Raw genomic sequence first — 67914 nt, 5'->3', positions numbered from 1 at the left:
ATTGCATAAAAATGAAATCGAGCATTCCACACTACATGTAGCTACAAATCTTTCCTCGTACGATTCTCCGAAAATAATGTTTAATACTTCATTGACTAAATAAAAAATAACAATGTAATATAACATAAAATAATATAAAATATTTTTACATGTTTCAGTATCCATAATACACTTAGTTTTCGTTTTTTTTTTATTTAAATTAATGAAAAAGGGAGACTGTTTAGGTTTATCGAGCGCGAACTGAAAAGATTTTATATTATATCTGATATAGAAATAAATAGATTCACTTATCAGGACTGATGATAATCAAAAATAAGTTATTTTATGGGGTATGGATGGATGATATATAAGTGCAAACGATTCAGGTGAAATATTCGGCAAAGATGTTAAAGACGTATTTAAAGGTATCGATATTCAACGTATTTTATCTCAGACAGTATATTCTTAAATTTAGAGTATTGTATTCTTAAATGTAATACTTATAAATTAAACGGGTTGTTGGGATTTCTGAAATAATATAAACTAGCGTTTGGTTATTAAGAAAAGTTTATTATTACTACATATTTATACATTATAGGTATATATTTTTTTATTTAAATTTTATCAAGCTAAATTTCTTATTCTTTGTAGTATAAATCTAGCTGTGTCAAAATCAAAATCTAATTATGATAATATCGTTAACGTCCAATCTACGCTCATGTTCCCCCTTATGCGTTCGGAGTCTATATCCGCAATTTTTCGAAGATCATACACTAGCTGCATGATTATATAATAATTGTGTATGACGACGGATCCTACTTTGGGAGGTCAATAATTCATGAAACGTAATCTGTATCTACAATGATTTACCATTTATTAGAAATCGCGACATATATTCGAAATATTTTTTTTAAACTTACTATGCTTGTATCTTCTGGAATCGAACGATCATGATGATATTCACGCAACAGCATCGTTAATGCTCTGTATTCAACATCAATTTGCCGAGACATCGATCTAACTCGGTAAGTCCATTCTCTTATCCCCTCACCAGATATTTTCACTTATCTCACTATGTATAAATTAAAAATATAAATATATATATCTATATCAATATAATTTAAATATTATAACTTACCCATTGAGGAAAACGTTTTCGTTTGTTGTAGTAAATCCAGCAGGTGTCGGTAAACGGTTATCTTCGTGAACACGACATATTTTCAATTTTCAAGTAAAGTAATATAGTAAAACTAACCTGTTAATAACACTATACGACTGGTCAACGTTATATAGCCCGACTGGTTATAAATTTATGTGATTTGAATATATAGTCTACCTAAAGATTTATACACAATGGTTGTTCACTGTTCAGTGAAACCTTTGTAGAATAGATGCCTACATACCGAGAATTGTATGTTACTCGTTGAAACATACGATATTATTTTCAAATAATATTATTATTAAATAAAATTTAAGAAATGATATAAACTGTCGTATGGTTATAAAGAAAAATTTATTATTATTATATACATTTTTTTTTTTTATTATTATTTTACATTTGTTTTTTTGAACCTTCGTATGCATCCATATGACGATTCATCTCTTCATCATAACCGTCTTGGCCCCAATTATTCTCGAACGCATTCATAAGTTCAATCAACTGTATGTCATACCCGTTATCGGATTCATTTGGAGTGGGACTCATGGTTCGTTGCAATGTATCAGGAATTAAATTATGTACCCGAGGTGGTCTAAGCAAAGGCAGGTTTAACATGCTGGGTGAGATAGTTGACTGTGTTTCAACTTCCGGGAACAAATCATTTCTCACTCTTAGCACAAGGGGTCTCGGCGTTGTATCCATGAATATGTCGGGTGAGGATGGTTCAGACTGAATCGGTGACAAAGATCGAAAAGGGTTTTGAGATGACCGTGGTAATGATGGTGATGCAGGTGAATGAATTGGTGAAAACGTGCGATACCAAATACCCATCTGCGACTCTCGGTGAGTGGAGTACCCACTATCTTCGGATGGAGTCTAAATAATAAATAATATTAACTTTATTTGTCTAGTTTATTATTTTAAAATATAAACTTACTATAGCCCCATATCCGTTTTCGTAGTGTTCGTAATTGTTCATTCTTTGAGCGAAAAGGTCATCTTCGACTTCAATATTTCTATATTCATAGCCGTCAAAACTTGGAGTTGAATTATTAGACATCTAGCCTATAGATAAAGTATTCACGAACGAAATAATAAATATAAAAAAATATTGTATGTAAACGTAATGTCAAATAAAATAATGTTTCGCTACAAACGTATCTGAATAAATCTAATAGTATTCAGTAGGTTAGTTGATAACTCGATGTCGGTCACATAGTATGGTGTGAGCATGAAGATTAGAGATAAGGAAACCAAACTCCGTATACAAAATATGGCCCGACAAAAGTCGCACGGTTATTCTGCCACCAGGAGCGCGTCGTTTGATTAGAGGGCTATGTTTTACCACATATTATATGTATTTTACTATAAATGTACGTTATTTTTGTAATTGAATGAAATATAAATTATCATTCATTACTTATTACCTGCTTTTATTAAAGTATACTTAAATATACAAGTAAAGTTTAAAAGGTGTTTCCTGTAAAAAAAGTTTAAAGTTCAAAATATTCTATAATGACTACGAGTTTAATGAAAAATGGTATGTATATAAATAATACATGAACTAAAGTTTTGATAATTTTCTACTACACTTGGTTTTTTCCTTTTTTTTTGTAGTTTCATTGTAGTTTGAGCGTCTTACAATGAAATGCATACGCATTGTAATAAAAAGGCGTACAATACTTTTTGTCAAATCCATATTGTGTTCTTCACAACCAACAAATGGTAAAGATGCTGTGTCCGTCCATAAGTTAGAAGTTATAGAAAAAATTGTGTCTACATTTAATTCTTCAGAAATTAAAGTCTGTAATGTAATTTTTTTTAGTGTTGAAATGAGAACAAAAAGACAATCTGATGGATGAATTCAATAATAAATAATCATATGAAAATCATCTATGTCCATGTGTTTAAAAGCTAATTATAATAATATATTTGTTTTTTATTATTGAACCAATTTTAACCAATATCCCCCTAATTCTGTATATATGTTTTAGATCTGATCTAAATCATAAAGTAATAAACTATTTGCAAGGAATAATAAATCATTTAATTCGAAAAACATACATAATTCCTATTATATATAGTATAATAATACTACATGTCTACATGCTATAATTGTAAAATGTAGCCCTCTATCGAACGACGTGCTCCTGGTGGCAGAATAACCGTGCGACTTTTGTCGGGCCACTTTATAAACGGGCGGCTCATAGGAGTTTGGTCTCCTTATAGAATTTATAGAATTTCTAACTGCTGTGGACTTATCAGTGAATACTGGGAAATATCATGTTCTAGAATATACGCTAATTATCTCGTTATGGTAATTTCAAAAAAAATTCTAGAACAATCGACGCTTATATATATATATATATATACCGGCTGCTCAAACGCTCAATTAGTAATGTAGTTAGTCAGACCATGAGTACACACCACGACACGCCATGAATTAGGTACATTCCGTGACATTCTCCATCATTGTAACGTGTATTGATATTTGTTTTTTTCACATTTATGTTCATACATATTTATGTAATATAGTGTTTATTTTTAATTAAGTTAAATTGTGAGTAATTTTTATTGCCTAAAACCCACACATGTATTATAGTTTTCTCACTTCCCCAGTAAATGGATTGTATTGAACGATGCGATCATGTATGATTAAGCAGTAGGCGGCTGTATTGGCTGGGAAATTATTAGCTGTTTCTATTTTAACGCATAAATCGATGCTTGAAGTTTTAGCGTCATCATTTTGACAATTTTAACAATCTATGCAGATAAATGGACCAAACTCTTTATATTTTTCTCTCGTCAGCCACGGTTGAGCGTTAAATCGTTCGTAATAATGTTTTTGAAAATCTGCATAATTTTGATAGAACATAGTGAACAGATTTTTATCGAAATTTTCGTTGAAATCTTCGTACGGGTATTCGACTGAATTAATATATGTTCGTCAATGAGCACGTATCGTAATCAACGTTATAACCGTCTGATATGGTGCCGGGTGAATAACTGAGAAAAGCGATTATTATACACCTACAGTAAGTGTCACTAAACTTGCGACTCCGCAGTGGCGCTTCCGATGGTTGATTTTTGTAAGGGGTTTCTAACGTGTGGGATTAAAAAAAATAACCTTATTTCGTGCATTGTGTGCAAGTTTGAGAAACCACAGAAAACCGAAATTTCGCCACCGGAGGCGCCACTGCGGACTTGCTAGTTTCGTGAAACGCACCGTAGGTCTTTCTACCTGTGAACATGTTTTCACCATCCAAGAGTGTTTGCTCGTCTGCAATAGATTTGGATACTCGCAAAGCTCCCAATTTCTAAAAGCACAATTTATATTTTTTTACTATCGATGATTTTCAATAGTTTTATTTTCTACCGGTCATCGACTTTAATAACAGGTATAACAACACTCCCGTTAACTGTACTGTGACTTTTTTCACCGTGGCCTTAACTGTCTCGGTATTCATGTCCTCTCCTACGAGTGAAATGCAGTAAACTCAAATCTGACACTGATCTATTCAATATCAACTGTTGGCTACAATTCACAAGCATTCACTTGTGGTCCTAGCAAAAACCGAAAACATGCTTTAACGGTATACATCCACTAAACGAACCGTCTTTAATGAAATTAGCATTGTGACCAGTGATATCCCTGCCAGAGTTTTGCAAGATATTCCCATCGATAGGCGAATACTAGCAATACCCTTTCATCGCACTAGTTATCCCAGGTTTTTACTCCATGGTACTTCGGTAGAGTTAATTTCGTATTTCATATCTTTAAACCATTATAAGCTAAACGTATTTCTGGTTTAAGCTCATCGGGCTTCGTTATTTTACCCTCGATATAGATAAAACTACCGCTTGGTAATGTATGTGCATCTCGATTTTGAATTGCGATAGGATTTCATCACATTATTTAGTGCACTCGTAGAAAACGGTAAGAAAGAATGCAAAAACATTTCTCGAATAGGCGATTCGTTTACATATGCACCACCCACGTCTAAAAACGATTTATCCATAGTGTTTATATTGTGTAACGAGACATCGTTACTTCCTAAATATAGCGTGCGCACTACAGGTCGGTAGCGGAAAAGTTATCGTACCGTCAGTAGTCGTATACACACACACCCACTACCACCAGAGCGCGTTGTTGAGAACCGCGCTATTGATACTATCGTGGCCGGCAATCATTTGATAAATTTAAATATGTAAATTAGAGATATACAACTTAAATATTCATTATGTATAACGCTTGAGATTACTTCTAAGAACTGTTTGCTGTCGATGGGGTTGGATTATATAGAGACAATGTGTGGTCCTTTAAAATTTATTCCGATATTAAAACATTACCTATATTCGATAATATAATATCAACCGTAAAAATTTGAACCTTTATGTCCTACAGACTAACATAAAATATAAATCTGATATTTGAATACAATTTTAAATAATCTAATATAAATAAATAATGTTGTATATTATGATCGAAGATATTGTCTGCCATAAAAGTCCATAAGGTTAAATAATATCGGTCCAACTGTTGGAAAATGTTTACTTTTGACCTTTATAATGTACCAATGATATTCACTTATCCATCGGAAACCACCAACAAAGTTTGGAATCTAAGCATTATTTCGACTAGTTATGGTGTACACAGACACACAAAAAAACACACATCATTGTAAAATCAATGCATTCAATTTCGTTCATACCATAAAAGTACAGATATCAAATTATAGATATATTATATGCTACAGGCCCATAACGTATAGCTGGTCCATTTTTCCACCCAAACACTAATTATTCTTATTTTATTATCATTTGTATTTTGTGGCGGCTAAAAGAGAAATCAATATAACATTTCTCTTGTATGTAGTATATTTCACTTTTTCAAATCGAAATGTTTTGTATATGATAATACACATGATGTGCAATAATGTTCATGTCGTGACAATAATCATGATATACATGTGTTATTTTCATAAAGTATAGTAGAAAAAACGCCAAATACTTGTACAACGTATTTTCAGTAAGTTCTAAACTAGTTTATTACGTTTTAAAAGATATCATTAACACATTGCGATAGACAATGCAGAATATGTATTTTATAAATGTATAACATTTTACAATTAGTAAAATTAGAAACCTTGTATTAAATTTTTTAAATTTAATTTGGGTATCCAAATTTTTTTATCGACATTAAAAAAAAAAAAAATACTTGGAAAAATCCTTAAAAACCATTATAAGCTATAATATTTTCAAAATTTAACTGCGTATATATAGATTACATTAAAATAAACATTTGGTGAAAATTTTAAGCATTGACAGCAATTCGTTTTTGTGTTACAACCATGTAAGAAAATCGAATTTGTGGAATACTGGTTTTTTGTAAAACTTTAATTTGCGGTTTTCCGTCTCTTGTTTATGGTTTGTGTATTTGAATGTGTAATCACAAATAGTTCGCTACGCTAAGATTACCATTATAACATCATTGTCATACGATGAAATTAATTTTGTGACACGTTATGTATGATAAACTGAAAATATCTGGGTTCGTGTAGGAATTGTATGCAACAGAAGAACAAAAAAAGATTGTCGTAGTAAATTTATTTTAATCATGACGATGCACATTTTTTTTTTTTTTTACTTATATCATTTCTTTTTCGGCTCTTTTATTGAATCCATCGTTTGTTTTGTTCCATACTGCTGTTTCGGTTGCATTTTTTCCACCGGTGGCAGGCCATCTTTAAGTCGCTTTTTTTCGGCGAATCTTTCGTCTCGCATATTCACATACACCTTTGGTTGCTGCTCTTTAAGCTTGATCCCAGACGTTTGTGTGCTTTTAGAAGATGACGACGGATTTTGTTTCCAAGACATGGTTAATACCGCAACTACGAAAAAAAATAACCACATTGAAGTATAGGTATTTCAAGTAAATCACGTCGACTCGTTACGGTTGAATGTGAACAAAACATTGGTAGATACGAAATAGTAGACGTAAACGTAGGAGAACATATTTTAAAATTGTACGATGGTTTAAAACGTATATATTAGCCGATGCCTAAACTATTTATTAAATACCTACTCAACCTATTTGACGAAATAGAATAAATTTCAATAGATGTTCAGCGAAACGTCATGATTATAAGAATAAAACGTTTTACGTAAAATGTCGATATAGTATAGATTTTTAATAAATTAAGAAATGGTTTTACACGAGTATTTCTAACCTAAATCAACACACCATTTTTAGTCACTAGTATTTTCTTATATACAATAACTTTGGTATAGATGTTATAGATATGATAAAAATCTTTGAATCAAATATATATATATATATATTGGTTTTCAATTATAGGACGCAGTTCCCATCGAAAACTACCGCGACTCAAAGTTTGAATACCTCTGCCTTAAGCAGCCTATACACGAATTAATATAATATAATGCACTGTTATACTCACAACGAAAACGCCGTCTGAACAAATAGCTTCTTGAATATTTATTTATCTTCCGTTATACTATGCACAACTACCGACGACCACGGCACTAGTAATTCAAAATTCAAATGAACAGTAATCGTGTCGAAATGTCACATTTATATACAAGATTTTAATTTGGTAATCGGTCCGCAATGAACTTTTAAAATCGTTTTGTTATAATGGCACACAATAATAATTACAAATCATACATGTCAGATCCATTAAATCTGACATCAATTGTCCTGATAAAAATATAAATGTTCTTGGTAATTGATGTAAACAGTATATTAAGTAGAAAATATCAAACGTCTAAATAAGTACTCGCGTAATTGTGTATAATTTAGCATTTAAGATAAAATTTTATATTTTATTTAACATTTTCGTACGGATTGGCATTTGTGTATATCATTAGGCTTTTTTCAAATCCTCATAATTATTTGAATAATGTGAATCGATAATTATGAAATCTATACCATTTTGTGTTATTTACTTACTCTTTTCAGATAAATAGTTAGTTACTGATAATACTAATATCCATTAGAACTTGAAAAAAAGTACCCATTTCTCAATTGACATTTAGGCGATTGCTTTGAATTATTATAATTTGAAACTTATAATGTATTTTTTTTTTTATTATTATTTATTTACAAAATGTCATGTAGACATTTTAAATAGGTATATTTATATTACCGTATATTTTAATTGGTTAAAATATCAAATATGTTTTGTACGTCACAGATATTTTAGGTGATAATCGTATAAGAATTGGTAAAAGAGATATAATGCTATTTTTTTTATTAATAATAATAATAAGATACGACCATACAACTTAAATATTCATTATGTATAACGCTTGAGATTACTTCTAAGAACTGTTTGCTGTCGATGGGGTTGGATTATATAGAGACAATGTGTGGTCCTTTAAAATTTATTCCGATATTAAAACATTACCTATATTCGATAATATAATATCAACCGTAAAAATTTGAACCTTTATGTCCTACAGACTAACATAAAATATAAATCTGATATTTGAATACAATTTTAAATAATCTAATATAAATAAATAATGTTGTATATTATGATCGAAGATATTGTCTGCCATAAAAGTCCATAAGGTTAAATAATATCGGTCCAACTGTTGGAAAATGTTTACTTTTGACCTTTATAATGTACCAATGATATTCACTTATCCATCGGAAACCACCAACAAAGTTTGGAATCTAAGCATTATTTCGACTAGTTATGGTGTACACAGACACACAAAAAAACACACATCATTGTAAAATCAATGCATTCAATTTCGTTCATACCATAAAAGTACAGATATCAAATTATAGATATATTATATGCTACAGGCCCATAACGTATAGCTGGTCCATTTTTCCACCCAAACACTAATTATTCTTATTTTATTATCATTTGTATTTTGTGGCGGCTAAAAGAGAAATCAATATAACATTTCTCTTGTATGTAGTATATTTCACTTTTTCAAATCGAAATGTTTTGTATATGATAATACACATGATGTGCAATAATAGCAATAATGCAATAATAGTCACATCGTAAATTCGGATTTGTAGTATACTAAATTTTGAATAATTTCTTTTGTACTATTCCTTTCGTCATGTGTGACGTTACGTTTGTCACAAGTTATTGCCCTATTAATTGTTCTTAATGTATGAAATAAACATATGGTTAGTGAAACTTCAGGGAAGACTTGCTTAATTACTTTTCTTTCTTTCATATCTTTTTCTGTAACGTATACCTGAGTATTAACTGAGATTGGATTAAGTTTTTTAATCGTTTCAAAAAACCATTTCAATGTTTGTTGTTTTTCATTAACTAATAGTTTGGTTAGCCTACTACTAATATTTCGGAGACAGCGAGCTCATTGTGCATTGTTGGTACAGCGATCAGCATACTTAGCAGTATTAAGTCAATTAATTTGTAGGTCGTATACTCGTATCAGCAAAAACTACCTTTAATACCATCATTGGGAAATTCTTAGTATATACTGGATATTATTTAATTTTGTAGTTTTAAATAGATTTTTAAATTGTAATAAAATATTACTTCAGGAAATGCATGGAATGATTCAGCCATAAATCGGTCTTGTATGAAAATTCCATTAAAGTTATTCGCCTCATCTGTTGAAACTTCTACGTTACAATTATGTTAGGTCTTCAATTTATTTATAACTTCAACTAAGTTATTGTTTAAGTCATGTTTTCCTTCAAAAAAAAAAATAATATTTATAGAAAGATTACCTAAATTAAAAAAAGAAATCACTAAATTAAATTATAATTTTTTTCTTACTTGCTGTAGTACGGATGTTTGACAAGTCTTTCAAAGTTATAATTTTGCCACTATCATTCATTGTCTTATTTTATATCATTTTTTTATTTGCTTTCAGGTCCATCAGCTCTAATATAATAGCCTTATTTGCAGGATTAATTTTCCTTTGATTAGGGAGATGAGAGTATAAGACCCTAGAAATTTCATGATTGTGAAGTTCTGTCATTTTGGTGATTACAAGGGATTTACCATCGTCTGAAGCTCTTAAATAAATTCCAGCTTCGCATCCTCTACGCATTGTACTTAAACAATTTTAATATTTTGAATCTTGACTTTTAAAATTTAGCTATATAATATAAACCTACTTACGATGGGATGCGTTAGTCAAGTGTAATTTTTTTTTTGTGGCTACCTCCGTGCACACAACAAAATTTAATTTAATAGTACTTTAATGCTATTAATGCTGTAACCATTATTCCATTTGGATATTTAACATTTATTGAGGCCAATGTCTTGCAGTCTTTTATGAAATAATCTACATAATTTGTATTTTTGTAGACCTCAAAACAACTTTCTAATTCCTCAAACGATTTAAAAGTGTCTAAGAGTTTCATATTTATATAAAAACTTAAAAAAACTTTTGAAAAACAAAAAACACACTTTGAAAACTGAAAAAACTGTGAATAAACTTCTATAGGCAACTGCGAATAAACTCATATAGGTACTTGTCATGAGATTTTCTTTTCTTCATTGTTTTTAAGTCAAAATGCATAAAAATGTACTACATGTCTACATCATAATTTTTTCAGCTTGAATTAAATTAGTACATTCAATACCAGAAATCAGAATCCCGAATAAATGATTCGAATGCAAAGAGCCGTAATAATAACGGACAGCGATCGAGTACTTATATAGTTAGTTTCAGGAGTATAGATAACTCTATGAATTTATATAATTAATACTTAACACAACATTTTTTCATCGAGGGTGACTAAAATACATATTATATAACGGTAATGCAAAAGTCATTATTTTGGTAGGTATTATACATCCCATTATAAGGAAGTACCTATACTTGCGAACTGGAATACCAATGATTTGCATCTGTTGATTTTTTAATTAGACACATGAGTGGTTTTCAACTCTAGAACTTAATAGGTAAGCCACATGTTGAATAATACATATTATTATAGGTATAATATTACGACCCAACGTGTTTCGAAGTGCTTTACATATATGTACATATATATACACAACTTATGCTGTCGTGTCCAGTACCTACCTATGGAATGTGTGAATACGATATTTACATCTTTTCGTAGTTTTTTCGATAACAGGCATCATAAAATAGAAACGATGCTAACTATATATATATATATATAGTTATAATACTATTATATATATATAAACATTATGACGTAAACCAAAAAATAAAAATAAAAATATGATGGCTGAAAGGAAATAATAGCAAAAAAACATTTTTAAACGTCTTTGCACAGATATATGTCATTATCTTTAATAATGTGTTTCATTTAACGCATGCACATTAATTGTACCTACTTAAATCGTAGATAGTAAAACAGTCTAAGAAAATTTCAAAAAGAAAAAATTTCAGAACAATGTATAAAATAATTTAAATTGGAAGTATAATATTATACTTAATAAACATATACATTATTAATTTAAAATTCAAATTAGTTATTCACAAATAATATAAAAAAAGTGGGCAAGTGAGTACCGCTCTGCTGTACATTAGGTGCCGTATGGATCATTATTATATATTATAGGAGTGTTAAATTTGAATCCAATGATAGTTATCATTGTATACGAAAAACGATTCTGAACGAAGATGATTTGTCAGCCTAGGATATAATTTCTAGTGGTTGGTAAAAAAGGTGGTTTAAAAAAACCAGCTTATATTAAAAAATATTTTGAAAATTAAATCACGTAAAGAAAACGCGAATCTTAATAACTGGTAAAATTTTCAAGTATCTACGACTTATACTTTTTGAATAATAACAAATATTTAAAATCGTTTGAGGATAAATCGTTATCGTTACGCTATTTCGTTAAAATTTAAAATTCAAACGCACTTAAAATTTTTCCTATAATGATGCTTCGAGTTTTCTCTATAGATACTTGAAGGTAAACTTATGGAAAACTTAGTGTTGTATTTTTAATCCTTAGTTATAAACACAAAAAATTTTATGATTTTTCAACTTCAAATATTTCGCAAATATTCATAATTTTGACGAATTTTCGTCAAAATTTGAACTTCAAATGCTAATAAAAAAAAATTGTGCCTATGTATTCTTATAATTTTTTAATCACTATAAGAATAACATATGAGGAACTTTGTATTAAATTTTTAAGTATTTTGATAGGGCCAAAAAATTTTTATCGACACTTCAAAAATATTTTTTCAGAAAAATTGAAAATTTCAGTTGTCTATAAATAGCTCAAAAAAAGTCAAAATATTTTGAAATTTAAATCACGTAAAGAAAACGCGAATCTTAATAACTGGTAAAATTTTCAAGTATCTACGACTTATACTTTTTGAATAATAACAAATATCAAAAATCGTTTGAGGCTAAACTGTTATTTAACGCGGTTTTTGTAAAAATTTAAATTTCAAACACTCATAAAAATTTTTTGTCTGAATCCGGTAGAGTTTTTTTTACAGATATTTGAAGAAAAATGTATGGAGAACCTTGTACCAAATTTTCAAAACTTAGTTATAAAAGAAAAAAATTTTATGATTTATCAACTTCAAAATTACTTGCAAATTTTCGCGTTTTCGACAGATTTCGTAAAAATTTGAACTAAAAACGCCTATAAAAAAAAATTGTGACTAACGATTTTTAATTTTTTTTAGCTACATTAAAAACAACTCATAAGGAACCTTGTATTAAATTTTCAAAACTTTTTGGTCATCCAAAAATTTTTTATCGACACTTTAAAAAAAATTTCTCAAAAAAATCGAAAATTTCAGTGGTCTATAAATAACTCAAAAAAAGTCAAAATTTTTTGAAAATTTAACTATATACGGATACTACTGACATTAACATTTGGTGAAAATTTCAAGTATTTTCAGTTATTAGTTTTTGAATTACAACCATAAAAAAAAATCGATTTGGTCGAAAACTGGTTTTGCGTAAAAATTGCCGTTTTTCCGTCATTTTTTTTTTGTTTTTCTCGATTTTTTTGAAAACTGTTGGAAAATGTTAACTTTTTACCTCTATAATGCACCAAGGATATTCACTTTTACATCGGAAACCACCCCCATTGTTTGAAATTGGAGCATTATTTCGACTAGTTATGCTGTACACAGACACAAAAAAAAACACACACCATTGTAAAATCACTACATTCATCACTTCGTTCAGAATCTAAAAATATATAGGTAAAATTACAATTTCTATTAAAGTTTCATACATGAATGTTCTTTTAAAATATGATTTAAAAAAAAAAAAAACAATATTTATAAATTTTAATTCTATCTTGTATTTTTGTTCTAAAATGATATTGAGTATTATTTTGAGTGCTACATAAGTTTTTCACAATTGGAAAAGTAGACGTGATTTACTTTAAATATACTTAAATGTTAACTTTGTTGGTGGTTTCCGATGGAAAAGTGAATATTCTTGGTACATTATAAAGGTCAAAAGTAAACATTTTCCAACAGTTGGACCGACATTATTTAACCTAATGGACTTTTATGGCAGACAATATCTTGGATCACAATATCCCGTAAAATACGTATGTGGCTCAAACAATGTTATAACAAATGAGAATAATAATTTTTTATAATCGATAAAAAATATTTGTACATTTTACAATATTATTTTAGATTCTGAACAATTAGTCACAATTTTTTTTATCAGCATTTGAAGTTCAAATATTGACAAAAATTCGTTAAAATCATGAATATTTGCAAATTGTTTTGTAGGTATAATTCATAAAAAAATTTTGCATAAGTAGCTAAGAGTTGAAAATGTAATATAAGATTTTTCATAAGTTAAGCTTACAATAATTATAAAAGAATTTAAATTTTGGTGTATTCAGGCCATTAAAACATAATCCACCTTTTTCGCCGACTACTAGATATTATATATCCTAGGCTGACAAATCATCTTCGTTCAGAATCGTTTTTCGTATACAATGATACCTATCGTTGAATTCAAATTTAACACTCCTATAATATATAATAGTAATCCACACGGCACCTAATGTACAGCAGAGCGGTACCAACTTACCCGATTTTTCCCTTTCCTCGTTGATTGTTCATGTCACCCCTAAGCTGGGTTCATGTCGCCCCGGTTTAGAACTACTGTACTAGAAGATTAACTTATTTTATTTAACAATACCTACATTTCTATTTTCACTAATGTATGGGTTAATAAGCCATAATATTTCAGATCTATCTTTTAGATTTAAATGATTGATATAGTTAAATTATAAAAATTTAAATTTATTTAAATTTAAGTATAAAATATCATACAAATTATAATACATATTTTGCATTTACAATTTTTAGTTTTGTATACATATCATTAAAGTTTCATTTAAGGTACACAACTTTTAATAATGAGTTTCATTATTTATTATACAATAAATAATAATAATTAATTTTTGATTCCGAGAAGCCCGAGAGGGGATATGAATGTGTTTATTTTACAACGATGTTTTTTATGTATGTACCCATATACAATTGATATTTAAAAAATTACTCTTTTTTTCAATTTCAATATCTTTTACATAGGAAAGTGTATCTAGATTATAATGTCGAGAGGTCAAAATTAAAAATATACAGTTATTTTTAATATACCTAGTGGGAAAAATTAAAAGAAAAAACTTGGAGAAAAATGGAAATTTTTACGCAAATCAAGTTTTTGACAAAATCAACTTTCTTATTTTATAGTACTTTAAAAACGAATATTCGGCATTGAAATATAGAAAGTTTTTTATAAATTGACATTGAAATAAAATAATACTATAAAGGTATTTTTTTTATTTATACATAGACATTTAAAATTCAGTATTTTAATTGAAATTACTTATTAGATATTTAAACATAGCATAGCAATTGTATGTATTAATTTTATAATTATGTACTCTTATTTTTAATGTGTCTGAAGACACTTGTTATAGTTCGAAAAAATTGATAGTATCAAATAAGATTTAGTTAGAACTTAAAAGGGTTAAAAGTAAAAATATTAGAATAAACTGGAATTATTTAGTGAAGAAAGTTTTTAACAAAATCGAATTTCTTATTTTATTGTAATTTAAATATAGCCACGAAAACTTGAAATTTTCACAAAAGTTTAAATTAGCATTTTCTATTCGCGATAAAAGGAACGAGGTTTTTGTTTTTTTTCCTATAAATGTTCATAAAAATTTATTCTCTGGGTCAAAAAACTCGTAGTATAATAATAACATGAATAAAATGTAATATTATTTTTACACTTATCCACTATAAAATATTATCGCACTCCGCTAAATTGCGTCTATGTATTTTCAAAATCGTCTAATTATTATAAGAACTAAAATCAACTTATTACAAACCTTGTTCTACATTTCTAAGCCATAAGTAAAAATCATGCATAATAATTTTAAAATACTCATTGTGTTGATGAATTTCAAATACGCTTATAAGAAATAGTATTGCGACTAAACGTAATATGTTTAATATTAAAACAACTCGAGAGTTCGAGTTTAAATATCTATTCCAAGTGCAAAAAATTATATTCTTTTCAAGACCTAATAATTACTCTTGTTGTATAGCGTTCGGCGGCCCGGCACTATAATGATATAGGTACCTACTATTATGGATGGTATGAGTCAATCTGGTTTCCGCGGAAATTACAATGAGTTGTACGAGTAGAAGAAAAAGTAAAAAGTAAAAATACGCGTATGATACATCCGTTTTTCGTCGTTGCCGCCGCCGTTTGCCAATTAAACGCACGTACGGTCATTATTATAATGTATTATTTCAATACATCAAGGTAGACCCGAGCGCACACAGGACGCGTGCGTAAACCTGGATAATATCGTACAGTCGCCACCTCCTACTTTGTCCACGACACGTTATAATGTTGTTATTATTATTATTGCGCTAGCCGTCTGCTACCTACAAGACGTGTATAATAATACTGTTCAGGTACGTGTGCACAATATACATATTGGTGTATAATAAAATAATAACGAGATACGATTCACAATAATTATTATTTATATGTATTACGTACCTATGTAACATAGTTAGATCAGCCGCCTGTTATTACTGTATCAGTCGGTGTCTACTACCCTACTGGTGTTTTCGCGGACGTATAAAATATAATTATTGATCATTATATTATGCGTCGACTGGCGTAGACTCTGTGGCAGGTACTTCTGAGAATTATCATTCGTAACGATTTTTTTATGTAATACCGGATTGGTAATTTTTTTTTTTTTTTTTATCGCGTAAACATAGCGCAAACTTAATATACCAATATAATATGTATAACTTCATTATTCATATAATCATACGTATATATACTCATATATATATATATATTATATATATACTTAATTCACTGTAAAATAAATAATATCTAAGTAATATAATATATATAGTATTACACTATTATCCGAACAAACGGCATTATAATATAGTCAATACGTGTTATAGCGTATATATTATATTAAACCTATTTAGTGCGCGGCGCTGCGATAATTTATTATTCTCGTCGTGACGACATATATGGCAATGATCGAGGCGAAATCGCCGCCGAAGATTTAGGTAATATATACTATAATATCTATTCGTTAGAAGTTTTTTTTTCAAGTAATTTCCATTGACAGACCCTGTCTGCCGGCGTCTAGCAGTCTAAAAAAAGTAAATAACTAATAAGTATAATAACTGAATCGATTTAATTATAAACGATAAACAGTAATCTGAGCGGAAAACGTTCATTTCTGCATTTTGAGTTATATTATCTTCTGTAGGCTAACAGAATACAATATTACACTCTTCGAATGTCAAAAGTGATGGACACGCTACAAAGATATATTTAGTTAAAATCAATGTCAACACAATAAATCGATGAATTATATAAAAATACGACTTAAATGTATACGTACATAGATTTCTTTATTTGAAAGTATACTATTTTAAAGTGTATATTCTTTTATTTTGCCACATGGCTCACCGAAAGGTTTTGAAGCTGTCACAAAATCGCTCTACAATTTTCTATCTTTAGTATATCTATCTTCTAAAACTGTTGCACCTATATAGTGGTTAGTTGTTTAAAGTGTAATATACAACACACAATAGTCTATTGTAATCTTTCTATAGTTTTAAATATATACAATTGTTTCTTAATTGTGTGTGTGCGTAAAAAACAAAAATACTTAAATGTTCCGAAAATGTTCATAATAACTTCTAAGTTACTACATTATTTTTTACATAATTACATATCAATAACATATTTTATGCTAGTGAGATGGAAAATATAAATTATAATTATTGAATCATTAAAAATGTATTAATTTTTCAATTCTCATTAATTAGTTTCGTATATTATTGTAATTTTTATAAACTTGATTCACTTATATTCAGTGCTATTACGCAGGATTTAACGAATAAAAATTAACTTAACTAATTGAAAGTTTAATAATAGAAACTTTTACTATGTTGACACTCAAGAAAAATGTGTAGGTACTAATAACTAAGAAGTTATACCTACAATAATTGTGATTCACTATAACATGTACTTACCTATAGTATTTGAAAAATAAAATAGTTCTTTACTTAGGACTCTTTTTTTATTAATTTTTAACCTAATTTTTAAATAAAATGTCACGACTGACCATCACAAAGTTATTTGTTTTTTCCACGCTAGAACTAATTCACATTGTATAAATGTCAGTTACCACTATAATATAATATGATTATGTCTAAATATAATAATGTACCTACGTAAAGTAGTTTAAGTACAAATGGATTTGTTTGCGTGTATGTAATATATGGTTAAATATAAGTACCTACGACGGTCACGGCAGTCAACTCATCGACGACATTAGCAGCAGCGATGGATGACCTGCAAATGCATTCGCATACACGCATAAGACGCACAATAGGAGGAGGTAGCATGGGAGGAGCTGTGCAGTAGGCCGTTCTCACAGCCCCGGTTCCGTTCACAAAAATATTTTAATTTGAATCACCGATAACCATATCGACAATGGAACTTGAATAATTGAATAATTCGTAAAAAAAAGTTATTTTGGATGTATATTATAATAATTTAGGTGGAAAGTGGTCACTGGGTACTTAGCACTGGTGTAAGTGACGATTGGCTACCGCACAAGCTGAACGGAGCTGCAGTAAGTAACGATGTAGCGACTGCAATAGCTGCACTCCGCCTGCAGTGCCTGTAACGCATTTAATAGATTTACCAGGCACGTGCGCTAAATAGTAATAAACCATAGCTAGGCACATAGAATTTAATTTAGATTGGAATATTTAATTTTAATCGATCAATTATCATTTATCAGTAATCATGTAGCCATATTATATATTAACACGCGTGTGTAATATTATGTCATATAGTACTCAATGACAACCAGAAAATATGTTCGCATCGGCGCGCATATGAAAAAATTCGACTTGGACGCCCACGTGTCCGTTTCTACAAACCGACGATCGTAATTATATCGATCAATAGCGGCGGTACCTGTTGTAGGTATATACCTACTCGAATCGGCTATTTCGTAATGCGCTCGTCTCGTTGAAACAGAAACGGATAAAAAAAAAAAAAAAAAAGAATAATAAATAATAAAAATAAGTACCAAATACCAATACTGACACACGACGACTACAAACAGACGCCTCGTTCGAGGTGGTGGGAGGGAGTAATAGAGATTTTCTGGAGTGTCCGCGCCCTTTCCCACCTGGGGACACGAGCACGCACTCGAGTTGTTGCATTCTCTATGGATATACGTACGGAATACGTTTACGAAACAATATAATTAGGCGACCCGAGCGCAGTGACGACGACGACGACGACGATACGTCATCGTCGTCACACCGAAATACCGAATCGTCACGAGAACCTCGGTGGCGGCGGCGGCCGGTGAACGAGCGGCGATCGAGTGCGTGCATGTCAGTGCGTGCGGACTACGCGTGTGCCTCGCGTCTAATAATATTTATTTATTTTACTTTTCTTCTTCGCGGGCGCCGGTAGTGTACAAACGATCTCTACCGCCACCGCCGCCGCCACAACAACAACAAAATAATAATAATAATAACAATAATAGTAATAATAAAAATATTGTACTTTGACGTCGCGGCGTATATAAAACGTGCGGTCCGTCCGTCGCACGCGTTCAGTCCGCATTAACGACCGTGCACGGCGGTCGCGCGAACAACCGACCACGCACCACACACCGGATCCTCCGCGCACGAATAACGCACTCTCGCCGCCCGCGCGCGCAGCTATAGACGGAGTATAACTCTGGACCGCGGTCGCGTGCACCATCATCGCTTCCCGGACCGTGGTCGTGTACGATATATAGCAATACGACCGCTTGCGCGCGAACCGCAAACGCATAGTATCGTGATAAATTATTATCGTTTTCGTACATTTTTTACGGACCGCGTTCACTGACGGACGACGTTCAGATCTACGCCGCGACAATCGTATAACAGCGTGAGACGCTGCCCGTCGACCGGCTCGTGACTCGAAACAATATTATTGTGATGGGCAGCGCCGACGTCTGGTGGTCGCACGTGCCGGTCGTCGGTCGCGCGGTCCGATTCGCCGTGCTTTTGATCGTCCTCCGGCTAGCCGATTTCATGACGGCGGTGACCTGTGCGGCAGCCGCAGACGACGACCGACACCAGCAACACCTGCAGCAGCAGCAGCAGCACAACGTCCACCTCACCGAACTGGGTCGCAACATAATCAAAGGGCTGAAACTGGAAAAGTTGCCGGACATGACCAAGGTATTTTTTTTTTTTTTTTAGATATTATACTTGTATATATATTACCGTGCACATCGGAAGGGGGGTGTAAATTTGGAGGGAGGTGGCTTTAAGGTGATCGCGTGGCTGCATTGATGAATGCAGCAATCTATACGCTTAATTAATATTTCATAATGTTACCTAATGTCTTTGATTTTCATGTTTATAATAATATTGTATTACGTTTCGCGATATATGAGGTATGCCTTATCTAAGGTCATAAGGAAAGGAGGTCAGATATACAAAATACGTTCAAAAGTATTTACAACAGTGTAAACGAGGGCAATAAATGTATTAAATAATAAGTAATAACAAGTACAATACCGGTAACTTATACTATATCACATCATAATAATATATTGTTATAATACGCGTATGCGTATGTATTTATTATGCAGACGGGTGAATCTACACGGATTTACTTTTACAGGGTAAGGTGAGACAGTTTAGCCTCGGGATGTCGTGTAGTGTGATATTTGACGAATGAAAATAATAAAATAAATGTATATACGTTAGACGATTTTTATTGTCAATTCACGTTATTATCGTGTATAACAAAACAATAGTATTTAACTCTACATCGATAGTTGGGATGTATATACGATTTTTATATGGTTTAACGTGATTCTATGTACATTATCTATGCATTACGATCCCTTTAAATTATCGTCGCGTATTGTGTTTGGTATACCTGTGGATATTTTTGAGAATGGACCGATGCCGGTTTACCGATTTTTAGAATTCATAAGTTTTAAATCCATATAAAACGGAAGAAGGTTAGGCTTTTTGGATTATACCAACAATTATAATGTATGTATAGATCTATTTATTGACGGTTACCCATACCTTGTGATAGTGGAGCTCCTGAGTGCTGTTGTCGTGATTGGCTAGAATTTGTACTTTTTATTTTTATTTGTTTTTTAATTCTGATTAACCCACTAGAGAATCGAATATTTTAAATTTACATATATTTAAGGTTAAAGGATTTCAAATCCTGAACTGCCTAGGAATTTTTTAGATGTAACATGTGAGGTGAGTAATGATTGTCCTGCGGAATTTTTATTATTATTAATATTTTTTTAATTATTTAATTTGCAAACAAACAATTAAATACATTAATTAGATTATATACATCAATAAATATTAAATATAATCTGTACATCTTCTTTAAGCTAATGCTTGTATTATAGAACATGGTAACAGTTTGGTCTATAATCGTCTTTGCTTTGAGCAATTGTCATTATTCATTAGTATTAGTTGCATTTTAGTAAATATTTATTAGTTTTTTTTTTATTATTAGTTATTACTTACTACTATTTGGGCTTAACAAATATAAATATCCGATCAATTTTAATGAAGAAAAATGTACATTTTCATAATAATATTCAACATGATGTAATTAATAATTAAATTGATAAATGAATAAAACTAATTTATTAATCCTTGAAAAAATCATAGTCAAGTTAATAATAAAAATAAAAATATTATACTATAACACTTCTACGAACTTCTCAGTTCGTTAATAAGTGTATGTCCACTGTCCTGCCTTGCATTCTAGTTAAGTTATACGTTTATTATATACGATTTGAAATCTAAAACGTATCAGCTCACATCCGTATTTTGTTTATTGGTATAGGTATAGATAAAATAATATATACTATACAGGTATTATATATTATATGTATTAATGTTATTACTATGTAATATATACGCGCGCGCTTCTCTTTAATGTTTTCAGTTTCAATGACTTTTAAGCGGCGGCGCCGTTTGGTCATAAATTTTACGCGCCCAAATATACTAATAAACTAATATAGGATTAGAAATTTTCAAATCGCCGCACAGCATAGACGACGTCGCATATACTGTATGATAATCGTTTGGTAGGCAGATGCCAGATAAGTATAGTATTAAATTAGTACATTATTATATTATTATAGTCAGTGGTCAATGTATAGTCGATGTTAATCAGTAATCACGTATTTCTCGTTTGACTCTAGTATAATATATTACATTTTAAATACACGTCCAGGTTTGATACACGTGAGTGTGGGGGACCTTATATACCTATACATATAATCCTCTTATTCCATTTATTATTATACATGGAATATATGTTTGTGAGTATACTTATGTAAACTCACAATCATTTCCTCACTAACACCTTGGCTCTCGGCATATTAGTTTATTATAAGGCGCCTATCTTACACAGTTTATAAGGTGAACAGTAATGAAACAATGATTGCACACGGTGCTCGAACGATTGGAAAGTATATATAGGTAGATAAATATATTTAAAATGAATAATAATAACATACTGTTTCGCAATAAATGGTAATGTGTGGGTATATTATTGTATTTATATACCTACAATCTACATTGATAATTTTTGAAATTTTAAATGACACCAAGTACGCATAGACAAACATTTGAATTGTTGGTTCCCGATCAAGACTTTCAAAAAAGGCAAAATAACATTTAATAATACTATTTAATATTTATTAACATATAACTCTCTTTTGTAGAACTAACAACTAATTGCATTTCACTGCAAGTTCAATAGTTACTTCTATTCTGCACATTCAAACATCTTTAAATTCATCGATACGTCAAAAAAAATAATTCAAATTTAAGCATCTATAAAATTTTGAAGTACCTACAACATATAAACTATAGAACCTTAGGTCTAAAAGGAAGAAATTCTTATAAAAACAGAATTAGGCGAATTGAAAAAATTTACATTATTATTACAAACAATAACTAAGTATAAATAACAACAAAAAAAAAAAAAAACAGAAACATATTTATTTCATATTATTATTATTATTTGTTTTTTTAATTAAATTAATTATAAATTTCGCAGGTAATTAAAATTATATGACCAAATAAAAGTTGTCTTAATGGTTTGTAGAAACTTAGTAAATTTAATATTTTAGTTTTAAAAAACCTAAAGCAATAATAATTAAGCTGTACAAATATTTACATACAACTTACTTAACATAGTTTTACTTCATTATTGCTATATTTATATACCTATCGACTTTGTATTGTCTTTATTATAATATTATAATATTATATACAATATTAATAAATTGGTTATAATTTAGTTAAACGACATTAAAACGACTTATTTGCCATACTCGCGTTATACAAAGTTTTAACATACAACACTTACAGAACAGGTATTATGTTAACAGCCAAATTTATAATTAGTGACTTTTGATACAATGTACTTTTTATTTTTGTAAAAAACTATTCATAAATTAATATTTAATCTGCATATAAATGCAGTATGTGAATATATTTACCATAGTATGACTAATGAAACAATCTGATAACAATCTGTACCGTGGTGCATTTATCTTACAGTTTTACTAATCATTATCAGTATATTATATTTTTATTTTAATAACTTCAATTTAATAGCATATTCTATTGATGGCATAATTACAAATTAGATTTTTTTTATCTGTAATAATATAAAATATTATTAAAAACTGTGTTATTGGTCAAAAAAATTGATTTAAATTTTAATAAACGTTTGGGCTTAGAATTTCGTTGAATTGTCTATACCTCAAACTATTTTATAGTTATAAAAATCCAATATATTTTTAATTTTTGCACCTAAAACTTAAAAATATAATACAAGATCCCCCATAAGTAGTTCTTATAGATAGAAATTCCAAAATAGCTAATATATATATATATATATATGCACATTGCACAGTGTCTCCATATCTACCTCTATCACTAGTTTGGTATGCGTGTACTTTATTAAGTCGAACATTTTTAAGTCCATATAATAATTTATTAAATTATTTTTTTTTCATATATAGTTTAAAATAATTGTAAATTTTTTAGTTAATATTATAAAATACCATTAAGGTTTTATTATATTTAAATTTGATTGGTGTTACTGAATTATTACATGTCTCTGACTTATTATTTAGGTATAATATGCTGAGTGTGCTAGAGATATCTAAGATGTTTTTATACTTGAAACTTTTTTTATATATATTATAATAAATGATTGTTTCATAAACTCTTAGTCCAAATTTAAAAATATCACACTACAAGGAATCACATTTTTAACAAGCTTTTATTTTATTATTTTATTTTATAAGAACCTAACCCAGCAGGGGTCGAGAACCTTTTCGTATAAATAAGCCATTAAAAAAGAATTGCTTGACTGCGATTTTCAAAGAGACGCTATGGTTAAAACAAAAAAAACATATTGTAGTATAGATATTGATGCATTTTCCAAACAGCCATAGATTGCACGCAATGAGCCTTATGCGGCTCTGGAGTCATAGTTCCCGACCCCTGATCTAACTGATGTATGAGTATAATTTTTATTATTTTAGCTTCCGGAACTTAAGGCGTATCTTATACATATTTATTTTGTTTCGTTGCTTTATGTTTACAGTATGAAGTCTAAGATTCTTTATAAATTAGATATAACAATATAATATGTAGGTACAGGTATTAGTGAAGTTTACTGGTTTTCGATATCATTAATTGGTGGTATATTCATTAATTCGTATAATAGATACAAGAATGTGTGACCATTAAAGTGTTAATAGGAAAAAAACAATCATAACATCAATAAATTGTTTCAGTGACATAAAGATGTATATTATACTATATTATGCTCATCTAAATTTAAAAATGCGGGTTACGTAAACTAAAAGAATTATGGGATTTTAATTGTTAAAAATATAAAAAAAGTTTATACCGCTTCTTGACAAATACCATTAATGCGTTTCGTGCACAATACATAATAATAGTATAACGATCGATACATTAGTTTCGTTGTTAGAATCCTCCTATTCCTTTTTCAAATTATAATACTATAATTATTATACTATATACCTACTTAAATTGTGACTGCGTGCATCCATTAAGAAGGAATTTATGTATACAAATATAATCAAAATATTTAGGCTTGTATACAAGTTCCTCGTTATCTATTAAACAATATATATGTAACATATATAGGTACCATATAATACAAATGCTACGCGTTGTACCTTGTGACTTGCGTCGAAAAAACCAATTAGGAGGTAATAAATGACGTATTCTGAATAGGTATGTAAATATAAAAAAAAACTACAAAAAAAACTATTATACATATTTTTTATGCATAGGTACGACTCTTTTTTTTAAGTAGAATCGTTTCCGACGTATAAACATGTAGTAGTTATGTGACATGTGTTTTATTATAATATTATGTATATGTCAATTTAAAAATCTCGGCATCCCAATATAGTCAATATATTATTACACTGTATTTAATACTTATTTATATATTTATAGGCGAATAAGTCGCGAATGCATGTTACGTTTTTAAAAACATTCAAAAGACAAAAAATACTCGTCGGAATTTAGAATTTTAATTTAAGTTTCCCATTATGTCAACTATATTATTAATTGTTATTATTATCCATCGGTAAACTTTTCTAATAAGATACCATTTTTTAATCATTTAAATTGAACGATAAAATATACTTACACATTATGTCGTAATTCCATTCTAAAATTAAAAAGAACAGTGTCGATTAATATATAAATTAAATACATTTTTTATTATTAAATATACTAAATTAAAAATATTTCATACAAATATGAACATATTTATTTGTAAAATATCTGAGAAATGCGTTTAAGTGATTTAAAAAAAAATTACTGAATTACCTATTTATGAATTAAATTGTTGATACAAAAATAAGAACCGTATAATTTTAAAATTTGTATAGATTTATTCTTGTACAATATTACAATTCTGCAATGAAGGAAATAAATCATATTTTTATTATTATGAATTAATTACCTAATACAAAATCCTGATTTATTTTTTTCTCATATACGTTTTATATAGCATAGACGAATTTTAAAGTATTTGTGCTATAATATTTTTGGAGAGATTACGAGTGCGTCGTTCGATTTATTATTATTATGCATACACGAAACTATTTATTGCGATGATGGTTATTTATATGGCAGGACAACTGTAAAACAGATAAAGCATATAAAACAATATTATTATGAAATTAAAAAATAAATGTATACATATTAAACTGAGTATAAATTTATTATGTTTCGTAACAACTATAATTAGTGTAACACGTCATGGCACGGCATGCCTAAATCGTTAAAATAGATTAATTCCGTTATTTCATTCATAATCGCAATTCGTCTGGTATAACATCATTATGGTATTTAAATAAAGTGCCTACCTAATGGATCCGAAATTGTTTCAGACACAATATATACTATAATATAAAATATATACACTCAACAAACCCATTACCCATACATTTATCAGCTATCAGTTTACGTAAGTACCTATATAAAACATGGTAAATCGTTTAATGATATAATCGATAAATATTAGTTTATTAGAATTCGATATAGTCAATGTTCAGTAAAATAATGTCTAAAAAACTATACAACGTGACCGAGCTTCTGTAAACAACGATTTGTTATTATTTTTTTTTTTTTTACAAAATATCGTCGTGCCATCATACATTACGAGTTAATAATGATTTCAAATTTAATTAATTTTTATAGAGCTTTAGTTATCTCACAATGTTACTTTTAGTTGTTATTAGTTTAACTTATTTTTTAATATATTAGGTATATTATAACTTAATAATTAACAAGGCCACTATTTTTTTTAGTCGAATCCCAAAATAATAAGTTGTTATTAGGTAAATTTTCATAATTATTAGTAAAACAAGAAAATTTTCTTTACAAGAATGTAGGCATCGCAGTTTCACAAATTACAATCAGGTTTTTTTGTATTATTATTATAGGTGTATTTCTGAAAATCGAAATACTTATTTTAGTAATACAGTCTAATTACCTATTTTTTCATTTTGATTTATAGGATTTTTGGCGTTATGTGGGACTATAGAAAAAAAATGTGATGGGTTCATTGCTCTACTGTTGATAAACTTACGTACTTATGTGTAGTATAAACTATCTATTATATTGAATTATTATTAGTAAATATTTTTTATTTAAAAAATAATAATGTAAAAAGTAAAATATTATAATTTAACGCGGTTTTTAAAGTTGTGTAAAATTATTTTAAGCTTTAAAAATAAAAATAAATTTTTTCTGGGCTGTCAGTTTTTTTGATTTTTATTACCTAAAATTTTTAATTTAATTAATCAGAAAATTAATAGTATAGGCTTTTAATAAAACGATTTATTTTTTTCTTTTAAGTTCCCAAACTTATATTTATATGGGTAACTTATAACTCACTTGAAAATATTAAAATATCGGAATAAAACGATCGCACAAACACAAATTATGCACCACAACACAAAATGCTTTACTCAAATGTTGGTATAATACACATTTATTAAATAGATAAAAGATACATGCTGCGTTCTCTTATGTTAGTTGATAAAATACTCATACATTTATAATTATAAATTATAATATACTTAGTCATATTGTTGAAACTTATAAAAATAAAAGTAACTTGATGTTATGGCATGATAATGCAGTATTTTATTATATTGTTATTTTATTTATACGTATTATATATACTTTACTTCTACCGATAAAAATCACTGAAAAATATCGGTATAACCGATAATATAATATAATGATGTGAAAGAAGCAGAGAACAGTTTCACATCAGTGACATGAGCAAAGACAAAAAGCCGCTCGAATATGTGTTTGAAAGATCTAATATATAATGTATTATGTAAATAAGAAGAGAAAAATAATTCGTTTTTTTTTTTACTTTAACACAGGTGGACATAAGCAACGAAGAATTCCATTGCAAGTATTTAGAATATTTCCGGCGATTGTATGTGGATGAATCAGAATTTTACGATCCCGACAACGATGATGTAACAATGACAGCGAGTTATGATAATAATGACGACGATCACGACGTATCCGCGATTCTAGTACGGGGTCAAGTGAAACACTTCGGCAGCGATAACAGAAACTATGAATCTCTGCAGCTGCCGACAGGTAATACGTCATAAATAATAATAGCGTATATCTATTTGTTTTTCGTAAATAAAGTATCACCTATCTCTGACTACGTCGGCCGTAATGAACAACGATTTGCACTGCTAGATACTGGGTTAGGCAATGAATAATTTTTAACCCGATTATTAAAATTAAACGGTTCAAAAACAATATAATTAGGTGACACCAAAATAGCTGTTTGAAAAATTATTTTAATCAACTTGGTTAAATTTAATTAGTTACGATTGAAAAAAAATACTTATCTACCGATTATCAAATTAAGTTTTTTTAAAAGCGGTTTATAAAAGTGATAAATTGGATATTTACATATCTAATTGAATAAAAGTTAACTTAAAAATATGGTTTCAATTTCAAATTAATTATTCGTCGTGTATCTATTTAGTTCATTTTAAGACTAAAGAATTTAATACAATTTCGTAATTTAACTTTACTTATAGTACCTAATTCAATAGTGTACAATCAATAACCTTATGAATTGTCTCTAATTTACTTTAATGGTTTATCTACTTTAAGTCATTGTTGTTATATATCTGGTCATCTGGATGTAGCATACGTTTTATACTCGATAAATATCGCATACTCGATTTGACAATTTATTTTATTTAAATACTAGTACATTTTGTGCGAATTTAGATGTATTTTTGAGTTTTGACTTAAAGTTTTTCACCTCTTCGTAAAATTAGTTTAAAGTTGATACTTTAAATCAAGATTTAAAAATTATACATATTAATATGTTTTAAAAAAAATTATAAGGCGGATAAAATCAGAAATATTTATTTAAGATCTGACCTACATTTGTTAGAATGAAGGGCCGAATAAAAAATCGGTCAACGTTCGGACCATATGTACAATAACTAATAAACATATGCCAAGTATAAAAAAACATTGATAATTTATGTTTATGATAATGTTTAATGATTATATATATTTTGAACTTGCTTCATCAAAGTACAAAATAAAAAAAAAATTGTACATAATTATTTTGATTGTCTTTTTGGCTTTTATTTAATTAGGTTAATTTTATGAGAAGGTATTTATTACTTTTAATTGTCTTATAAACAAAAAAATAGTTGGTTATAGATAAAATTCAATCGATTAAATTATAACTATAAATCGTACTTATTGCTTTAAAGTTTTAGTTTTCAATGTTCAATTTTTAAATAATTTCGTAATAAATTGTGTATCCGAATTCAATATTTTTATTTTTATTAAGTTTTTTAAGTTTGACTTAAGAAGTACTTATCTTATACTTATAATGTATCTATTAAACTTTAACAAATACCTACAATGGAGATCTATGTTTAACATATAACCGATTATCTATAATTATTTTAAACTTAACACTCACTATTGTCTGTTGTCTTTGTCTATATTAAGTATTAATGTTATTGTGTAGGTAATAATAAATCCTAAAAAAATAAGATATTGTACTAAATCATAAACGAATCGTTTTCAAATAAGTAATTTTATATTTGTAATATTAATAATAATATTTTTTACAAACAAAATTGAAATGACTGGTGTCACAGCTCACAGTACATAAGTAATAATATATGTATTATTAAAATCAATTATGTTTCTTTATATGCTATTTCTATTTCGGTTACAGTATACTGGTGCTAAATTGACATGTTTATCAACTAGCATTGTGCACAACGATGTTCGTTGGTAAAATAAATTTTAAATATTTAATTTCCCCAATTGTATAAGGCTTTGTGACTTGTGATCATTAACTGATAATTTTCTATGATACTAACAGAATGTTTCTCACATTATTTAAATACAGGTAGGTGCTTTGCCTCAGGGTCTACGGTTACATACTAAATTCTTCAATACTCTGTGCGTAATACATTTTTTTTTTATAAATAAAACTATTTTAAATTTTAAATTGTAATGTATTTGTGAATAAAAATATTAAACTAAGATCTGATTTATTAGAAGAAAATAACATTGATGCACCATGTATACATCACATTTAATTTTCTAAAATTGTTGATTGATGACTATATTATGAGCAATCGTATGTTTTTTAAATGTGGGCGTGTATAATAAAATACAATATTATAGGTCAAATATGATTTACTTGTGTATTCCTTAGTAAGCTATAATAATTATCGACGAATGGGCGTATATTAAGCACAGAGAGATACTAGTGAGATAGGTATAAGAAGAGTTGGCGTGAAAAGTCATGTCATCACTTTTTAAACAGGTGCTTTTTAATATTTCCGGTTTTACTATTTTATTAAACTTTTTCACTTTGTAATAAAATTTCACACAATAAAATTGTTTTCGTCAAATACTATCACAATCTTAAAAAAAATCATGGTAGTGGAGAGGAATGTAGTCATAGCTGACTAGAATTTTGAACGCCGAACGTATACATCGGTATTGTAAAAACGATACAATTAATGATAAACACGGTACTCCGCTGTCCTATTAACTTTTAACTGCAGTATTCCACTTAGAGCAATTATAATATTGCATTATAATGATCAAACAACACTATTATAATATCATGTGTTTGTGTTTCAGACGACGACGGCGACGTGCCGCGACGAACGTCGACCGTCACGTTCCCGATTTACGATACGGCGGCGCGGGGCGGTGGCAGCCGCGCGTCGGTGATCAAATCGGTGGTGCGAATCTACGCGGACGCGCCTCACGTACGAGTCCGCGTGTACGGCCGCGTCGTGCTGCAGCATAACGGCGGCGCCGCACTGCGGGAAAACCCGTCGCTGGTCGCCGACCTCGCGTGGCCGGCGGGCGGCGGTGGACGGTGGATGGACGTGGACGTGACGCGCCTGTTGCGGTCGCGGAAACGTCACCGTGGCGGCGGTGCGACCGCCGCGTCCCTGGAACTGTTGTTGCGGTATTCGCCGGCGGCGGCCGGAGCGATACGTTTCGGCGACGAAACGGCCGACGGCAACGACGACGACGGCCGACATCCCGTTCTGCACGCTTTCTTGGACGGACCGGCGGCGGACGGTGGCGCGCCGCGTCCGGCGGACGTCCGGTGTCCCGGCGAAACGACGAGACGGAAAAAACGAGAGGGCGGCGGACGAGGTAAAAAGCGCCGTCGGCCGGCGGCGTCCGGTCGCGTCCGTCGGACCGACTGCAAGGTCGACACGTCGTCGGGAAACGACAACGGCACGGAGCACGGCGGCGGAGGGAACAAATGTTGCCGGGAAGAGATGCGCGTCGTTTTCGCCGACATTCCGGGTTTCGATTTCATCGTCGAGCCCAAGTGGTTCGACGCGGGCCTTTGCCGGGGACGGTGCCCGGCCAAGTACAATCCGGCCACCCGGCACGCGTTCATCCAGAGCCTTTTGTGGAAACAGCACAACAACAACCACCGTGCGGGTGTGGCGGCCGACGGCGGCGGCGAGAGGCGGTCCCGGAGAAAGGTCCGTCACGGCGGCGCGGCGACAGCCACGACAAAAGCTCCTCAGCCTCCGCCCAAACCGTGTTGCGCGCCCAACAAACTGGACCGGTTGCAGATCATTCACGTCGACGAGACGGACCCGAGTACGCTGAAGGTGACCACGTGGAAAGAAATGGCCGTCGTGGAATGTGCGTGTTCGTGATCCACGACCTTCGGGTTCGCGGTTTGACACATCCTATACTATCAGCTCCTTTGCCGACTACAGTATTATTGTTGTTGTTATTGTTGTTGTTGTTGTTATAGTCGTGCGTGAGTTAATACGAATATTATCGTATGCCATGTGTATGAGATCCCTGTCAGAACGAATTATATTTTTTGCCATTACCGTTTGATATTGTTTTTGTTTATGCGCTTAATTTTAAAGACGTGTGTCATAATATGACGTTTGGTCGTTTAAATATTTAATAATCCTATAAAAATTTCAAAATGATTTGTTATCATGACATTTTAATGATAATAATATTTCGAATAACTACACGAAAATGGCGAGAAAAAGGAATTACTTGGTGCTTTCTATATAGTGCATTTCTATTTATTTATTTATTTATTTATTTATTATGTAATCAATACAGTTTTTCGGTATCATGTGAGTGTTGAAAAATGATAGGGAATAAGGAAAGATTTGTTGATCTCGGCGCCGCAGTCGCATAGTGTTTAAGCAATTTAACAAATATGTATTATGTAGGTATGCGATATATGCGCGTTTGATGACGAATCGCCAAGATATACGGGCCAAAAATATATTATACTATTATTATTTATTGTATAATATGCTCAAAATGATCTAACGAATTTTTTATTGTTTACGAGTTTATTCTAATATATTATATTGTACAGTTTATTACACATTAATTATATTTTCTATTAAACAACTATATAGCTATTAATTCCAATGTTTAGACTTTAGATGAGTGTTCATAATATATATTAAAAACTTTTGATGGTTTTGTATGTATAACGTAAGAGCCCAACTTGTGTTCATATATTATGGTATAATATTATAATCTCAGAAAATTTTTACTTTAAATTATTAAATTATTATTAGTATTACAATAACTATTTATAAAAATGAATCGCGGTCAAGTTCAATATCACATAATCTAAATCAATAACGCACTCTGTAACTCGTTTGTTTATTTATGAATTATTGTTTGTAGTTTATCTCTACGTCAAAACATTCGCTCTCCCTTGTAATTTCAAGCGTTATCGCGAATATTCATAACTAAAAATGTTATTTTTTTTTAGCCCTTATATAGGCGTGGATTATTACATATTGACTATATTTTATATACTATGGTATACTCAGTCTTGTAGCGAATACTTTTTTATTGTATTCAGAATGCATAGGTATTCGAATATGTATTTTTTCCCGCTATTTTTTTCAGTTTTGGGTTGTGATTGGAAATTTACAATCGGTGATACATATACATAATAATTATTATTAATAATAAATCAATATTCAATACATTTTATGTATATATTTTCCCTCATTTTTAATAAAATAATACTTTTTGGCACAATTTTGAAATTTTAAGCTATTTTTCGAGTTAAAAAAAAATTACCACTAAAAAAAGTTTTTTAAAACTTTACAAGACTGGGTATATTTTAATACTTTGATAAAAAAAAAACATCCTTTTCGATGTGCAATGTGCATATTATCGAACGTTAAGTATTATACAATTGTTTAGTTTTAAATTTCAATAATATAACATGACTAGATGTATATAACATTTAAATAGTATGTATTTTTATTACACGCGCAAGTGGTTAATGAGTTAGGTTAGGTTAATGTCTACTAATTTTCTTAAGCTCGAGTTTAATATTAGCCTTAAGTCATTATTTTTGTACAAAACCACAATCGGACGTAACGGCATATTATATTAGTTATATTATAGTATTATCATGATTAATGCGCTATGTCCTCAAGGTGAATCCCATCCTATTTTAACCATATTATAATATTTTAATTTATATTCTATATATCACAGAGATATTATAGAAAACATTTTTTTTTTTGTAGTAGTATCCGAGTTTAGCTATAACTTAATAAGTAATGCGTTTTCTATAGAACATTGTTGTTTTTATATACACATATATATATATATATATTTCTTGTATATTTTTTTCTATTGTATAAACTTACTCAGTACTCATTGACTAAATTATATCACATTATAATATTAACGCAATCAGAAAGTACCAACATTTGAAACAATTATTAGCTATAAGCCTATAAAGTGTATAATATTTTTTTTTATTACTTGCAATTTTTTTATTGAATGTATGAAAAAATAAATCTTAAAATAATTTCCCAAACGATCACATTCAATATACATTACACACTGATACGTAGGAACTTAAAATTTAATATTAGAATACGTAGATATATATGCGTACAACGTGAATAGTTTTGTTACCGATCTAGTTGTTGTTCGTTTTACTGTTAACCACGATTACGGTTCTAGTATCTAAATAAACAATAAAATTGCCCAACTGTTTATTACTGATTTATATAGACAAACGATAGGTAACGCTATAAGGAATAAGTGATTAAAATACTATTACATTTTAAGCAATACCTATATTTTGACTGTGATATTTTTTACCTATTATTAATGTTATTAGAAGTTAATAGTATGTATACTTAAATAGTTAAATGTAGTTTGATTTCAATTTTTCTGTTTATTTATTTTTTTTTTTTAAATAAATTTATAATTATTGTCACAATAACACGTGACAACCAAATATTGTGTCAACTTGGTCATGTGACGTCTGTGTAATGCGTATAATAATATTATAATGATTGTGAAAAAAATAAATGTCTTTGCGTTACGTTTGTTTTGAATTATTATTATTATTATTTCTCTAGTGCCCTAGAAAATATCAAGGAAATAAAAACAATATAAAAATGTCGACGAGCTCTGGAATATGTGTGTAATAATATTTACAAATGACGGAACTCATTCAGAAAATATGCGGCGCTTATGGATGACGAACGCTAATTATAACTTGTATTGCAGTTATTTTCAGTACGGTTTATAACTATTATATAATGATAATATTTATATATATATATTATGTACTCCGCCTCGTTGTTTATATTTGATTTTACAAGGAAATACTTAATAATTATATTGTATAATAATATGTAAATTTAGATCAACTAGTCAACACTGGTAGAGGTGGGCGACGATTAAACTCGGTTTAACGATCAAAACAACATTTTTTCGGTGGTAAATTATGGGCCATTGGAATGTCTAAAAATACTTAAAGGCACTAGCGTAGGTGGACGAATTTGGTGGCATTATTTTATATTAGTAAACGGCTTCGTTTTATGAGTACTTAATAATATATAGGTATTATAATAATATCGTAGCTATTGCATGGACGTTGTACATAGGTAACCCGTAGTACAGAAATTGGGTGGAATAATATTGAATACCTACTTCCTTTTTTCCTACATTGTTTTTTTTTTTGCAATCGTTAATCTAATTGTGTAAACATTTAGTGTTTACGTCTTTCGCGTTTTATGTACCTATTACTTATTAGGTAAAATAGATTTCGTAAAAAGTGGGTGTGTGTTTGTGTTAGGTTTTTCGTAAAAATATAGTTACATTATTAATATAATCATTTCTATAAATGACGATTTTCCTACAGTTTGTAGATATGCACATTTTCGATTTATGATTAATATAAAAAATGAAAAATTAGGTATCTAATTGAAGTTTTTAGAAAATTATCCCGAAACAAAAGATAACGTAAATAATTTACAAAAATATACGTCTTATTAATATAACGATTTATAAAATGCATAGTAATTATCGAGATCAGCGTTTCCAAAATTGTGGTCAGTGGACCCCTAGGAGTCCCCACGTATACCGGAATGTTGAGATGACAATTCAGAAATATCAGAAGCAGTAATAAGACCATTGCTTTATTTAACGACTTACCTCTATGAAAAAGAATTTTCTTCTTATGTGCATATAATAAAAACTTATATAAAAACCCATTAAATATAGAATCAAATTTATGATACCAACTTTCTAATATTATAGATCCTAAAATACCATTCAAAGAAACAATACCACTAATCACTTGAACCTATTTTTAATATTTATACAACTAATTTATCTATTTATTATTTTTTTTTTTTTTTATTAAATTTTTCATCATAAAAATATATACATTTAATTTAGAAAAAAAGCAATAAAATTATTATTTGTTATTGTTATATTTATTTTTAATTTTATTAAGGGGTTAGTTTTACTATCTTTAAGGGGTCCTGCGGAAAAACATTTTGGGAAACGCTGATCTAGATGTCTATCATAGGTTATAGGTATATGTGTTTTTTCTAACGTTATTTTTCGAATTACTTCGAGTCAATTTCTGAGTATTATTGTAAGCGACATTTAATATATAATTCTTGAATATTTTCGAAAAATCAGAATGAATAAGTCATAAAACATTAGTTGGTACTCGTTAATAAAAAAAAGTTCTGAAGGAGTATTCAAGATTCAACTAATGGCATAAAGGTACGTACTGATACTAGAAGCACACTGTAGTATTAACGGTAAAATTGTAGTTTTCAAGGGTAGTGGTAAATTGAATACGGCTAAATTTTAAAAATTATTAAAATAACAAATATATCGTAAAACCATATTGAATACCTATATACTACGTCTATATTACTCGTATATATTATATGTAACGAATGAGCTTACTTAATGTTAGTTTCGTTGGAAAGTTTATACTATTGGCGATTTCGCGTTATGAGCAACGAGGTAACCGTCCGCAGTCGGCGAGAGTTATCAGCCGCTTCGACTCTCGCCGACGGTGGACGGTTATTTCGTTACTCATAACGCGAAATCACCAATATGCACCCGGAGATTGTAGTGATTATGTATCGAAAAGTCGATTGAATCATTGTAACGTTTCTAACTAATATTGACTTTATATGTATTGTATATGTTAAGCTTAAGCAGGAATGTATATTATACTTTTATTTGATTTAAGGTTAGACTCGTATAAGACTTAGCTCACCACCACTAAATTCGCTACTGGGGTATTCACATTATTTAATATGATTACAACAATATTAATTTATTATATATAAGTTTATATAATATATATAATATATTATATATATAGTATACATATATATATATATTTATATATGTAAGTATTTCACATACAACATACAACATAGGCATAGCGATATTATATCGTCGGTACTATTTATTGATCAATTATATCGCAATTTTATCATTGAGTACATTTTTTTCATACTTCACTCAATATATATATACTTGATATATTTTGATTTTAAGAATATACTCGTATAATAAGGTCGATAAAAATATTGGTTAGGTTAGCTTACTTAAGCGAAACTAAAGTACTTAAATATAAGTATTAGGTAAGTACTTGGTAGGTATTAGGTAAATGTATATAATTATATTTATTAATACTTACATTACTACTAATACTTTTGTGAATTTTATAAGTTATTAGTCATCGGGACCTAAATAATTATTTGCAATGTTTTATATTATTGTATTACATTTTTGCGTTAAAATTACATCTATAACTAATAATTGGCAACTATAATCGTACGAGTTACAAGTGCATTTATTAAATTAAACACTTGTAATTTATTGTAATGCATACCTTCTTAAGTGATTCACCTACCTACATTGGTAAACAATTATTTTCGTACATATGTGATATACTTTATGTACCAATTCTTATTTCTACTGGTTTCCACTGGTTGTTCACGTTTTTTATTTCTTCTCCAATTGAAACTATGATATATTTGACACAATGTATGTTATTTCCTTATTAGGTAAAACCTCATTTAATTATTTTTGAAAACCGCTGAAATAAATTATTTAAATTATATTTTCATAAAAATTATTTATTTTATAATATAAATGAAAAAAAGTTACTTTCACAAATTAAAACTTTGGTGTGTATTGAAAAAGTAACAAAAGTCATATTTAAATACCTAATTAAGTGATTATTTTTTTTTATACCACTAATATTGTTTTCAGAAAATCAAAAAATTTATAGTAAAATAAAAACTATGTTTTATTACATAAAAATTATTATTGAAAATGATATTATTACCTTGATAAGATAACAAAAAAAAAAAAACAAGTAAGACTTAAATTGTTGAACTCAATGACTCTACTCCATACTTAAATTAAATTTGTTTAATCGAAACAATGACAAAGTATTAATATTTCATACGTTTTTCCTAGTATCTACATTTGTCACGTTGAATAATAACTTACTAAATACTTATGAATAAATACTTCACTATAATATGACAACGTAAGTAGATGTACATAAAAAATTTTTTCAATTGAGGTACGTACCTATACATAGAAACTCAATGCTTTTTTTTATAAGATATTAGTATCTATAGTAGTTGGGTGCCTACTTATATTTTAGTAATTTTTATAAATGTATATATATATATATTATAGATGACACTTTTGTCTATCCCACGTGCAACGTTTTACGTATGTATTTTGCATATATTATTATGTACTCTTCAAAGTTTAAAATTGAAGTATATTATGTATAATTGTGTTCTTACCAATACTTATCTCGAAGAGATGAAAACTAACAAGTTTAACACCTTAAAAAATTTCTAATTACATGATGAGTGTTTTTTTTTTGAGAGTTCTCAATATTATAGCAGGAATAGAAAACATAATATTTTTTCGAATAGTAATCGATAATTATTAATTGTAATGAAAATATTAAAAATTTGAATAAAATGTAGACAAGAGTAGGTAGTTACTTCCTATACACATTTGTAGATAAGGAGACTTTATGTGTCATCGAATAGTTTAAACTTAATCCAGTGCACCGCTACTATTTTTAACATAGGGTGAGAGGCTGGAAAAAATTATACCACACAAGCCTATAGGGGAGGGGGGTTGCAATGATTTAGATTATTCGAAAATTTGACGTAACGTGTATCTTTTTGGTTTTTGTACTAATAGGTAAGTACTATGCTATTACATACTTTTCCAGTCAAGATCATACGTTTATATTATATCATAAATGTATAAATCTGTGTTATTTTGTATACATAAATAATGTTTATAATGTTAATGCCAAGTCTTTAAATCTATTTGTTAATAAATAATTAACATCACTCATTTTAATCATCAAACTTGACGTTAATATACACGATACAACAACACATACACAACGTACATTAGATGAGATTTAGAGTAAATTTGACATATTTTGTACTCGCAAAACATTCAAGACTACTTTGATTTTAAAATAATTCTAATTCATAACTTCCTAAATACTAAGAATGATTATTACGTCGCTACAGAGATAATAAACATAAATCTTATTTGTTTTTCATAAACGGTATCTGTTTATGCGCAAGTCTTCACGATATAAATTTAACCGTATTTCTTGGGAGGAGAAAAAAGTAAAAACATCAACGTTAAAATTACTAGCTGGTCTTAATAATTCGTTTGTAACATATATTATCTAATGGATAGGGTGTAACAGAAATAACTGACAATTATAATAATAACTTACTACGTAATAACATTTTGTTCTTATTAATATATATATTTTTTTGTTTAACACATAATTAATAATATAATAATTACATTTTAGAACAAATTTTTAGAAATATTTATTACTTATTAGAATAGAAGTTATTACATTGTTAGCTGATAATTGCATCTTGCATCTAATTTATACAACCAATCAAATTAATTTGGTAAATAATTATCAGGTATGTCATATGCATATAAAAATCAAAACATTATCGACTATAATATTATGCTTTGTGAGTTGTGATTTATGGTGTACAGTAGATCATAAATTTTAAAAATTATAAATTATAATATACCTAAGTTTTATATTTAATTTAGTTCAAAAAATTTCAGTTCCATGGATTATTTAAAAAAACTAAAATTATATTAAGTTGTTTTGCTATCTGAAAGTGGTAAATGACTTTCGAGTGACAAGATTATCAAATTGTCAAACCTAACTGAGATTAAATCGTAAAGTTATAAATTTAAATTTAAATATTAGTTTAACTTATTAAGTGTAGTTAATTTACTTAGCCTTGAATAATAATGATGATTAATGAATGAACCGTAAAAAATCTCATGCGGAATGTGGTTAAAAATAGTAACATAAAGTAATATATGGCACTTGTTGTTTTAATAGTACAATTTTAAAATCATGTAAATTCCATCCAATTTTTAAGTTGTGAAATTATAACCAATTATATCGATTTCTACTATGACTAGGTCTCATCGTGTGGTTTATCTCCTACTAATTGATTTCATTAAACTATTGTTGTTTTACAATAATTGAACATATTATAACAATTAGGTATAGAGTAAAGATCCCGCCAATTATTAGAATTTAAAATATTTTAAAAATCTAAATACTTACAAACCTGACCTAGATACCTAATTCATAATAAATAATTTATATGAATATTTAAAAAGTTCAATTTTTAATATCCTTTATAGTAGCATATGCAAAACGTCTAATAGGAACGTGAGCCCTCCTCACTACTGGGTTATTTTTTTTCAAAATGTTTAGTTTAATTAAATTGGTATACCTATGACATTTTAATAACTTAATTTATTAAATAATATGTTTTTCAATTATTTCGACTGATAGTTATTGAATTTAAATAATATTTTGATATAAATTAATACAGTGTGTATAGATAAAAATAAATATAAAGTTAAAAATTTAAATAGCAAGAAAATTGATTTTATTTTTAGTTCATAGGTAATCCGAATGCCCTCTTTCCCAATCTCGTTCAGATTACCGAGACTTTACTGTTCGTATAATGTATTTTGATTTATTTATAGCAGAATCACGATTATTCATGAGACGGTATGACTAATGTCTAGATGTTGAAATATTTATTAATTAGGCTTACAAAGATTTCCAATTCTGTGTTAGTTATCATAATAACATTTAATCTTACACTTAAGAAACATATCAATTAGTTGTTAAGACGCCATATTTTAGCATAATAGTATGCTATATTTCTGATTTTTTTAATTATATAGATACTATTTATTTACCATGATGTAATATTATGTGAACTATAACTATAAATTATGATTATTGTTTTATAAAATATCCATTTAGTTAGGTAGTTGTCTAGAAAAAAAAATAGAAAATTTCACTAAAAAGTTAAAACATATTATAAAACTGTCAATAATTATTATTAAAAAAAAAAAAGGAGAGAGCGTTCTACTGTATTTGAATATACATTCAAATAAAGCATTACGCTCTGTGGAGTAGATTACTGTAATAGATGTGTTAAATTTGAATTCAGTGATAAGCCATTGTAACTAAACAAAAACTGATTTTTAGTGATGACGGAGACAGTTTCCTAGCTTGTAAAATTAAAAAAAAATTTATCTATAGTTCAAATGTTTATGAAATCAAAATATATTCACGTGTAAAATAACGATTATTTACAAATAACTGATTTTGGATTTTTGTTAGGTATAATTATAAAATTACTTGTCGTAGAAACTTGAAACATACGTTAGTTACGTTTAAATTAGCATTTTCTATACATGATTTAATTTTGAGGTATTCAGGTCATTAAAATATAAACCACCTTTTTCACCACGCAGTGGAAAATATATATCCTTGGCTGACAAATCATCTCCGTTTAGAATTGTTTATCCGGTTTATCGTATACAATGATACCTATCATCACATTCAAATTTAACACACCCATTAAAGTGACCTACTCTATATCCGAGGTACACTCGGTACCTACTGTACAGCAGAGCGTTACCCACTTGATAGCTCTTTTTTTTTTTTTTTTGTTACATCTAAATAAATAAATCATTAGGTATTTAAATATTCAATTTTGTAAGACTTAAAATTGAATTATGGTATTTTTAAATCGCAATTTGAAAATTTTGTTGGAGATTTTGTATTTTTAATTTTAAATTTCCAAGTATAGACTGTTAAAATTAAATATTTTATCAGTGTTTAACAACATAATTCGTGATTTTAATGACTTTCATTTTAATTTGAACTTAACAAAAAATAATATTGAATTGCACTTAATTTTTTTTTTATAATCCCAATAAAAAAAAAACTTCGGGGAACCTTGTATTAAATTTGATTAAATTTGAATCCTGAACTATTTATAAGCACTAGAAATAGTCATTTTTTTTTTATAAATGTTGATAAAAAAAATGTATGCTCAGACAAAACGTTTGAAAATTTAATACAAAATTTCTCGTAAGTTGTTTCTACTAGAATTATAAAACATAATTAAGATTAATTGATCATATTTTTTTATGAACGTGTTAAGTTTCAATTAAAATCAAAGTTATCAAAATCATGAATTAAAAGAAACTGATATGTTTAATTTTTTAGATCTTATAGGTAGTAATTTAAACAAAATCTCTCATTAGTTTTTTTTATAGCAATTTAAAATATCTTAAATGATAAATAGTAATTACTTTTGTTAACTTTACTAAAATTCAATTTTAGGTTTTAAAAAATTGAATATACAAACAAAAGATAAAATTTTATTTGGTTGTAATTCAAAAAATAGGGACAACATTTTTCGTTTAATGTGACTTAATACCTATCCATCATATTTCAAAATAAACAATAACATTTTCAAAATATTTAGAATAATTTTAAATTATTCATATTTTTCTACTGCTATAGCAGGTCGTTATATTGTCTAATATCTTAAAGTTAATACAACTTACAGTATTACGAGTTATATACAACAATACAATATAATATATGCAATGTTTTTACCAAAAAAATAGTTCAACTAACCGTTTTACTTTGAAGTACCTTAATTATAAATTAAAATATCCTTTATAAATATAATAAAAGATACTGCTTCTGTTCTTCAGAACTGAAACAGTTTATCTAATCTCTATTGCTACTACCTACCAATAAAACCCCCCATATTGATTGTTATAAAACTATAGGCGGATTCACCTTGTCATACATCTATAACATTGTATTTATTTGGTACTAAGAAATTATTACAATAATCAAACAACTTTTAATTACACTATAGTCTTAAATAACGAATTGATATAACTACCTATACCGACCATACCTAATACTTAACCGTTAAAACTTTAAGACTATAGGTTTAACTGTTTAAGTACGTTTATAACATAAAACACAAATTCTATTACTTCATTACACATGGTTGAACGCAGACAGTGTAATGTCTGTATTACTATAATTATAAAAATTAGTTACCTATTATAATATCAGTGCAAATATATCATGAAGAATTCTGAGTAATATATTTGCTAACAATATTATGACAAATCGTCTTCGCTCAGAATCGTTTTTCGTACGCAATGATTTAATATTTATGATAACAATAAGTTCATTAAAATTTAACACTCGCATTACCCGCGTGATTTACTCAATGACAAAAACACTCGAGACCCACTGTATACAGAATAGTATGGTTACCTTATATCCCTATTTTATGTTAATTTGAACAATTATCATTATTCATCATATTATAACTATAACATACTCGTATCACAATTTTTATATTATAATTTTTATTAGAAACAAGTAATGTATTATTAGTGCTTAAAATTTTATACTCGTATTAACTAAAATTTTATTTCATATTATATTGATTTTTAAAAACAGTGTTATTATAATACAATATTTTAATATTTATTTTTATTTTTGAGAAATGCGAATGTTCCTTAAAATTAATTAAACATAATCTTTAATACGATTTAAATGACTAAACAAACAAAATAATAATTTTATATTAAAAGGTAATACAATATAATCTAGTTAGTAGGTAGTTAGTTATCAGGTATAATTTAACATAATAATTGAATAAATAATAATAATAACTATAGATTAACAATAGATCAATAATAAAAGATTTTTGTTTTATCAAAAGAAATAACGATCGTTATTAGAAAAATTCACAATAAACTTACATCTCATATAAATTATAAATTGCGAGTATAGGTTTCACACATTTCAATCTTATTTTCTATTAATATAACTACAGTTTACTTGTAGTACCTAAATTATAATCCTACTATACAATAATTTTGTTACAGCAATGTCAATAAGATGTTCTGACATGTAACGTCACAAATTGCGTTCCGTGTTCTAATGTTTAACACTTAACCGAAATTCTACCGCAATGATGTCTTTCACAAAACATCTTTTAAACATCACTTATCAACATCCTATACATCCCAATAACGCATTATTTAATCCTATATGAATCATTAATCTATGTTATTAAGATGTTACATTTTTTAACATATTTACAATAGTTCAATTACAACCATAATGTGCTGTGTTAATTATTTATTCAAATATAATATATAGAGACATATAAATCTAATATATTTAAATAAATTCGACATAGATTTTGAAATGGAATATTTTTGTAAGAACTTTGACATTTTTGAACTAAATATAATTCAATCCTCTCAAAAAATGCATTAAAATTAAAAAGAAAATATTTATCATATTTTTTTTTTTTTAACTAATAAATTGTAGTTATGGACATGTCTCATTTTTACAGAGAACGTTGTAATCATAACTTAATTATTTATAAAAAGGGGATAATGTTATCACTGAATTCAATAATTAGATTTGTCAATTTGTACTAATTATAACTTTTGTTATAAAAACAAACTAACATATTGTTTAAGATTCTGAACGAAGTGATGAATGTATTTATTTTACAATAAATATGTAATGTGTATGTATTTTGTTTTGTTTTGGGTGTAACATTATAAATTGTCGAAATAATGCTTAAATTTAAAAATTCAGGGATGGAATCTGGGAGTAAATTGAATATACATACGTGCATTATAGAGGTCAAAAGTAAGATGTCTCCAGTAATTTTCAAAAAAATCGGAAAAATCAACAAAAAAAAAAAATTAAAGGAAAACATGAATTTGTAAATTGTAAAATAACGATTATTTGCAATGAATTGTTTAGAATTTTTTTATAGTTAAAAATAACATGAAACATACATCAGTTGATTAAATTAATATTTTTTGTACATGATTTAAATTTAGGGTAGGTATTCAGACGAATAAAATACAAACCACCGTGGAATATGTATCCTATATGCTGGCTTTTCAGAGTCGTCTTTTGTCTACAATGATACCTATCATTGCATTCAATAGGATTAAACAAAAAAAAAGGGATTATGCAATAGAGAAACAAAAAACGATTGTTATGGTAAATTTGTTTTACAATCGGTATAGGATGCTGTGATAAAAAATATACCTACACGTATTGCTGTATTCTGTTGTTACATTTAAACTATTTAGCATACATTTATATTATTTTTATGTGTACTACTACCATTTACAATTTATTTTTATACTTGTATCAACTATATCACGCCTTGTTTAAAGGATTTATTTCTTTTAATTATTGTTTGGTTCCAAACTGCTGCTCGGATCTCACTCTTTCCGCCGCGCCGGTGGACGACCAACACGTAGTATTTTTTTTTGTTCTCGGCGACTCTATCGTTTCACATATTCACATAATATATTTTTGGTGGCTGCTCTTTAGGCTTGAGCCCAGATGACGGTTGTGGGTTCATTGACGATGAAGGCGGAATTTGTTTCCAAGACATTTTTAATACTGCAACTACGAAAAACAACAATCACATATATATATAAAGTAAATTAAGTAAACTCGTTACGTTTGAAATTGAATATTGCTTAAGACACATTGATAAAAATGAAGTAGTAGACATAAAGTCATAAACATAACAGTATGTATTGTAAAATGATATAAAGGCAACTTATTTGACAAAATAGAATATTTTTCAATAAAGCAATTTTGTGTGCGACTCATTCAAACTTTTTCATCCCAGTGTCTTAATTTTTTTTCAAGTCATAAATTGCGCTAGTATTTTGATTTGTATAAATATTTACCAAGTGCTTAGCACTGTGAAAACATAAAACTTTAAAATAATTATTATAGTACATATTACATTATAACTATTTATTAGAAACTTATAGGCCACATCTATAGATAAAAAAAATTAAAATTTTAACTGCACAATAATGATAATTAACTATAAAAGCTTAAGTTAAAACAACTTTTTCTGAAACTTTTTCAATTTAACTGAATAAGTTAATAAAATTAAAACAAAAATAACTAACTAGTTAAGTTAAAAAGTTAAAAAGAAACTGACTTTTTGAAAAATTTTAAGTTTTTAACAAGTTAATGTCCACCATTGATTTTATGAAGTACATCATAAGTTGGAACTAGCCTATTTGCGTTCCCAGGAGACACCAAGTGGAGGTTGGCTAGAATGTCTCCCAAAAATTTTATTTTTTGTTATGTTAAAGTAACGGTCGGATGTAAAAAATATCATTAATTAGATTAATTTTAAAAAAGAAAAAATATTATATATTATAGTATATTTGTATTATAACTAGTTGAATAACCCGGCTTCGCCCGTGTGCAGTTATTGCTTTCTCTTAATGGAATTCTTAAATCACATGTTTATTATTTACCTTCTTTCTTTTTTCGGTCCCCTAGCAACATTCCTTAAATAAAAGACGTGAATTTTCAAACAAAAATAATAGCACGTAGGTTCTACAATTAAAATTAGTTTTACAATAATTAATAGCCGACCCCTGTGCACTTCGCAGCACCAACACAAATATGCAATAAAAATCATTTATTTTTTCAAAATTCTTTATTATTAATCCAACAAATTTGAGTAAACAATATTCTTTGTTCGTCCATTTGGGGTATACACAAATAAACAATTAAATTTGGAGTGCCAACTCTTGAACAGGCCACGTATAGTTGCCCGTGCGAAAAACACGGCTCCTCCACATTCAAACCGCAAACTTGGAGCGTTTGTCCTTGTGCCTTATGGATGGATATGGCGACACGAGGAATTGCAATCGTTTAAATTCAAATGGCATATCTGTTGGTATCAGAGGAATACGTGGGATGAGTAAAAATTCCCCCTTCGCTTTGCCAGTCAATATTGTGGCTTCGATTAAATTCGGCATCAATCTTTTTACAGCTAATCTTGTGCCGTTGCACAGTTTTGGTGCATTCAAATTCCTTGCAAAATTTGCAGGTCCAAAATAATTTGACGCCTTGCACTTAGAGCAATTGCACAACGCTGATTCAATTCATCATTGCTATTCCCAACAAAATAGATTTGCAAAAATTGAGGTTGAATGGCAATAATGAACCAACTCTATGATAAACCTGGCCTTGAATCTGTAATATATGAGAAATACAATTTGACATTGGATCAGAATTCGTGAAAATATCAAAATAATTGCTGGTCAGGTTGCATTTTTCGAAAAATAGTCCATATGAAATAATTACCTTGAACGTCGGCTTAAAACTGTCTCTTATAACTTTCGTCGCACCAAAAGAAGTCAATTGAAATGGCGTATTATATTCTTGAATGTGGGACAAAAAATGCATGGACGTTGGTGATGTTCCAAAAATCAATGAGTGCAGTGGGTGGATCAGGTGGAGGAGATTCGAATGCTGGCAATTTCACTTTGCCATTAGCATAACACATGCCAGCCTGTGCATTGGCTGCAGCACAATGTAGACATCTCACCGTCGTTCCACCAATAAGACCATGTTCACTTTAATCCATTTCACTGTCGTAATGAAATGCAGTAAATTTCATGGCTTGGGCATGACGAGAAATTCGTGACGTTCGTCTTGATGCTGGATTTGTTGACGGACCTGCAGATGTAGTTCGACGTGCGTTTCGTACTTGTTGAACAAGAATTCTTTGTGATAGTGCCTCTTCACTTTCAGATCTCCTATGAGACTGTACGGCTACATAATTACGTGATCGTCGGCCTATGTTCTGTCGGCTTGGGCGTGGCATTTTTTAAAAATGTATGATATGTTTTATATATATTTTCGCTGTATGATATATCTAATCAAAATTCTTCACTCTCATTCATTCGAAAACAAACAAATGAATAATCATAATGGCAGTTTATCTTAAATAAACAACATAAAATAACCCATAGCAACCAAACATTTCCAAAGTAAATTTTGGCCGTATCACCAGGGGTGCAATTAAGAGACCATAACTCCAGAACCACTTATTGCACAGCTTTCAAACTTCACAGAAACTATCTACATATCAATCTTAATATTATCTGATATTTTTATCCAAATCGGTTCGGTGGATCTTGAGTTATATAATTACTTCAAAATGTACACTACTTCTTATATATATAGATAGACATAAGTTAGGGAATAAATTTAAATGGCCCCCTCAGGGGAGCACTAAAAATGCGACGGGTATAGCGAACCCGGGGCCCCGAGCTAAGAACTGAACTGACTTTAATTAGTTGGCTCAGCTCTCCCTACTCTGACTTTAATTGGTTGGAGTAGACTGGTCCTCCAGGTTGGGGGTTTAGCGCAGGGCTAACGCCCCTGCCTAGTAAAAATTTCTTATGTTCAGGGTCTAATAAACATAAACATGCCTCGGATACGTGGAGCTTGGGATAATAAGACTGGAAATTGGAAAAATGGCTTATTGTTTGGGACATGGAACGTACGTACTCTTTTCAAACCTGGAGCGGCTCAAAACATTGTTAAAGAAATTGAGAAATACTAGTTAAAAATTGTTGCTTTACAAGAAATTAGATGGGATGATACTGGAACATTAGATATACAAGAAACAACAATACTTTATGGTAAATGTAATGAAAGACGCCAGTTTGGAACTGGTTTTGCGATACACAAAAGCTTAGTACCAAATATAAGGGATTTCAAAGATATCAATCCAAGAACCTCATTGTTGACAATGAAAGCACAGTTTTTCAATATAACGTTCATTAATGTGCATGCGCCTTCCAAAGATAAATCGCAAGAAGAGAAGGATGATTTCTATGAGAGCTTGGACTTAATATTAAATGCATTACCTCAATACAGAATAAAAATTGTCTTAGGTGACCTAAACGCAAAAGTTGGTAGAGAGACTGTATTCAGGCCAATAATTGGTAGTCACAGCCTGCACGAAGTTACAAATGATAATGGATTAAGACTTATTGATTTTGCATGTGGAAATGGTCTTGTAGTGAATGTTCCCTCATAAAACTATTTATAGGAACATGGAGGTCACCAGATGGAAGGTATGTCAACCAAATCGACCATATTCTAGTGAGCACAGAATTCAAAAACTGTATTCAAGACATAAGAACGATGAGAGGAGCCGATGGTGATTCGGATCACTATCTGGTTAAAGGAAAAATGAAAGTCAAAATAAAAAAGGTAACTCGGAATAAAGGAATAGTGGTAGACAAATATGACACAGCTAAACTAAACAATATGAATACGTGTGAAAGATTCAAGTATCAGATGTATGAAAAAATCAGAAGGATAGAAGATACAGATATAAATGACTCAATTGATGCAAAATGGAAGAAAATTAAAGATATTATAAAGGTAGTAGCAGAGTCAGAAATCGGGAAAGTAAAATCTGTAAGAAAACCGTGGTTCAACGATGTGTGTGAAGATGCTCTAAATCGGAGAAAAGAAGCTAGAAATCAGTGGCTTAATGACCAACATAATAGAGAAAAAGAAATTGTGTATAAAGAATGCCAGAAAAGTGCAAGTAGAGTATTCAGAAATGAAAAACGAAAATATACTCAGAATTTATTGGAAGAAGCATAAGTAGATTCTAGAATGAATAGAGCGAGACAGTTGTACCAAAAAATAAACAGTATAAGAGGAGGATTCAGAAAACATAATAAGTTCTTGAAAAACGAAGATGGCTCACTGACTACAGGACAGGAAGAGATGTTGGAAAAATGGAGGCAATATTTTAGCCAGCTGCTCAACTGCGAAAATCCAGAAGAAACTTTTGTATGGACAATAGAAGAAACCAACGATTGCGAATGCCTACCCCCTACTAGCAATGAAATAAAACAACAAATATTAAGGTTAAAAAACCAAAAATCTCCCGGAGAAGATGGGATTCAGGGAGAAATATTAAAAAAATTAGATGAGGAAACAATATCAAGAATACATAGTATTATTGAAACGGTTTGGCTGGAGGAAAGACTCCCGGAGGAGTGGAATACGGCGCTAGTGTGCCCTATACACAAAAAGAACGATCCCCAGATATGCAACAATTATAGGGGAATTGCATTACTAAACGTAACCTATAAAATTCTTGCATATTGCTTATTAGACAGAATAAAGCCGATTGCGGAAGAAATAATAGGGGATTACCAAGGAGGTTTCAGACCAAACAGATCTACAACAGACCAAATATTTGTAATTAGGCAGACCCTTCAAAAAATGTGGGAGTTCAATAAAGACGTGTATATATTATTTGTGGACTTCAAGAAAGCCTACGACTCTATCCATAGAGCAAGCTTAATCAATATTCTTAGGGAATTTAGGTTTCCAAAAAAGCTAGTTAATCTGGTAGAAGCAAGTATAAATGGAACAAAGATTAAAGTAAAGCTAGCAAATATGTTGTCACAACCAGTGGAAGTGGTGACAGGCTTAAGACAAGGGAATGCGCTTTCTCCCATACTATTTAACTTAGTTTTGGAGAAGATAGTAAGAGAAATCAATTTATGTGAAGGGGTTGAGTTAGGTCGATCGACAATTAATATTCTGGCGTATGCGGATGATATTTCACTATTGGGAAGGAGTAGAGAGATGATAATAAAAATGGGAAAATCACTTATAAAGGCTGCGGAGAAAGTAGGACTTAAGATTAATGAAGAAAAAACAGAGTACATGGTGGTCAGTCGGAGAAATGGGAATCAGATACAAGAAGAATTCATTGAAGTGGAAGAGTACAAATTCAAAAGAGTGGACCAATTCAAATACTTAGGGTCAATTATAACTCAAGATAACGACATAAAAACAGAAATTTCAATGAGGTTACAATCAGCTAATAAATGTTTCTTTGGACTCAGTAAAATTTTTAGATCAAGAGCAATATCTAAGAATTTAAAAGTTAGAATGTACTTAACTCTGGTTAGACCAATTGTCCTGTACGGGGCAGAAACATGGCCTCTGAGAAAGACTGAAGAACGAAGGATGGCAGTGTTTGAAAGAAAAGTACTCAGAAAAATTTATGGGGCATACTATGATGTTCTCACAAATGAATGGAGGAAATTACACAATACTGAACTGCAATCCCTTTTTCGGTGACCGGATATATTAAAAGAGATAAAAAAAAGAAGGCTAGTCTGGGCAGGACATGCCTGGAGGAAGCATGACTCATTAATTAGAAGGGTAATAGAGGAAAACCCAATAGGGAGGAGACCTCTTGGAAAACCGCGTCTAAGATGGGAGGACTGCGTTAAGAGAGACGCTGAAACAGTGGAGCCAGAGAGTCATTGGCAGGAAATAGCAGAGGATAGAGATAGGTGGCAGTATGTTTATCTAGAGGTATGGTCTTAAATGGCCGAAACCAAAGAAGAAGAAGAAGAAGAAGAAGAAGAATAAATTTAAATGGCACTTTTTTTACAAAATTTAATCGGTTCAATTCTCCAATAGTAAAAGAAAGCATTTTTTCTCTTAAAACTTTTCTTTTTCTGCAGTTTTTTTGTTTGTCTGTGTGACTGAACTCCAAGTGATACCTAAATTTCACTCTGAATACGTAGTAAATTTCAATTAAAAAAAAATGTTAGGGTGAGCTGTACTGATACTAGCATTTAGTTTTGCATGATAACATTCACAACTATTTGAGGTGCGCCCAGTGTGCAATGGAAGCTACACAACATTGCTGTGATGTTGAATTTAGATCACAAAAAAACACAACTAATCAACATCAGTGCGATGTTCTATAATTGTTTCATAAAAATAAACTTTAATATATCAATAAATAACATTACCTAGATGTTCAGTATGTGATACAGAAACGAAATTAAATTGTAACTAAATTATATTGTTTCATTGTTACTATAAAAATACAAAATAGCTAATAATATATTATATTATGGACTATGGTTATTATAATATATATAGATATTTGTTGGATATAGAATTATAATTTTTATTTTTAGGTCCGTAATTTATTTATTTAGCCGATATAAATAATTATTTGAATATTATAATTGTGTTATATCTTATTAATGTCTAAGCTCTAATATTGGAAAGTTACATTCCATAAATATCTGATATATGTGTAAACCATATATTAATATACCATGATATGCATGATAATTTACCAGGGTTTTTTTAACGATTTTTTCTCACTGCACAAACATATTCCTACTATTTAAATTGTTTGAATAGACCAGACTTACGGACTGTTATCACTTACCTGTTGAACTGCTATACTACTGTTTGATGTATACTGCACCTACTACCTACATTTTTAATAATATTGTTTGTAAATATATTATGTAGTAATACTTACTAAGTAAAATGTACTTGTAATAGGTAATTTGTAGTAATAATAAATTGTTTATAAAAATAAAAACAATCAATTAACTAGGTAACTTCTTTTTAATTTTAAACTTTTACATTAAACAATATAATCGATTTTTAATTTTAAAACTTTTTTTTTTCAATCCAATGGCTGTATTAGGTTGGGTCTCTACCTCAGTATCACTCTCAGAACTCACTGGATCCGCTTCTTGAAATATACCCTTAAAATAATTCTGTGACTTTCCTCTTGGTCTATTAGTGTTCCTTCTTTCCTTCATTTTCATAAAATTTAAAACTGCTTTTCTTACATCCCAATCAATTAATGCTGGCATATTGTAGTGAATATATAAATAATAATTTTCTGTTGAGACTAGCATTCTTGTTCTGTTAGATGTTTTAAGTTTGTTACTAGCACTTATTAACCTTTCCACATCTGCAGATGATGGTTTTGCAGCTATTATTTTTGCTAATGCAATTTTCAAGTTACAATATTCATTAGAAGTACATAATAGTTCAAGTAAATCTGATGGTTTCATGTTTCTATACTTTATAATGTTCTCAGACATTAAAAGCTCTTGGTACTCTTGATTGAAGAGCTGTAAATCTAAATCATAACATAATATTTTATGAACTTGTTCAATATTTGATTGTTGTGACAGTTCGACAAATGGTTTTAAAATATTTATTGTGTCTATATCTTGTATAAATCTTTGAGATAAAAATTCCATTAAACTTTCTCTAATTTCATTAATAATTGCCTGTTTATCTCTTTTGTCTGTCACATATTTATTGTGTTGTTTAGTGCGCCGTTCAGTTGTATGAAGTTTAATACATTTTAAGTAAAATTCTTCTTCTCTATTTTCTATTTGTAGTTCTAAATTATTTAACCAACCACCTAATAGATTTTGAGTTTTTAATAAATCTATTAGGTCTAGTACATTTTTAGTTAATTTATCCATATCGGTTATTGTAAGACTATCTGATTGCAATTTTTTTGGTAATTTGAAAATAAAAACAACAAATCTGCAGTAAATGCAGTTATATATATATTATCATAGTTGGTCAAAAAATTTTTAAATCTTATGGATGACTTTTCTGTTGATTTCATAAAATATAAAACCAACACATTCCAAGACACTAAAATTGAATTCAAAAGATCTTAAGTGAACTCACTCCACCTTACTTCAAACAATTTAGGTAATCTCATTAGGCTTAATTTTTTTCTTCGGCAATACTAATAAGTTCACGTGTACGAAGTCCTGATATATGAAAAAATGAACTTATTGCAACTAATTCAATAACAATATGTTTTAATTCTCTAACACTTTCTGACACAGACTTCCATGCCAAGTTAGACCGATGAGCTGCACACCATATGGTCATTAAAGGAGGTATTGATGCCTCAGCCTCAGTATTTTCATCAGCACTCACATGACGCATTTGTTTTAGTAATGCCCATAATCCATTTTTCCCCTGTATTACATTTGGCTCCATCGGTCACTATAGATGAAGTTTTTAAAATAATTTTTTTGAAGCTACCTTCACCAAATAGTTTGTCACATCCATCTTAAATTGCTCTAATCATGCCTTTAACCCCACGCTCTTTTGGTTCATCTGCACCTAAAAATAGTAATTCTGCACTCCCTTCGTTGTTAATTATTTTTACTAAAACATAAATTTTATCAATCTGCATCCGATCTACACTTCCGTCACATCTTAAAGAAATAGCTAAAGTTTTATTTAAAATTGTATCAATGACTCTTGATTTATCAGTATTTGCAATACATTCTAAAAAATTACGGTGACCATTCGGGGATAAATATTATAAATCTGTGTTGTTCATTTCAAATTCATTTGAATTCATTTGAAAATTAGACGCATACCTAGATACCACTACACGCCCGGGAAAGGAATATCCTGACAATGTTAATTTGTTAGCATCATTATACACATGTATCATACAGCTACCTATTTTGGAAGCAAGATCATTATTTGCTTTTGATACAGCCAAACCAATGGCACTGGATTTGTTTTTAAGGACTTCACTGCTACTTAATGATGACAAACGATGTGCTCTAGTACATAAAATATGACCCTCAGATAACAAATGTTTTTTTTTACATCTTCTCGATAAATTGTACCACATATTTGGGCAATGGCTGAAACGGTTTTAGAATATATTTTGTTTATATTCGGATGTTTTGAACTAGGGATACATGTTATATAATGTCTACCATTTCTATGATTATGATCAAAAACATCAGTGTCTCCATATACTTTACTTACATTCAACGGTTTAGTCGGTTTAGGCGTGGACGTAGATTGAGATGGTTCATCAATATTTAAGTGTGATGAAGTGACTGGGCTATTATTTTCAATAGATGTAGTAGCTGCAGCTGGAGACTTATCTCTTTTTAACCATGACTGGAGCATTCTGTACTCGAGAAGATTGACAAAATAACATAAGACATGCAAAAAAAAACCAAGTTTAGAACATAGATATTCACAAATTTCCAATTATATAACAATAAATAATATGTACTCATAAATTCGCGAAACAAATTATCTGTTATCATAGTGTTCAAAATTAATTTTATGTTTTTATAATATTAAACAAATTACCAAAATAGAAACTTCTATATAGAATGAAAACTTTACTGTGAACCATTGAGCATTGAAATATTGGAGTATAAGAAATAAAAACGTTAGCCAATGATACATTTTGATAAGCATGTTATCATGTTATCGCGATTGTTAATAACAATACATTTGCCTGTTTGCAACCTATATAACTCGATCAGAGAGCAAGATAAAACTACCTAACCTATCGACTGTTAACGACATTAACATTCTATGAGAAAACTAAAACGCAATATTTAATTTTCAAAATGTATTTTAAAATTTTTTTTTTTCAATTTTAGACAAATATTATTTCATAATATACAATAAATATCATCCTGAAATTCTTATTTTGTACTGCACAATGACTTTTCTCACTGCACAAAATGTGTCTCACTACACACTAAAAAAAACCCTGTAATTTACCATTGTCAATTGTGGTATTCAATAACATTAACTATAATTATAAACAAAATATTATTAAAAAGATATTTATTGAAAAAACTCAGGGCAATCGGTTATCGAGAATTATCATTGTTATTATTGTTATTGTTTTCGCCACCAATAATTTCCTTTTCCGGAGTCCGGACACTGCCGGCTGACTGCCTAAGGCTGGGGCTATACATGGCGTTTTCCATCGAATTGAAAATGCGTTGGTTTATATAGGAGCTATACACGATGGACTTAATAGTTAATACGCCGCGTTTTAATCCGCAGCGGAAAACGCCGGTCGGATTGCGTTTTGGCGAGCGAACGCCGGAGTAATAAAAACGAGGCGTATTACATCCATCGTATATAGCTACTTCGATATTAAACAAACTCATTTTCAATTCGACGGAAAACGCCACGGAATACGCAGCGTTCGAAACGTGGTGGTAAACGCCGTGTATAGCCTCGGCCTAAGTTTAAGACGCTGTTCACTTTGATTTTGCACGATTAACCGGATTAACATTTTTCTTTGGGTCGTTATTTTTACGATCAAAACATGGCAGAAACTAAATTAAAGGTGACCATTTATCTCTAAAAACTAAACCACATACTACAATTAAAGATAAACTACGATCTTGGATACTGCATTTTAAAGTACCGCACAACTGTGTAAATAATTTATTAAATATACTAAACTCCGAAGGTTTAAACTTGCCAAATGATGTACGAACTCTTATTAATACACCTAAAATGTATGAAATTTCTAATATTGACAATGGAAACTATATCTATACATTTAGGATTAAAAAATATGCTTCAACCTCTTTTAATACATTTTAAATGCCATATCAGTACAACATTAAAATTAGGAATTAATATTGATGGACTTCCTATTTCTAGAAGTTCAAAAAGTCAACTTTGGCCAATTTTAATTTCCATTACAAATTGCAAGGTTCTTTCAAAATATGTTTAACTATAGGCATATATCATGGAACTAAAAAACCTAAATTCATAAATGAATTTTTTAAGCCATTTATAACTGAACTTTTGGAGTTATTAAACATTGGTTTATGTTGTAATGGAATTGTATTAAAATTTGAAATAAGTCATTTTGTATGTGATGCACCAGCAAAAGCATTTTTGCTTAGTGTGAAAGAGCACAACGCCTATTTTGGTTGTAACTCGTGCATCCAAAAAGGTACATATATAGAGCACAGAATGGCATACTTTGAAATTGATTCCCTTTTAAAAAGTGATGAATCGTTTCGTAATCAAAATCAAGAGCATTATCACAAAGGAAAAAGCTCACTAGAACTTCTACCAATAAATATTGTTAATACAGTTCCTTTGGACTATATGCATAATGTATGCTCAGGGTTTAAGAAACGGTTATTAGAGTTTTGGATAAAAGGTAAAAAAGATGTTAGAATTAACGATGAAAATAAAATATTAAAGATCCATGGATAAATTTATCTGTTTCAAGTATGAAAATTATCTTCAAGAATTAAAAAAATCTATTAAAAGTTCCAAATATCCACTACAAGAACTTACAAATAGAATTATTGAAAAACAAAAACACTCTTTATCTGAAAAATATCAAATATTAAATCCAGTAACTATAGGAAAAGAAATTAATATTAAAATTGTTTCTCCTTATGTTTCGTTAGTTGATAAGATTTATGGAAAAATTATATTACAAGATTTAAACATAACTATTAACACATCTAAAATAAAGGATAAGTATGTTATGCTAAAAATAAGAACATTGTTATTTTAAAGTATATTGTGAAACGACAAAATGAATCCGAGTTCAAAATAATAGTTCAAACATTTTTAAATTGCTTAAATTTTTATTCTTCTCCTATACTATCATCAAATTTAGGAACTTTTATTGTAAATACTGCATTATTATCAGATGAATTTATTATAAGTGTTACAGATATAAAATATAAATGTTTTTTTGTGCCGATATCAATTATCAAATGAAAAAGCAATTGTAACAACATGATGTCATAGTATACCTGAGTAATATGTTTTTTATATAAACAATAAACAGGTACCTACCTATTTTATTTAAAAGTTGTTTATTGTATTATACTATTATTATGTTTATTTTATTTATATATTATATATTATATTTATGTACCTTAATATGTATAGGTAGAGATGCTCTCTATGTATAGGTATAAAAATAAAAAATATTTACTATTAAAAACTAGGTATATTGTAATTATTATAATACCTAATTTGTTAGGTACCTAGTTTTTTAAATTATCCTGCATTCCTGTTCATCATTTATTTAATTTCAATAAGCATATGTTAAGTAGGCTTTGGTATCACTATAATATGTCCAATTTGTCATCAATAAGTGGTTACATCATTTGAGTCGAAGCCCCCTTCAAATAATAATGCAGTTCATATATTTTGGATTCAATAAATAAATATGATTACCAAAATACATATTTCACATAATATAATTGATTGACATCCGCACCCAGTTGACAACCAATTTGCCTGCTACCAGTAATTTGCCAGTCTCTTGGGTCTTTCATTTAATATACTAACCTTGCACCGCAAACACAGCGTAAAAAAGGCTATTATATTATAAATTATAACATGACCACACGACTTAAAAATGGCGACACACAGGCGTCGAGCACGAACACGAAGACGGACAAAGTCAAAGCCGGGTTCGCAACGGGAGGTTACGTACCCCTCGGACGTTAAGAAAAAGCCATAGAGGCTGGAAGCAACGCCGTCGGCCCGGCAGTGTACCATAGTGTGCGGCAACCGTGTGACCAAAAACGTCAAAGGGATACAGGGATTGTATGAAAGCTGCGGTGGTGGAAATCGATATATTATATTCATTTTTTCAAGGCTGGGCATTAACGAGTTAAAAGTTGAAATTAAGTTAAAACACGTTTTTTTTCAAATAATCTTTTAACTTAAAAAGTTAGTTTTTTAAGATTAATGTGTTAACTTAGAGTTAATTTTATTCAAATATATCTAAATTAAGTTAATTGTTAGTTAGTTACTTATTTGTAAAAAATATTTATGTAAATTATCTTTATGTGAGCAATAATGTAATTTGGGGATTTTTTCCTAGGATCGGGGATTTTTTTTCCTGGGAAATTCTACTCCGGGATTCGCCAATTGGCACTTTGATCAGATCAAACATGAAATATTTTGTTTCTTCAAACAGAAAACAAGCGCTGTTAGTTTTCTCTTTTCAAAATACTCCTAAGTTTCTAAGTTGATGAACAGTAACCGTGCTGAAACATCACATTTATATACAAAATTTTAATTTGTTAATCGGTCCGCGATGAACTTTATAAATCGTTTTACTATAATGGTACACTATTTGTAATTATTACAAATCATATATGTCAGATTCATTAAATCTGATATAAATTTTATGTAATATGATAAAAATATAAATCTACTTGGTAATTGATAAAATGAGTGTCAGTAGAAAATATCAAACGTTCAATAAGTACTCGCATTACTATGTATAACTTAGCATTATAGATGAAATTTATAGGTATTTTATTTAACATTTTCGTAGGGTTTGGCATTTGTGTATATTATGAGGCTTTTGCAGCCTTATGCTGTGTTGCTTGTAACATTGAGTAATACATTATGTAACTGTTATCTGATATATATTACGTGAATAGTGTTTTAGAAACATTACAGTAATGTTTTTTTAAAAACTATCCCTGGGACGTTTTTAGGTATTGTCAAATCTTTTAATTTTCACATCGACACTTCAAAAATATTTTTTCAGAAAAATTGAAAATTTCAGTTGTCTATAAATAGCTCAAAAAAAGTCAAAATATTTTGAAATTTAAATCAAGTAAATAAAATGCCAATCTAAATAACTGGTAAAATTTTCAAGTATCTACGACTTATACTTTTTGAATTATAACAAATATCAAAAATCGTTAGGTTAGGTTAAACCGTTATTTAACGCGGTTTTGTAAAAATTTAAATTTCAAACACTCATAAAAATTTTTTGTCTGAATCCGGTAGAGTTTTTTTTACAGATATTTGAAGAAAAATGTGTGGAGAACCTTGTACCAAATTTTCAAAACTTAGTTATAAAAGAAAAAAAATTTATGATTTTTCAACTTCAAAATTACTTGCAAATTTTCGCGTTTTCGACAGATTTCGTATAAATTTGAACTATAAACTCTTATAAAAAAAATTGTGACTAACGATTTTTAATTTTTTTCAACTACAATAAAAACAACTCATAAGGAACCTTGTATTAAATTTTCAAAACTTTTTGGTAATCCAAAAATTTTTTATCGACACTTTAAATAAAATTTCTCAAAAAAATCGAAAATTTCAGTGGTCTATAAATAACTCAAAAAAAGTCAAATTCTTTTGAAAATTTAACTATATATAGATACCACTGACATTAACATTTGGTGAAAATTTCAAGTATTTTCAGTGATTAGTTTTTGAATTACAACCATAAAAAAAAATCGATTTGGTCGAAAACTGGTTTTGCGTAAAAATTGCCGTTTTTCCGTCATTTTTTTTTTGTTTTTCTCGATTTTTTTGAAAACTGTTGGAAAATGTTAACTTTTTACCTCTATAATGCACCAAGGATATTCATTTTTACATCGGAAACCACCCCCATAGTATGAAATTGGAGCATTATTTTGACTAGTTATGCTGTACACAGACACAAAAAAAAAACACGCATCATTGTAAAATCAATACATTCATCACTTCGTTCAGAATCTAAAATATCTACCTAAAAATAAAGTAATTTATTAAAATTGTGCATTGTTGTACAGTGTAACAACAATTGATATATTGCCACACAATTGGATACAGAATATTTTATATTTAACATCTTAAATATTAATTAAGTAATAATTAGATAGATTATTTATATTTGTTATATAAATGACTACATCTATAAATGAAAATGGTTTTGCAATAAACTCACTGAAATTTAAAAACTGTCTTACAAGTAAATGTATGTACTGATTTAAATTTTTTTCATAAGATATAGCTATAGTTAATCTGGTATAATTACAAATTATTTTTTCAAAGAGTTGTATCATTTATACAATAAAATGGGAAGTAAATATTACGCTCTATTTCATTGAACGTGGTTTGAACAAGATTTTAATTCGGTAATCGGTCCGCAATGAACTTTATAAATTGTTATGTTTTAATGGCACACAATAATAATTACAAATCATATATGTCAGATTCATTAAATCTGACATCAATTGTATTGATAAAAATATAAATTTACTTGGTAATTGATGTACCTAAAGAGTATATTAAGTAGAGAATATCAAACGTCTAAATAAGTACTCGCGTTATTTTGTATAATTTAGCATTTTATTTAACATTTTCGAAGGGACATTTGTGTATGTCATGAGGCTTTTTTCAAATCCTCATAATTATTTGAATTATGTGAATTGGTAATTATGAAATCTATACCATTTTGTGTTATTTACTTACTCTTTTCAGATAAATAGTTAATGACTGATAATAGTAATATCCATTAGAACTTGAAAAAAGTACCCATTATTCAATTGACATTTAGGCGATTGCTTTGAATTATTATAATTTGAAACTTATAATGTATTTTTTTTTTTTATTATTATTTATTTACAAAATGCCATGTAGACATTTTAAATAGGTATATTTATATTACCGTATATTTTAATTCGTAAAAATATTAAATATATAAATCACCAACAAAGTTTGAAATTGAAGCACTATTTCGACTAGTTATGCTGTACACAGACGCACAAAAAACACACATCATTGTAAAATCAATACATTCAATTTCGTTCAGACCATAAAAGTACAAATATCAAATTATAGATATATTTGCTAGTGGCCATAACGTATAGCTAGTCCTTTTTTTCCACCCAAACACTATGTATTCTTATTTTATTATCATTTGTATTTTGTGGTGGCATAGCGAGAAATTAATATAACATTTCTCTTGTATGTTGTATATTTCACTTTTCTAAATCGAAATGTTTTGTATAATATGATAATACACATGATGTGCAATAATGTTCATATCGTGACAATAATCATAATATACATTTGTTATTTCCATAAAGTATAGTAGAAAAAACGCCAAATTCTTGTACAACATATTTTCAGTAAGGTTAGGTTAGGTTTTTAAATTCAAATTTATAAAATTATCGATTTTTATTGGTAAGGCTTGTAAATGTAATACAAGATTCATTATAATTAGTTCAAACCTGAACCAAATAATTTAAAAAATATATAATCGCAACTTTGTATATACATTTCGAGTTGAATTGTTGGTGAAATATATAATAGGTGGATATTTAAACAAAGGATAACGGTTTAAGTTATTTTGTTGTATTTCAAAAGTAGGTATTATTTATGGGAATTTAAAACTTTTAATGTGCTTAATTATGTTGTTTTTTTTTCCAAAATGTCAAATAGATATTATTAATACATTTAAATTAATTTTGTGCTATTGTCTATTTTTAATACCAAAAGAAATTGACCGATGTCAAATTAAAAAAAAAATTATATTTGAAGTTTAAATTTTTCCAAAAAAAAAAATGTCACACTTAAAATAGCTATTTTAAATATACGCGAAATGCCAAACCTAACGATAATCTTTAATAAAATACAAAATTTTTATCTAAAATGCTACGTTTTACACAATACCGTGTACACTAATTAGATGATTGATATTTTCTACTTATAATCATTTAATCAATTACCAAGTAAATTTATATTTTTAGTCAGCATACATAATATCGATGTCAGATTTAATGAATCTAACATATATGATTTGTAATTATTATCGTGTACCATTATAGGAAAACGATTTATAAAGTTCATTGTGGACCCGATTACCAAATTAAAATCTTGTATAAAAATGTGACATTTCGACACGGACACTGCTCATTTGTATTTCGAATTACTAGTGCCGCGTTCGTCGATAATTGTGCATAGTTCCTTTATACGTAAGATAAATAGATATTCAAGAAGCGATTTGTTCATACGGCGTTTTCGTTGTGAGTATAACAGTGCATTATATTATATTAATTCGTGTATAGGCTGCTTAAGGCAGAGGTATTCAAACTTTGAGTCGCGGTAGTTTTCGATGGGAACTGCGTCCTATAATTGAAAACCAATATATATATATATATATTTGATTCAAAGATTTTTATCATATCTATAACATCTATACCAAAGTTATTGTATATAAGAAAATACTAGTGACTAAAAATGGTGTGTTGATTTAGGTTAGAAATACTCGTGTAAAACCATTTATTAATTTATTAAAAATCTATACTATATCGACATTTTACGTAAAACGTTTTATTCTTATAATCATGACGTTTCGCTGAACATCTATTGAAATTTATTCTATTTCGTCAAATAGGTTGAGTAGGTATTTAATAAATAGTTTAGGCATCGGCTAATATATACGTTTTAAACCATCGTACAATTTTAAAATATGTTCTCCTACGTTTACGTCTACTATTTCGTATCTACCAATGTTTTGTTCACATTCAACCGTAACGAGTCGACGTGATTTACTTGAAATACCTATACTTCAATGTGGTTATTTATTTTCGTAGTTGCGGTATTAACCATGTCTTGGAAACAAAATCCGTCGTCATCTTCTAAAAGCACACAAACGTCTGGGATCAAGCTTAAAGAGCAGCAACCAAAGGTGTATGTGAATATGCGAGACGAAAGATTCGCCGAAAAAAAGCGACTTAAAGATGGCCTGCCACCGGTGGAAAAAATGCAACCGAAACAGCAGTATGGAACAAAACAAACGATGGATTCAATAAAAGAGCCGAAAAAGAAATGATATAAGTAAAAAAAAAAAAAAATGTGCATCGTCATGATTAAAATAAATTTACTACGACAATCTTTTTTTGTTCTTCTGTTGCATACAATTCCTACACGAACCCAGATATTTTCAGTTTATCATACATAACGTGTCACAAAATTAATTTCATCGTATGACAATGATGTTATAATGGTAATCTTAGCGTAGCGAACTATTTGTGATTACACATTCAAATACACAAACCATAAACAAGAGACGGAAAACCGCAAATTAAAGTTTTACAAAAAACCAGTATTCCACAAATTCGATTTTCTTACATGGTTGTAACACAAAAACGAATTGCTGTCAATGCTTAAAATTTTCACCAAATGTTTATTTTAATGTAATCTATCTATACGCAGTTAAATTTTGAAAATATTATAGCTTATAATGGTTTTTAAGGATTTTTCCAAGTATTTTCTTTTTTTTTTTAATGTCGATAAAAAAATTTGGATACCCAAATTAAATTTAAAAAATTTAATACAAGGTTTCTAATTTTACTAATTGTAAAATGTTATAAATTTATAAAATACATATTCTGCATTGTCTATCGCAATGTGTTAATGATATCTTTTAAAACGTAATAAACTAGTTTAGAACTTACTGAAAATACGTTGTACAAGAATTTGGCGTTTTTTCTACTATACTTTATGGAAATAACACATGTATATCATGATTATTGTCACGATATGAACATTATTGCACATCATGTGTATTATCGTATACAAAACATTTCGATTTGAAAAAGTGAAATATACTACATACAAGAGAAATGTTATATTGATTTCTCTTTTAGCCGCCACAAAATACAAATGATAATAAAATAAGAATAATTAGTGTTTGGGTGGAAAAATGGACCAGCTATACGTTATGGGCCACTAGCATATAATATATCTATAATTTGATATTTGTACTTTTATGGTATGAACGAAATTGAATGCATTGATTTTACAATGATGTGTGTTTTTTTGTGTGTCTGTGTACACCATAACTAGTCGAAATAATGCTTAGATTTCAAACTTCGTTGGTGGTTTCCGATGGATAAGTGAATATCATTGGTACATTATGAAGGTCAAAAGTAAACATTTTCCAACAGTTAGACCGATATTATTTAACCTAATGGACTTTTATGGCAGACAATATCTTCGATCATAATATACAACATTATTTATTTATATTAGATTATTTAAAATTGTATTCAAATATCAGATTTATATTTTATGTTAGTCTGTAGGACATAAAGGTTCAAATTTTTACGGTTGATATTATATTATCGAATATAGGTAATGTTTTAATATCGGAATAAAGTTTAAAGGACCACACATTGTCTCTATATAATCCAACCCCATCGACAGCAAACAGTTCTTAGAAGTAATCTCAAGCGTTATACATAATGAATATTTAAGTTGTATGGTCGTATCTTATTATTATTATTAATAAAAAAAATAGCATTATATCTCTTTTACCAATTCTTATACGATTATCACCTAAAATATCTGTGACGTACAAAACATATTTGATATTTTAACCAATTAAAATATACGGTAATATAAATATACCTATTTAAAATGTCTACATGACATTTTGTAAATAAATAATAATAAAAAAAAAAAATACATTATAAGTTTCAAATTATAATAATTCAAAGCAATCGCCTAAATGTCAATTGAGAAATGGGTACTTTTTTTCAAGTTCTAATGGATATTAGTATTATCAGTAACTAACTATTTATCTGAAAAGAGTAAGTAAATAACACAAAATGGTATAGATTTCATAATTATCGATTCACATTATTCAAATAATTATGAGGATTTGAAAAAAGCCTAATGATATACACAAATGCCAATCCGTACGAAAATGTTAAATAAAATATAAAATTTTATCTTAAATGCTAAATTATACACAATTACGCGAGTACTTATTTAGACGTTTGATATTTTCTACTTAATATACTGTTTACATCAATTACCAAGAACATTTATATTTTTATCAGGACAATTGATGTCAGATTTAATGGATCTGACATGTATGATTTGTAATTATTATTGTGTGCCATTATAACAAAACGATTTTAAAAGTTCATTGCGGACCGATTACCAAATTAAAATCTTGTATATAAATGTGACATTTCGACACGATTACTGTTCATTTGAATTTTGAATTACTAGTGCCGTGGTCGTCGGTAGTTGTGCATAGTATAACGGAAGATAAATAAATATTCAAGAAGCTATTTGTTCAGACGGCGTTTTCGTTGTGAGTATAACAGTGCATAATATTATATTAATTGGAGTATAACAGAGGTATTCAAAATTTGCGTCGCGGGAGTTTTTGAGGGGAGCCGCATCCTATAGTTCAAAACCTAGGTTAGAAATAGGTACTTATGTAAAATAATATTTTAATTTATTAAAAATCTTTATTATCGACATTTTACGTAAGACGTTTATTATTGATAATTAGTGATGCACAACGATATATTTTCTGTTATCGATATCGGTTCATTGATATCAATATCGAAAAAATCTTGACGTTTCGTGGCACAAAGTTGAAAAACGCTGAACTGTAAACAATAATCATTTGCTAAATCAAACTTTAAAATAGATAATTTAGATAATTAAAAGTTAAAATTAAGTTATAACGTTAAGTAAATTTTAATTAACTTGTTATTTTTTTTTTGAAATAATCTTAAACCTAATAAATTACTTTTTTTAAGACCAACGTGTTAAATTTATTCAATTAAAGTTATTTTCTGTCCAAAGTATAATGCAAATTTTTTAATGAGTTTTTTTAATACCTAAGTAGGTTTTTGATAAATAGTTAATACTTTGATGTATTATTTTAAATTTACCCAGTAATTTTCTTGAACTTAAAGAAAAACTATCTAATAAACATTATTATGTGCTTGAAATTTTTTTATTTTAAAAATTAGAAAATTTTAACTTTAAACTAAGTTAAGTTACTTTATTTTCAAAGTTAACGTATAACTTAACGAGTTAAAAAAAAATCGTTTTCTTGCCCAACCTTGATTATTTCTATAATGTAATAGCAACAAATATAATTTACATACATTTATAATTATTAACTTTAAAGATGACACTAAAGGGCCATGGGATGAAAAAGTTTGTATGAATCGCACACAAAATTGCTTTATTGAAAAATATTCTACTTAGTCAAATAAGTTAAGTTACGTTGTTTACGTTTACTACTTCGTTTTTACCAATGTGTTGTAGGCAATATTTAGTTTCAAACGTAACGAGTCGACTTAATTTACTTTATATATATATTTAAATGTGGTTATTGTTTTTCGTAGTTGCAGTATTTAAAATGTCTTGGAAACAAATCCCGCCTTCATCTTCTAAAAACCCACAACCTAAGTCTGGGCTCAAGCCTAAAGAGGAGCAACCATATGAAGCCGTATATGAGCATTTGCGAAATGAAAGATTTTCTGAAAACAAGCAAATACTCAAAGATGGTCTGCCGCCGGCGGAAAGAGTCAGATCGAAACAGCAATATGGAACAGAACAAAAATTGGATCCAATAAACCCGTCGAACAAGCCATGATAATAATAATAAAAAAATGTGCATCATCTTGCCGAAAATTAATTTAACTCGACAATCATTTTTTGTTTCTCTATTGTATTGTGAAATATAGTAATACTACATAAACAATTTATTTAAAACTTTAAATCTTTAAAAAATAATTTAAAATAAACATAAATTTTAATATGCATTAAAAATGTTTATGTGACATTGTGTAAAAAAAAAATAATTAAATACATTAAAAGTATCAACTTACTACAAATAATATTTTTGAAGTACAACAAAATATTAAAACCGTTATTCTTTGTTTGAATATTTAAATATCTAATTTTTATTTTGTTAACAATTCAACTTAAAATGTCTACACAAAGTTGTAATTGTAATGTATTTTTTAGATTATTTGATTCCAGTTTGAATTACTTATAAGGAAACTTGTATTACATTTTTAAGCTTCACCTATAAAAATTGATCATTTTATTAATTAGAACTTAAAAATTAAAATGATTTCAAAAATAATATCTTTTTATTGGCTACCTATATATTTTAAATATTTTAAATTACTAAAAAACCACTTATTTTAGATTATGTACCCTTTAATGATAACCATTGTCTTCTAAATTCTACACTACCATAATTTTATATACTTTATATAATTTTATATAGGTATTATGTATAAGTCTCTATTAAATCATAAACATTTAAGATCTGGTTTATTGGATTATATAAATTATTTTTTATTTTACCTGATTTTTACTAAACCCTAAATTTATAAAATTATAACAGAACAAAAATTGAACAATTTATAGTTTAATGTATAACTCAATAATATACTAATATTTATAAGATGTACTCTTAAAAATTATCTTTTTCTTTATCTAGATAAAAATAATATTTATCTAATCCCAACACTACAGTTATTGGACGTTTGACATTTTCTTCTTATAATCATTTAATCAAATACCAAGTACATTTTAATTTTTATCAGAGCACAAATTATTGGTGTCAGATCTAATGAATCTGACATACATGATCTAAATTCTGTGACGTTACAGTATCTAGCAATGTTATTTAGGCTCCAAACGTAACAAATAAACTTAATTTACTTTAAATATATTTTAATTAGGTTATTGTTTTTTGTAGTGACATTATTAATAATGTCTTAGAAACAAATTTCGACTTCATCTTTAAAAACCAGTATTTTTTTTGAAATATCGATAAAAAATTTGGGTGCCAGATTAAACTTCAAAAATTAATAAGTATGTGGTTTCTTACAAGTTGTTCTTATTGTAGTTAAAAAATCGAAAAACCTTAGTCACAATTATTTTTATCAATGTTTTAAGTTCAAATTTTTACAAAATGTTTATGTAATTTTGCAGTTAAAATGTATATAAATTGTGTTATTTAAATTTAAGGTTAAAAAATTCAACACAAAGTTGTCCATAAGTTTTCGTTTCGATAATTATAATGAAAGTTGATGCACCTCTTTTATCAAATCTTCGTTTGCGTATTGACATTAATCACTGTTTTCTAAAATGTTGTATATTTTTTCCATCGCAATATTCAGTTCCTCGCTCGCGGGTCTATCACGTTTTGAACCTTGTTTAGGCAGAGTAAAAAGTTGTGTGATCGTTCAGGTCA

At 28.8% G+C, this 67914-nt stretch overlaps 4 protein-coding genes and 2 pseudogenes across 4 annotated transcripts; 4 read left to right on the top strand and 2 right to left on the bottom strand.

Annotated features, from left to right (window-relative positions):
• Positions 1-1468: 1468 nt before the first annotated feature.
• Positions 1469-2079, bottom strand: LOC114129287 (uncharacterized). Its single transcript, XM_050206609.1, has one exon. It carries the CDS (start codon positions 1967-1969, stop codon positions 1532-1534), a length of 438 nt encoding a protein of 145 aa, XP_050062566.1. The 5' UTR covers positions 1970-2079; the 3' UTR covers positions 1469-1531.
• Positions 2080-9175: 7096 nt separating this feature from the next.
• Positions 9176-11085, bottom strand: LOC114129285 (uncharacterized; annotated as a pseudogene).
• Positions 11086-17790: 6705 nt separating this feature from the next.
• LOC114129283 (uncharacterized) lies at positions 17791-34208 on the top strand. The gene is made up of 3 exons (XM_050207396.1): positions 17791-19903; positions 27688-27913; positions 30467-34208. Exons 1-3 carry the CDS (start codon positions 19658-19660, stop codon positions 31516-31518), a joined length of 1524 nt encoding a protein of 507 aa, XP_050063353.1. The 5' UTR covers positions 17791-19657; the 3' UTR covers positions 31519-34208.
• A 13690-nt stretch (positions 34209-47898) lies between these two features.
• On the top strand, positions 47899-48516 carry LOC114129282 (craniofacial development protein 2-like). The gene is made up of 2 exons (XM_027993968.1): positions 47899-47973; positions 48037-48516. Exons 1-2 carry the CDS (start codon positions 47899-47901, stop codon positions 48514-48516), a joined length of 555 nt encoding a protein of 184 aa, XP_027849769.1.
• A 107-nt stretch (positions 48517-48623) lies between these two features.
• LOC114129281 (uncharacterized) lies at positions 48624-49094 on the top strand. Its single transcript, XM_027993967.1, has one exon. The coding sequence runs from the start codon at positions 48624-48626 to the stop codon at positions 49092-49094; it is 471 nt and encodes a 156-aa protein (XP_027849768.1).
• Positions 49095-55061: 5967 nt separating this feature from the next.
• On the top strand, positions 55062-56333 carry LOC126552376 (uncharacterized; annotated as a pseudogene).
• Positions 56334-67914: the final 11581 nt, after the last annotated feature.

Source organism: Aphis gossypii, chromosome X (assembly GCF_020184175.1).
Source record: "Aphis gossypii isolate Hap1 chromosome X, ASM2018417v2, whole genome shotgun sequence".
NCBI lineage: Eukaryota > Metazoa > Arthropoda > Insecta > Hemiptera > Aphididae > Aphis > Aphis gossypii.
This window is presented reverse-complemented; position numbering and strand designations above follow the sequence as displayed.

Bases quoted from the DNA above. Each gene is read 5' to 3' on its own strand.
- LOC114129287 (XM_050206609.1), bottom strand. From the start codon at position 1,969: ATGGGTATTTGGTATCGCACGTTTTCACCAATTCATTCACCTGCATCA.
- LOC114129283 (XM_050207396.1), top strand. From the start codon at position 19,658: ATGGGCAGCGCCGACGTCTGGTGGTCGCACGTGCCGGTCGTCGGTCGC. The intron at 19,904-27,687 runs GTATTTTTTTTT...ACTTTAACACAG, and splicing joins AGTTGCCGGACATGACCAAG to GTGGACATAAGCAACGAAGA. The intron at 27,914-30,466 runs GTAATACGTCAT...TTTGTGTTTCAG, and splicing joins ATCTCTGCAGCTGCCGACAG to ACGACGACGGCGACGTGCCG.
- LOC114129282 (XM_027993968.1), top strand. From the start codon at position 47,899: ATGCCTCGGATACGTGGAGCTTGGGATAATAAGACTGGAAATTGGAAA. The intron at 47,974-48,036 runs GTACGTACTCTT...GAGAAATACTAG, and splicing joins TATTGTTTGGGACATGGAAC to TTAAAAATTGTTGCTTTACA.
- LOC114129281 (XM_027993967.1), top strand. From the start codon at position 48,624: ATGAGAGGAGCCGATGGTGATTCGGATCACTATCTGGTTAAAGGAAAA.